This window comes from Abramis brama, assembly GCF_963993115.1.
Source record: "Abramis brama genome assembly, chromosome: 6".
NCBI lineage: Eukaryota > Metazoa > Chordata > Actinopteri > Cypriniformes > Leuciscidae > Abramis > Abramis brama.
Window position 1 is genome coordinate 32,331,170 of NC_139968.1, and position 72,089 is coordinate 32,403,258.

General features: G+C 38.1%; 1 protein-coding gene and 1 long non-coding RNA gene across 12 annotated transcripts; both read left to right on the plus strand.

Moving 5' to 3' along the window:
- Positions 1 to 22,600: 22,600 nt before the first annotated feature.
- LOC311085750 (uncharacterized protein) lies at positions 22,601 to 46,415 on the plus strand. 11 transcript variants are annotated; one of them, XM_084118358.1, is made up of 10 exons: positions 22,601 to 22,866; positions 36,973 to 37,299; positions 37,953 to 38,288; positions 38,720 to 39,076; positions 39,979 to 40,104; positions 40,253 to 40,281; positions 43,766 to 43,852; positions 44,210 to 44,696; positions 44,931 to 44,986; positions 46,199 to 46,415. In XM_084118358.1, exons 1-7 carry the CDS (start codon positions 22,827 to 22,829, stop codon positions 43,823 to 43,825), a joined length of 1,275 nt encoding a protein of 424 aa, XP_083974484.1. In that variant the 5' UTR covers positions 22,601 to 22,826; the 3' UTR covers positions 43,826 to 43,852; positions 44,210 to 44,696; positions 44,931 to 44,986; positions 46,199 to 46,415. The 11 variants fall into 11 exon arrangements, with proteins under 11 accessions (XP_083974484.1, XP_083974485.1, XP_083974490.1 ...); XM_084118359.1 differs by having other exon boundaries at positions 22,604 to 22,866; positions 39,979 to 40,143; positions 44,865 to 44,986; XM_084118364.1 differs by having other exon boundaries at positions 22,604 to 22,866; positions 39,979 to 40,107; positions 44,865 to 44,986.
- LOC311085797 lies at positions 24,038 to 30,029 on the plus strand. The gene is made up of 2 exons (XR_014606956.1): positions 24,038 to 26,599; positions 27,089 to 30,029. It is a non-coding gene; the product is annotated as an uncharacterized lncRNA (long non-coding RNA).
- Positions 46,416 to 72,089: the final 25,674 nt, after the last annotated feature.

The window sequence follows — 72,089 nt, forward strand, 5'->3', positions numbered from 1 at the left end:
CAAGCACATGAAACATGGGCCTGTCATGATCCTGCCTCAAGACCAGGGAAAAATCAGAGACAAGGCAGAACCATGACAAAACCCCTCCCTTAAGGAGCGGCTTCCAGACGCTCCCTAAGGGAACACTAAACACGGGACATGACGGACTGAGACAAGGACACAAACCAACAAAACATGACAAATAACAATAAAGGCAGACATGAAAAAACAATAACAGGGTTGGGGTGACATATCAAATACAATAAACAAGGCAAGGGAGGAGGAGGAAACACAAAGTTCTTAGGGGGCAGTCCAGGGTGAACAGGTGGACTAGGGGTCTTGGGTTGACGGGACGATGGCTGATGGCGAGGGGTCCGGGCAGACTTGGATGGGGACACATGAGGAAAAGTCTTAGGGGAAACAGGGACAAGGGAGACCGGGAAAACAGACTGGAATACTGCATTAGTGGCAGCAGCAACAGACTCAGGCACAGAGGAAACAGAGGAAGACGAAACAGGACTCTTGACGGGGGACAAGGCAGGCGAAGGCGCAGGACACAAGACAGGGGGTGAAACAGACGATAAAGGAGCTGGAACAAGGATCTCGGAAGACGATCCGGAATCGACGCTTCTCACTTCAAATTCAGTTGAGGCGTCGAAGGCAGCAGACTGGGAATCGGCGCTTACGGCAGCTGACTGGGGTACGGCGCTCACGGCAGCTGAACTGCGATCATGACTCTCTGCAATAGACTGGAGATCGGTGCTCTCCAGAGCATCAGGAAGAGGGACTGGGGACGAGTCAGGACTGACTGGGACATCAAGAATTCTGACAAGACGGGATAAATATTCAGACAGGGTTCTGGCAGCGATGATGACTGGCATCTCCTGGCGAGCTGATACAGACTCTATCACGGCCTTTGCAGCGGAATCGGCCGCTGCTTTCTCTTCAGCAGACACGACTGAAGACTCAGAGACGACATTCACAGTACAAGTCTCTGGAATGGATCCTCCCAACGCCGACTGGGAAACAGCGCTTGCAGTAGCGGGCTCTGGGACAGCGCTTGCAGTAGCGGGCTCTGGGACAGCGCTTGCAGTAGCGGGCTCTGGGACAGCGCTTGCAGTAGCGGGCTCTGGGACAGCGCTTGCAGTAGCGGGCTCTGGGACAGCGCTTGCAGTAGCGGGCTCTGGGACAGCGCTTGCAGTAGCGGGCTCTGGGACAGCGCTTGCAGTAGCGGGCTCTGGGACAGCGCTTGCAGTAGCGGGCTCTGGGACAGCGCTTGCAGTAGCGGGCTCTGGGACAGCGCTTGCAGTAGCGGGCTCTGGGACAGCGCTTGCAGTAGCGGGCTCTGGGACAGCGCTTGCAGTAGCGGGCTCTGGGACAGCGCTTGCAGTAGCGGGCTCTGGGACAGCGCTTGCAGTAGCGGGCTCTGGGACAGCGCTTGCAGTAGCGGGCTCTGGGACAGCGCTTGCAGTAGCGGGCTCTGGGACAGCGCTTGCAGTAGCGGGCTCTGGGACAGCCAGAGACAAAGGACGGGAGGCTCCCTTCCTCCTCCTGGGTCGCGGAGCAGAGACGGTAGCAAGACTGGTGACAGGAGAGGGAGGTGAAGCAGGAACCGTTACAGGAACTGGGGAGCTCAGCACAGGCGAGGAGGACTCCGGGCAGGAAGACTCCGATGCTGACTCCCACGACGGGTGCCTTCCACGCTTACCATGAAGACTGATGGACGTGGAAGGTGTCTCAGGAGTCGCGGCAGGGCTGGGTTGGTCCCCATGTGTAGCGACGGCTAGCAGACGACCCTCAGGGATCACAGGAAGTGAAGCAGGAGAAGACCTTGTAGAACCCTCTCGATCACCTCCTCTACTGCGGCCTCCACGGATCCCGCGAAACACGACCAACCGGGTCCCTTCAAAAGATTGTCGCTCGGCAGGAAAAGACATACTGGCTGCTGGGTTCAATATTGGCTGGTTCATTCTGTTATGGTTTAGAAGGAGAGAACCCAATCGCAGACCATTTGCAGACATCTCAAGGGTTTATTACAGAAAAACAAAACCCACGAGGGGGCAAAACAAGACAGGGTAGATATTAGGCAGAGAAGACTAGACTAGGACTCAGACAATAAACTAACAGCTAAGACAGGATCAACTCTTCACAAGACTTTCAACAGGTTACTCACAATAGATATCACATTGATTGAATGACAATGAACCAGCACAGGACAGCAAACACAAGGGGATTAAATAGGGAACTAATGATAACACAACAGGTGACACTGGTGAAGTAATAATGAAGACTCAACAAGGGTAACAAGGGGGCGGGGTTACGTGACGAGACAACGCAAGCACATGAAACATGGGCCTGTCATGATCCTGCCTCAAGACCAGGGAAAAATCAGAGACAAGAAGGCAGAACCATGACAATCACAGGTTTGGCGCCAATAATGCTATGCATTTTTTCTTATATCTTTATCATTTGCATTTGAATATAAGACATTTTAACTCTGAATTATAACTTCAAGTTTAGTCTTTTTCGACAAAAAAAAAAGGAAAAAGCTATTATATGACTTCAGAAGACTTACAACACAACTGATAACACGAGTTGTGAACTCATTGATTATTTTTAGGATCTTTTCTGGGACATTTTTGGAGCTTAACCATTTTTACATAAATTGTTGCATTGAATTGAACTAGACAAGTGTACATAAGAATGGTTTCATGAATGATTTACAATTTATTTTTCTGCTTGTGTTTCATGCAGTGAAATTGAACGGTGACAGGGGTTGCATTATGCCTGAGATCTGCTTTTGGGTTCCACAGACAGAAAGTCAAACAGGTTTGGAATGTCACAAGGCTGAGGAAATTATTTAAATTTCACAACTATCACTTTAATAACCTTACTAACAGTACATTTTGTTCTTTGCAGGGACACCGGTAAGCTGAAATACAAGTTTGAACAAGAATAAAAATCCTCCTGTAGACCTGAAAATCATTGAAGTGCCTGCACCATCCACCAGAAAAGAGGAAAAACAAACGGAAAACGAATCTGCTGCACCTTTTCACTTTTCTAACTCTTTAAGTACCTCACATGTCCCTTGTGAAGATTTTATTATTTATTGCATTTTATGTTGCAGCAAGTAAAGGTGCGGTCACATTTTTGAATTTCGTGAAATTACACAGGCAAAAAGGTCCATTGACCACTGTCAGCAGTGTAGCGATGTAATGTAGAAGCACAACTCACACAGGAGTCACCCACTAAACATCAGACGTCTATTGGACAGGCAGATCATGTCTATATTGCGTCAGTCGGTCCAAGACCAATTTTTGACCTTTATGCAACGTGCAATCTAGGTCTGCTATTTGGACATCTAACCATGAACCCACCTGGACGTCAATATAATGTTCAATATTTGAACGCCGGAATAGGTAATTTTCTGGATGTTATGTGGACGTCTAAGACAGGTGCAGGAAATTGACATGATCTAGGTTTGCAAAGTTACCTCCAAATGAGGTCTTTTCTACGTCATGTTTGGAAGTCAGATTTTGGTTCCCTGAAGGTGCAGACTGTGACGCCATGTGGACGTCTAAGACAGGTGCAGGAAATTGACATGAATATTTTTTATTTTATTTACAAATATCAACATTGTTATTATCAACATGATTAATATATATGAATACAGATTATTTATATTTATTTAAGATCATTTTCCAAAAACTCTATTTGATCGTCTCAGCATCAGGTGATAACTGGAGACGCGTACAAAGGTGTGATACTGTAGCTCTAGCTCAAACAGTAGAACGTTGGCGCTTGTGATGCTAAGATCACGAGTTCGAGTCCCAGGAAAAGCAAGAATAAGGTGTGTGTGTGTGTGTGGTCTCATGAGAAAAAGCGCGATTATTGTTTGGAAAAGACGCACAGTATCTCATAAAACACACGATCCACAGCAAGCCGACCCCGTCTCCTTCCTTCTTCCCACAAACGAACTTTTGTGGACGGACGTCAACATTAGACGTGCGGAAGACGTCGGAAAAAGACGTCATCTGGCGTCACAGTCTGCACCTTCAAGGGGAGCAAAATTGGACGTGCAAAAACGACGTAGAAAATACGTCGTTTCGACGTGTCTATGCGCAGTGGGCACTTTCAAGCAGCTTTCTGTTGGTCAAATCTAGCGAATTCCAGTGACCACCTTGGTCCCATAGTGACATTTTTGGCCACAAACGAAATTGCTGATCGTGTGGATTCTTATTGAAATGACTGGAATTCACCAGTGAACATTCACAGAACAACAGATAATTTTACTGCACCTTAATACTGTTTCCGGGTCGAAGCCTCTACTTCTGCTTCCTCTATCTTGTTTCATGAGAATACTTTTATGAACACTGTTGATTCAAGTCACACATTTAAGCTTTTCAAAAGCCATAGTGTACATTAAAGTCTCCAGTCTAACGGCATCCCAGTCTTCAACATTTTATGATTCAAAATAGCTAAATAATAACCATCTGAGATTTCGGTATAGAGATAAAGGTTGGGATCATAATTTTCAGGAATATTACAGCACAATGAGTGCATATTAGCACTGTTTGTTTGTTTTTGGCATATGATAGAGCTTTTGGACTTGGAAACAGTGATGTCAGACTTACCATTGGACTGAAACACAAATGTTTTAAAGTTAAGTGAAGATGGACATTTTTAATTAGTCAAAAATATATATTTTTTACTTTGATTTATTTCGTGGAACATATGCATTTCCATGCATTTTGTTGAAATGTATTTTATTGTATAGCCTATTGTATATACAGTACATGGTTGTTTATTCATGTTGCTTATGTATTATACTATTTTTTGTGTATTCATTGATATTAATCTATAGTTAGCTTTTTCCCCCATGTGTATGGAAGTGTATGTATAAAAATGAATATAAAATATGTAATAAACTATTCTTATTTTGTATTTGGTTCAGTTTGTTTATTATAATAGAAGTCAAAGGTAACCATAGTAACAACATGAAATTAAATATAAAAAAAAATGAAATTTGGTTCTTGGAGGCACCCAAAGTGGTTCCACACAGTGCTTAATATAAGAGTTCCTCAAGATTCTTCAGAGAACTGCCCCTTTTTAAAGGGTGCCTAGAGGATCTACAGACGGTTCTGCCGGTGTGGCAAAGTGAAGAACCGCAAAAGGTTCCTCCAGGCACCTTTTATTTTTACAGTGTAGATGGTGCTATTTACCAGTTAAACCAGTGTCATACAACTGAAAAGTCACTGCAGAGTCAAATGACATCCAGCTCCTCCTCTCTGGTTAGGGTGTGGTTAGACATCTAGCTCCACCCATTAGGCCCAAATTAAATTTACTAATACATTTTATTGGAGGATTTCAAAGGTTGTGCTCATGAAAACTTGGTGGTTCTTGCTGATGAGTTTATAAACTGTTTTTTTCTCCAGTGGGAGGTTTGATTAAAGGTTGCTGTCCGTGGTTCTGAAATGCAGATGGAGGACGGGATGCTAATACCAGATTTAGTCGGGGTGGGGCGTATGGAGGGGGCAGATCCACAAAAACTCGCTCTAGTGAGCGGCGGGTTTGTTTACTGTATAAATGCAGGATCTGATCACTGATTGTGAAGCCTGGAAAAAGAAAAATATGTCAAGCAACTGAAGCAAGCCTAAAACTGTAGGTTTGTGAATTCTGTTTCACCCATTTCTCCCTTGTCTGGTTGTAAACCGTTTATATTACGTGGATGTGTAGCATCCAGTAGTGAGGAGGATGATGCTACACACATTTGGATATAATGAGACACAGTAGCAGCTCAATCACTCATTATAAGCAATGTGCTAACGCTGGCCCCAGAGACTACTACTACTTCACGGCGTGGGTACTGATTGTATAAAAGTTCCCATACAGACTTTTTCTGAAGTCAGACTTGGTATCCAGGTATGTGAACGTGGCTGTGTGCACACAACTCCCAGTGGATTGAGTTTAGTTCATCTCAGGGAATGATACAGATTGGTCACAAGCAGCTAGAAAGCTATTAGGATGTATTGGAGAATGTGGTATGGAGAATGACTAGGAAAATGAAAGGTATTAATAACTATAAGCAGATTCCTGTAAGAGAAGAGAAAAGGAAAATGGCCATTAGAAATAAAGATATTGCAGAAGTCTTAGCTTCAACCTTTGCTAAAATCCATAGATTAGAAAATTTGGTGATACGTTTTTAAAAAGAAGGCAAGAAATAAGTAAGAATGTCCGTATGAAAAAACAAGGAGTAGATAGCAATATGAGTGAAGATTTTGGTTCTTTTGAGTAAAAAAGAGCAAGAATAAAGAATGAATAAAGAGTCGAAAGGGAGACACCTATTCAGCATTCAGCATAATATGAGGATTGAAAGAAGGGTGTTTGGAAGAGAAGATACTGTTATGGCTCTGTATAGGACACACTAACCTTCATTATTCACCGCATATTATAGGAAAGTGTGAGACAGACTGCTGCAATTACTGTGGAATAACAGAAACAGAACATGTGATTTTACACTGAGAGGAATAGCTATAAAATAAATAAATCAGTTTGTTCAAAAACTCCAAATAGATTTGGAAATCAATGTCATTACAGATCACGTTATATTTCAGAATGCACAGAAACATTTAAAGGTCTATGATATTCTCCTAAAATATTTAAGAGATTCAGATTTGATCAGAAACATATAGTTTTCTTTTTCTTTTTTTCTTCTCATTTAATTATTCCTTTCGTTCATCGAGGCTTCACACTCCATCCCAATAGGTAGCGGAAATGCACCTCAAGCTGGTTTGCCAACCGCCAGAAGAAGAAGCTGAAGCAAAAGCAAAATCAGAAGAACAAAAACTACACGTGATTGCCATGTATTCATTCATTTTCAAACTAAGTGGCGGGAACAACTGTGCATGGAAAACATGAACGCAAAATATTGCTTTTGCTCACTGTTGTTTTTACTCGCACATGGTAAGACATTTTATGTTATAATCTCTGTTCTAGTCAACCATAAAAATGAATGACAAATATTATACAGTAATTTAGCAGAAGATTGTATCCACGGCTATGCACTGTTCTCTTAGTAAAAGATTGCTCTCTTGTTTAAACTTGAAATCTTTTAAATCAGTACAGAAATTGATCAATATACATTGAATGGAATTTGAGTCGCTTTGAATAAAAAACTTCTGCCAACTGAATAATGTAATTCTGCCAAATGAATAATAGTGTTACAACAAAACGCTATGCGGCGGTTTCTTCATTAGGGCGATTGGGCGACGCACCACCAAAGTGTGAAAGGGACTTTTTCAATCACAATCTCATTCAACCACAGAGTTACGCTAGCAGTGACTCACTGTTGTTCTGCCTTTGGATATAGTCCAATCAGCGTCAAGTCACGTTCTGTGGAGTATCGCCTCTTTTTGGGCGATTTCACTCTGGCTGAGAATCGCCCAGAGTCTTCCCATAGACTTACATTAAAATATTTTTTTTTTTTCGAACTGCAGGCACTGCAATGCATTCTCTATGGCTTCCGGGAGGGCTCGCACTAACGTGCTTTCGTCATCAAACGTAAACTTCACTTGTGCAGCGATTGGTTGAAACAAATATACCTCTAATAATATTTATCCATAAGCTGAAGTGACATCCAATAATTTCCTCAGTGCGTAACTTACATTTCACGGACATATTCTCCATCTGTAAATGTTAGAAAGTCAATATTAACAGCTTGCTGTCATGAGCTAAACTTCCGTGAACGAGCGCCGCCGCGTGCATGCGCGCCGAAGAGACGGAGTGCAATACAGGAGCGCAATTATTCTGACTAAAATATACATTAGCACTAAATTATAAATATATTTAGCATCATAATGAACTGTTGATTTCTTCTTCAGGTGTGTCTGGTGTTGTTAGAGTGTCAGTGTCTGTGTTGGAGGGAGATTCAGTCACTCTGAACACTGCTGTTCAAATAAACCAACAAGAAGACATTAAATGGTATTTTAATGACATTCGCATCGCTCAAATCAGTGGAGATCTCAGTTATATTTGTACAGATGTTCAGTGTAATGAAGGCGCTGGGAGATTCAGAGACAGACTGAAGCTGGATCATCAGACTGGATCTCTGACCATCACAAACATCACAAACACACACTCTGGACTTTATATTCTTGAGATCATCAACAGTGGCAAGACCAGTGAAAACATCTTCAATATTTCTGTTCGTGGTGAGTCATTTAATAAATGTTTAAAAGCATATAATTGAACAAAAAAAGTTCTATGTGTTTAAATCACATCGTGTTTATTATAAGAGTGACATTCAGAGTTGCTTTTTCTCTTTACCTGCATTATTAAAGGGGACATATCATGCCAAATGCACTTTTTTAGCCCTTAAATGCATTTTGTTGTATATTTGGAGTGTTTAGAAGTACAGAAAATAAGAAATTATTCTCTGCAGGTGCTTCGTTGATATCTTTATATTCTGTTTTGGTCATATTTTTCAACCTGTTCCGATTTTTCTGTTATCTATGACGTTTTTTGAACTATTACGTCACAGTATTTGCAGCGGAACTGCCAAATAAGGACTTCGACTTCCGGCCCAACACTTCGAGCAATCCTTTTTTTTTTTTTTTTTTTTTTTTCCTGTATAATTGATCTGTGCTCTGCTCTTCTATATGTTGATTCTTTTAAGCCCCCATGTTACTTGTTTGTTCAGTCCTTTTTTTCTTGTACTTGTGTTTGATTTTCAATAAAAAAAATAAAAAAAAAACTTCGAGCATTTTTATTTCTCGTTGCAATTTTGTAGTCCAAGCTAAAGGATGCAGAAGTTACGAGAGGGTAAGTTAAAATGTTCAGTTGTTGGATGTAGTAACCCACACGCTTCATTACACAGTCTAATGTAGATAAACTGCCGCGCTTCTTCTTCTTCTTCTTTTTGATTTTTAACGGCGGCTGGCAACCAACTTAAATAGGTGCATTACCGCCACCTTCTGCTCCGGAGTGTGGAACAGAGTTTTACAATCTATTCACCAAACCCGTTTCTCTAAATACGCGTATACTCTAAATACTCTAAATAAAATCGAAGAAGACTTTACTATTTATTTCACTTGCCCATTTTATTAAAACCTTAAAATGTATTTCCTGCTTTACATTCTTTCTTATTTCTTCTATCATTGTTCCTCTTTCTTGCTCATATCTTCTACAATCAAGAAATACATGAATTACTGTTTCTTCAACCTTACAGATTTCACATAACCCGTTTGGGTGATTCCCTATTATTTTAAGTGTGCTATTTAAATTTGAGTGCCCTAATAATATTCTGCTGAAAATAATCTCTTCTTTCCTTGACTTACCTATACATTTTATATTTTGATTTACCTTGTTTAATAAGATGAAAAGGAATCTACCCTTTGTCCCATTGTTCCACTCTACTTGCCATTCTTCTATCAATTTACTCCAGATTAAAACCTTCATCTCTGATTTACTTAATGGAACTTGTAAATATTATATCTTTCTGTAAAGCTTGTTTTGCTAATGTATCTACTTCTTCATTTCCCCTTATTCCTATGTGTGCTGGAATCCACATAAAACTGATTGCTATACCATTTTGGACAATTCTTGAATGCATATGTAGTAGGCCTATATTAAAAATAATATCTTGGTGATTAGATTTGAAAGATCTCAAGCTCTTTAAAACTGAAACTGAATCTGTACAAATTAAAACATTGTCAGGTTTTATTTCCTCTACCCACTGTAACGCCAAAAGGATTCCTATAAATTCGACAGTATAAACTTACAAATGATTTGATGTTTGCTTTACTCCACTAATCCACTGATTACTAGTAACTTTAACTAAAAAAGCAGCCCCAGTTGTTTGATGTTCTGGATCTTTTGATCCATCTGTATATACTTGTATATGTCGAGGATATTGGGCTCTGATATATTCTGAGAAAGCATATCTAAAGTCAACTTCTCTTTCTGTTCTTTTAACCTCCAACAGATGCAGATCTATATGAGGTGTTATATAAACCCATGGTTCATAATCCTGGATTTCAACTGTTGGACTCATCTTGATATTATGTACCTGTAATTCTTCTGCATATATTTTACTAGACCACCCAAAGCTTGTTTCACATCTTACATTTTGTTCCCAACAATTCTTTAAAACCACTTTTGTAGGGTGTTCATCTTTATGCCCCTGGAGGTTAGCCCAGTAATTAATCATTAATTGTTTCCTTCTAATCTCTAGTGGCATCTCTCCTACCAGGACTTGTAAAGCTGATATAGGTGTAGTCTTAACTGCTCCACAACATTGTCTCATTGCTTGAGCTTGGATTTTACAAAGTTTTCCTAACAGGTTTTTTGAGGCAGAACCATATACCACACAGCCATAATCAAAAACAGACCGAATCATTGCTACATATATAGCTAGTTTTTAAAGAAGAAAAACTTGCCCCCCATTCCACTCCCCTTATACATCTCATGATATTTAAAACCTTCTGACATTTCTCAACTATTTTATTAATATTGTCACGGGTGAGAAATCACACAACAAGGTCGCTCGGTGAAAATTAGCCCCGGAGGATGGATTTATTGAAAATACTTCAACAAAGGTGAAACGGTGAAATAAGATGAGTGCTGTCTTCGTGGCTGGTGCTCCTGTGAAGTCCTCGCGCTCGTGAAGGTGGGTGTCCAGGCGTGCTCAGTCGGGCTGTCAGTCACTCGCTGCCTTCTGTTAGGTGAGAAACAAAGGATTAGTACCAGCACGTTCAGCATGAGACGAGGTGTCTGTCGAAGTGAGAGCAGTGGCGGCTTTTACAGCCGCTTGATGACGGGCTGCAGCTGTGACCGATCAGCCCGTGATGAGGACGTGCAGGTGCCGTGCGTTGGTTGCCAGGGCGACGCTGATATGCCCAGAGAGACTCGTCACAATATGTTCAGTCCATATAAGTTTTACATCAAAATAAATACCTAAAACCTTAAACACCTTTACCCTTTCCAATGTTTCCTCATACATCTTCAAACTCATTTCTGGAACAACCCTCTTCTTAGAAAAAATAATTGTTTTAGTTTTCTCCACTGAGAATTTAAAACCCCAGTCAAATGCCCATTCTTCAACTTTCCTAATTGCCTCTTGTATTTTCCTATTAATAAATAATAAATTTCTACCCTTTTTCCAGAGAGCCCCGTCATCTGCAAACAGAGACCTACCAATATCTGGTTCTACTTGGTTAAAAACATCATTAATCATTATAGAAAACAATAATGGACTTATTACACTCCCTTGTGGAGTTCCATTTTCTATCTGGAACGTACTTGACACTTCATTCCCTATTTTTACCTGGAAACTCATATTCTCCAGAAAATCTTTTATCCAGCTATATATTCTTATTCACATATTCACACCAATATTCATCTTTCTTAATTTTATCAAAAGTCCCTCCCTCCACATCATATCATAGGCCTTCTCGACATCTAAAAATACTGCTATCACAGATTCTTTATTTACCTGCGCCTTTCTAATTTCATTTTCTAAACATACTATAGGATCCATTGTTCCTCTACCTTTTCTAAAACCACTCTGGTATTTTGATATTAATCCTCTATTTTCCAATAAATATGACAACCTTTCCGTAATCATCCTTTCCATAATTTTACAAACATTTGATGTAAGAGCTATAGGTCTATAATTAGAGGGATTCGAAGGATCTTTACCTGGCTTTCTTATAGGTATTATTATCGCTTCTTTCCAAGCTTTTGGAAGCTTTCCTTCGTCCCATACTCTATTATATAATTCTAAAATTTTACCCACAGCCCTATCCTTCAGATGTCTCAGCATTATATATCCAATCTGATCCTTCCCTGGAGATGAAAGTTTTCTGTTTGCATTACAAATAGCTCTCATCAATTCATCTCTATTGAACTGGAAATTAATTGGCTGGCCTTCCATTCCCCCACATCTTACCATCACATCCATATTTTGCCCCTTCGTTATTTCTCTTCTCATTTTCCCTTCCTCACTTAAGTTCCCTGATCCATGAATTTGTGCTAATGTTTTTCCTAGCATTTCTGCCTTATCCTTGTCAATTACAGCTATTTCTCCTCCTGACTCTAATACCGGATATTCCCACTCTTTCTTATTACCTCCCATTCTCTTAATCATATTCCACACCTCACCTACTGGAGTTGTTCTTCCTTTGAATCAATTGCAACCATTTTTTCCTCACACAATTCTTCAAATTTATCCCAATTTGCCTTTTCAAAAACCCATTTTCCTCCTCTTTGATTAACTGTTCTATCTGTCTCAATATCCAATGTTATATTTATTGGGTAGTGATCACTCCCAATGCTAGATTCCTCCCAAACTTCCCAATTACACTTTCTAGCCAAGTTATTTGAAACTAATGTCAAATCCAACACAGACTCTATTCCTGTATGAACGTCTATCCTCGTTCCCTTCCCATCATTTAAACACACCAGCTCCCTCTCCTCTATTAATTCCTCAACTACTTGACCATTGGCATTTATGTATCTTCCTCCCCATAGTGTATTATGAGCGTTTAAGTCCCCACACCATATTACTCTATGATTATCTTGACCATGTACTTCCTTTAACTTCTCTAATATCATTTTTTTACACGGGTTATAATAATTTATAATAACTATCTCCTGACCTCTACCCCATATCCCCACCGCAATATATTCTTGATCCCTTCCTTTTCCTAGTATTCTATATGGAATTCCTTGTTTAATGAATGTTGCACACCCACCACCATTCCCTTGTTCTCTATCATGCCGTACTATACTATACCCTAATAAAACAAAATCTAAACAACTTTTCATCCAAGTTTCCTGTACACATATTACATCTGGTTTTATACTTAAATCTTCAATGAAATGTTTGAACTCCTGACCATTTGCTATCAGAGACCTTGCATTCCACTGAATTATTGTTATCATCTATGTATTATCCACTAGTCTCTTGGCTTGATCTTATCTGAAGTTCATCTCTAACTTCTTCCCAAGACAAGCCTATCATTCCAAGGTGGCGTATTGCTGCTTTTGTGTTTTTGATTCAATCCCAGCTGTACTATTTATAACTCCTGCAATAAATGCCACTAATTTTTTCTTTTCTATCATCATATGTTCTTTTGGAGCCTCATTGCTTCCTTCAACTGAAATCCTTGCCTGATCTCTTTGATCTTTAGTTTGTCCTTTAACCTGTTTTGCTGCCTCTGCATATGTTATCTTCTTCTCCACCCTCCTTTTCTGAATCTCCTTTTCCATTTTCTGTACTTCACACCCTCTGAACGCTGCACTATGTGCCCCTCCACAATTGCAACACTTTGGTTGTACTCCATCCTCACACTTTCCATATTCATGATTTCCTCCACAACGAGCACATCTACATTGCTCCCTACATCTTGTAGCAACGTGCCCAAATCTTTGACATTTAAAACATCTCACTGGTCCTGGAATATATTCTCTTACCATGTAGCTCATCACACCCAACATTACTCTTTTTGGAATTTCATCCCCTTAAAATTCTATTACTACTGTTTCAGTGTCTTTTCTGGTTCCATCTGCAACTGCTTTTAGCCTTTGTGCATTTACTATCTTCCCTCCCTTTAAGTTACCTTTGAACTCTTCCATACCTATAAGAGGCACACCAAAAATGATCCCTTTACGGCCACCACTTTGACTTTTTTCTCCAGCTCTATTTGTGCTGACAACTTTAATTCCTCCAATTTCCTTCAGTTTGAGAGCTTTATTTGCTTGATCTTCTTTATTACATCCAATAAGCAAATTTCCATCAGAGAGAACTTTAGCAAAATCAATATTTCCAATATCTCTATTTATGATCTTTGTCAGTTTAATTGGATTAATTTTGCTTACCCCAAACTGATCTCCAAACCTTACAATGCATTTTATACTATCTCTACTCTTATCATCAGACTCTTCTACATCGTTCCTTTTCTTCCGTTTTTCTCCCCGATTTTTCCGACCTCTTGCTTCATTCCAGCAATTTTCTGACGATCTTTCACTTTCCTCTTCACTTACTACATCCATACTCCCTTCACTATCTCCCCACTCATGCCTCTCTGATCCATTCACGGAACAGTTGTGCCTCACCGCCGTTCCTTTCCGACTTCTCGCTGCTGCTTCCGCCATCAACAGCGTGGGTGTTTCCAAAAAACGGCCCTCATCCCAACTGCCGCGCTTGTGACAAGGGCGCATGTTTAACTGAAAGAACGAGCAGAGAGAGAGACCCGGTCGCGCGCTCTCTCTCTCTCTTCAGAGCCAGGCGAAAGTGTAAACAAGACATCACCGTCTCCAAACTAGACGCTGTCTTGCTCTCTCTCCCTCGCACATATTAATCAAAATAAATCGACACGGTGGTAAAAGGTCGGAAGACCAAAGTTTCATGTGTAAATACAGTACACACCAGTGCGATACATCCATATGAAGACGTTGTTCTACAGGTTCGTCGTCTTCATTTTCATCTCGCTCCGGCTCCGACTCTGGCTCGAACATGTAAGGCTGGCTGGACAAGTCTTCCGTTGTTGACATTTTGTTAATAACGTGTGAATAAAAAGTTTCTGTGCCGCTAGATAATCGTATCTCTGCTATCAAACTACAAAAATGGCCGAATGGGGTGGAGTTGAACCTCTGCAACCTGGAGAGGGGGCGGGGTATGAAGTGTCTCAATTGTATTTAAAGAGACCGCACCAAAACGAGTTGCTCTCAGACGCACATCAGAAAAGGGGTAGAAAAGGGGCCTGTGGAGCTATAATAATGAGGAATTCAGACCCAAGCATTGCAGTTCCGCTTTATATAGACTACAAATGTATGATTTATATGTAAAAAGGAACAATTTAAAAGCATGATATGTCTCCTTTAAACAGAACAGAGTGATTTAAAATGAATATCTTTCAGTTGGTGATCCATTAGTTTTATCAGTTAGTTTTATTCTGGTGAAGAAGACAATTTCTCATCATTTAATCCCTGATCATCTTTTCTTATGATCTATTTAAATGCATATATTATTTCATAATTATTGGGTTTTAGTTCTCCAGGAAGTATGTTTTTTATAAGCACATTAGCACAACATTTATTAGTCAAATTTTGCTTTTTAGACTGATAGTTGAGAAAACATATTATGTAATTCTTCATGTATTTTTTGTATTATAATCAATATTTATTTTAGATTGTTTTAGAGTTTTCTCAGCAAATAGATCTTCCAACATCTGTTGGTTTGTGTTTCAGGTGTTTCTGCTGCTGAACGAGATGAAGTGAAGTCAGTGAAGGAGGGAGAATCTGTTACTTTAGATCCTGGTGTAACAAAAAACACAAATGATGTGATGACGTGGTATTATAATGACACTCTCATTGCTGAAATCACTAGAGATCCCAATAAAACCTGTACAGATGATCAGTGTGAAGAGAGATTCAGAGACAGACTGAAGCTGGCTCATCAGACTGGATCTCTGACCATCACAAACACCACAAACACAGACTCTGGAGAATATAAACTACAGATCAACAGCAGCAGAATCAGCATCAGAAGGAGCTTCAGTGTTTCTGTCAGCATTAAGAGTTTTGGTGTTAATGTCACTGGTGAGTATAATGTTGTCATTCAGTGCATTTTCCTTTGGCGTTTTAGGAAACCGTTTGAAATATATACTGTAAATCAACACTGTACATGTTCACTGGTGGCTGTTAGAAAAAGTGAGATTTGACTCAATATTAAAATATAACTGACACCATTTCTATTATCTTCTCGTTACATTGAGTTTTGTTTACATTATGAATTTTGCAATTGTTAAGTATTGTTAATAAGAAAAATGCATAATATTTGTCAGTTTTCCTGTAAACACTGTTTCTTGAAAAATAAAATCGCCAGATGGCGCCATTTATAAAATAGAATACCATCACACTGACGAGTATAAATGTCAGTCAAAAGTATACTGTTGAAGTTGACTTTTAGTCAAGCTCTGGTAATAATGACTGTGTGTTTATGTCTGTTCTGTTCCAGATTCAGGTGTGTCTTAAGGAGCTGTAGCAGGAATATGTGCTGTTGTTCTGCTGGTCATGGCTGCAACTGGAAATGCTGCTGTGATTTACTATCGCCACTGGAAATCTACACAAGCAGGACAATATGGCAAGTATTTTATACAGCTGATTTGACAGGATGGAGGTATGAGATTTATTGAGCAAAAAATATTTTTTAAAAAAGTATTTTTATTCAAATTAACCAAAGGAATCTGAGTTAATCGTTTTGTTTAGGGGTTCAAGCATGAAATGCTGAAACCCTATTGTGATTGTAAGGATTTGTAAAACGCATCGTGCAGGACAAACCGTAAGGCCTAGAGACTTGAAACCTGGCCAGATGGTAGGCCTCAATTTGGGGACAACCTATGACCCCGATTGGCCCATAGGTGGCGCTACAGCAACCAAAAGTTCAAAATCGCTCATAACTCTTAGACCGTTTGTCCCAGGATCAATTGTCTTATATCGTTGGAATCCTTGGCTCAAGGCGGACAAAATGGCTATCTCCGATTTGCTCACCCTTCAGCGCCAATTTCGAGTAAATTGCATTTTTTTTGAAAAACCTATTTTTGCGACTTTCTCCTAGGTTTTTGGCCTGATCGGAACCAAACCACTGCAAGAATATTCTCTGGAGTCTGACAATCAATAATCATCCAAAAAATTAAAAATTTCAATTAACGGTCGATAAGGGGAACCAAAATATTTGATGGCGCCAAGGCCACTTTTACTAAAACGGTTATAAATTGTGAATGGAAAGAGATTTTTTTGCTAACCTCGGGACACATCTTCCTGAGCTCAACCTGAGATCACTTGAAAAAAATCGCAACAATTGGCCAATTGGTGGCACTATAAAACGGTTATAACTTGTGAACGGAAAGAGATATTTTCGTAAAACTTGGGAAACGTTCATGAGCTCATTCTGAGGTCACGTGAAAAAAAAAATTCATGACAATTGGCCACTTGGTGGCACTATAAAATGGTTATAACTTGTGTGCGGAAAGAGATATTTTCGCTAAACTTGGGACACATGTTCATAAGCTCAATCTGAGTTGACATGAAAAAAATCGTGACAATTAGCCACTTGGTGGCGCTATAACAGTGAAAAAAAATCATGAAAATAGCTATAAGCGCACCCAATTGTTAGTCTACTGAAAATTGGCACGCAGTGTCTTTGTCCGGGGTGCCATGATAGTCTATGAGAACATTGGAGTATCTCAAAAAACTCAGTATACGTCATTGGCACAATGCCTTGAAGGAGCCTTAGAAGTTTCAAGCCAGTGTTTTTTCACAGGAGTGACCTCCTAAGACTCCTGAATCCTTGCCGAGTCCAACAATACCAAACATGCCAGGTTTTGCCTTATGGTTTTTGTAAGTGTCATTTAGAGCTTTAAAAAATTGTGTTTATCTTCAAAGCCGTTAGTCCGATCGAGACAACAACAAAAAAATAAAGGAAATTTGAAAACATAGGTAAATAGCTAAACAAAAACGCCAAAATGTTAAAATTATGATAGGAACTGAAAAAAGAAAAAGAAAAAGAATTAAATCCAATCAATTTCACCCATGGATCATTTTGATGCTCTCAGATGTTTGAAACAAACAATGATGGATTGTCATGAAATTTGTTTTGAATTGGGACTGGCGAATCCCCGTCCATACTGCAATGACCATTCGCAAAGACCCGCCCACTTTAGTTACTGTTGCTATGTCTGACAAGCGACGCCACTCTCACCACACCAAGTTCTCACGCAGTGAAAAATACATTGTGGATCAGAGAGGAGACTGCGCACTGACAGACAAGTACTTTTGATATGAAACAAAGTCTCACCTTTCAAATGTAGTCATTTTTTAGAGACATTTAAACAATAAATACCGTTTTGTGACTCTTTAATGTGTCTGACAGATCGCTGTAGACTCAAGGCTCAGTTAAAGCTGCTCGTGAACCGATCATCTCTTCCTTCTAGTTAATTTATAGCATTAAAATAAACATGAATGAACATAAAAGGAATGTTGTTTTAAAGTGCTAAGACGTCAGTACACTTTGTTTTTCAAATTTAAATCCTCCTATGTTAATCTACTAACTCTCCTGACTGCTTTGTGGGACAAAATGGCGGATTATGATTAGTCAGATCGCCTGTCAATCAAACTCCCTGCGAAGGGTCAATTGAGAATGCCTGTGCGCACAATCCTGATCTAATCGACAACTTTGCAGTTGCACATAGGAAAACCCTGCTATAATGTAAGAGAGCATCTTTTTTATGTATTTGGACCTAGGCCTAACAATGTGTTATGGTGCACTGTCACCAGTGTTTATGTTTTTGTTTTTTTTTGTTTTTGTTTTTGGTGAGCGTAAGCTCCTCCTGATTTTGTTAGTCATCTCATCTCTTATATGCTGTGTATGATCATATCCTGCCCTATTCATGGTAGCCTACTCGCGGACATTGCGTCATCAATGTCATCAATTGCGTCATCAAGGGGCCCGCCTTGATAATCCTATTTAAGGGCCTGGTGTTGGCTCGTTACGCCACTGAATATAATTGTCTAAACTCCTTATCAAAATTAAATATTTACAACAAATTTGACACTTATATATGGGCACACTTTGACTACTACTAATAAAAGTGGTGGAGATCAGGCAAGATATTGATCTCAGGCAAAAAGGTGCTATAACTGTAAAAACGCTTTAAAACCATATATTTCCTATGGTAAACTGCCTGTATTGGCTGTAAATTGACTTTTTTTTAATCTATGATGGCAGTTGTTAAATGCTTGCTAAATAAAACTTAATGTCTTTTGATGCTTGTGTGCTTAAAGGCCTTAAAGGCCTTAACTGCTTGAACCCCGATAAATGCTGCTTGCAGCTTTAATTTTTCTTGTTATTGTTGTTTATAAAGGCATCACGAGGCAGAACAATCCTGATAAGGTAAGATGTGCACTGAATCTGTCTGTCTAAAAAAAAAAACCCTGATTTTACAACAGATTCTTATTTGTGAGATCTGCAATTCTCACTAGTGCAAGGCTACGTTCACACTGTCAGTTCAAATCCGATTATTTTCCGTTTGGAATATGATCAAAATTATTGACTGTCCAGTATTGCAATGTTCAGATCCAATTTGTGTGTTCTGTGGCGTTCTTTTGTTTTCCGGAATATATGCACTGGTTTCTATAGCAATGACATTGCATTGGTAGGCATGCGCCAAAAACAACAACAACAACAGCAACATAGAAGGATTGCAATACAGATAGACGCAGTAGTCCAGCGCAGCCGCTACATATTGTCAGTGGTAAATACTGTCTATATGTGTATCTGTCACACTGGGCTACAGCATCTTCTACAGCAGTGTCAGAATTTTTTTAATTTATTCAGAACAGAATTTATTCTGTGCTGTCGTCTCCGTCGGTTTTAGAGCATAGCTGTGTGTAAAATACTGTACTATGTAAGTAGGAACTACATTTGAATTCAGACTTACTTTGCAACCTTTCCGGACGTACTACATCCGCCATTTTGTCATTGTCATGTGACCTACCAGAGTCTTTTATGTCCCTTCACCTCAATTCCCAAACCCGCTCCTGTGGCCTCATAGTAAAGTGGCATATGCGCACTTCACAATCTCACCGGAAGTAGTAGTTCATCCGGGTACTTTACGCCTACTGTTTTTCGAATACTATGAATTCGGAAATACTGCTATGTTGGCGCACTGTTTTTCACATACTATATAGTAGAGAAGTATTGGATTTCATACGCAGTGCATGTCTCCGTTTATATTGTCATTTTCTGCTCGTCCGGCATTTTGCAACAACACAACTTTGTTTCAGCAGCGACTTTCAGCATGTTTGACATGTTTATGTTTACGTGGTGTGCGAAAGTGACCTAAACCACGTAACATCTGATCAGAGCAGTCAGACTGAAACGGATTTCCAGAAATGTGGTTTGATTAGGATTTCAGACTGTCAATCCAAATCTTATTTTTGTGCATGTATGTTTTTTGACAGTGCCAGTATGTCGGAGAAACACACGGAGAGCATCAGCTTTCTTTTCTGCTCCGACAGACGCAAGACCAGCCGAACACTGTGAGTGTGTGTTAGAAATCAGGAATTGTGAGAGAACATTGTGCTCGGTATGTTTTTTCATCTTCAAACCAAAATTAAGTCTTCTGCTGACAAAGGTTAAATCTCGTCTGGCTAGAGCTCTTCCCATGTTTAAGCATTAGGTCAGTCGGCGGAGAGTAGACGTATTTTGTGGCTGTTTGAACATATTCAACCACATGAGCAACACTACTAAAGCAATCCGGTTGAATATGTTTTTCAACTACCTCTAGAAGTGATCGAAAGTGGACAAGCTCTACAGTTTTTCTTGTGATGCAATATTGGAGCAAAACAGTTTTTCGACGGTGTAACATTTTCCATTTAATTTTGTTATTGAACTCTACTAAAAAGAAGTTGCTGGACTACGGTGTGTTATTCGAGTTCAAATCACGCTCACCTAAAGATGAAGCAGCAACAGAGATAAAAATCTAGACGGACTGCTATCAGAGTTCTTCTTTCTATTTAGTTTTAACATGCATGTTTTAAATTGTAATATTCTGCCTTTAAGCATTTGAGATGTTGATCAGTTTTGTTAGGAAGATGGAGACCTGTGGGGCGTTCAAGGTAAAGATTCAAAACTTCACTTTATTTGTCCATTATAGATTATAGTTTGTTTTGTCCATCTCTGTTTCTTTCAGTTCTGTTCATGAAGCATGTTCGGCTGTGTTGTATTTGTTCAAAGTGCTTGTTATATCAGGTACGTTTTTTTATATATAGACGTTAGCATTCTAAAACATTATCACTGATGGAAATGATCACATGCACCTGAATTTTCTGCATTATCAGTCCAGTCTCTGCCACCACATTCCAGGAAAAATGAACTGGAAATAATGGAATAAAAAAGTATGTTTGTGTTTTAGTTTGGTTTTGTTCTGTTCCTGTTTCCCCATGTTCCCTGCCATTGTTAGCTATCTTGGTTGCTGATTTGAGTTTCACACCTGTTTGCCGTTTCATTGATTACTAAATGTGTATTTAAGGCTACGTCTATGGCCCCGTTTACACGATGGGAAAACGCAGATATTTCCCTGCGTTTTGGCCTGTCATTTACACGAAAACGCCGTTTTTATCCCAGAAAACGATTATTTCTAAAAACTCCGGCCAAAGTGGAGATTTCTGAAAACGCCGGTTATGTGTTGCCGTGTCAACTGGGAGAAACGGGGTTTTAAGTTCTCAAACATCACATTATGTGCCAGAAAATGCTTACGTCATGTGAGCGCCCTATGTTTAGAGTTTGTTTGGCTACTATTTGATCATGGATGCTGTTAAGGTGGTACTCATTTTTACTTTTGTGCAAACGCTTTTGGCCTGTTTGCATTTGCTTCGCTGTCTGTCCACACGAACGAACCTCGCGCCATGTCTGTTGTTTTGAAAGGAACAGGAAGTCGCTCGTGCTATTCGTTGTTGTCGATTTTGAGGATTCTGATTGGCTTGCATGGCTTTATCCTTCTCCCTACACTGCCGCCCATTGTATTTATGCGGGTTGATGTAAACGACAACTTTTTTGAAAACGATGTTGTGTGCACGATGTTATTTTTGAAAACGGAGGGGGAGAAATATTCGTTTCTCTAAATACCCGGCTATGTGTAAATGTGGCCTATGTTAATCCGGGTACATTGGAAAACTGTTTTCATTTCAAAACGCTCTCTGTTCACACTAGCCTTTTCATGCATTTTCCAAAAGTTTCTCATTATGTGGGTTCCAGCCCATGTGGGAATTAAAGGGAATGAAGAAGCAGATAAACAAGCAAAGCAAGCAGTAGATGACGAAATGGTAGAAATTGAGCTACCACACAGTTTTAGAGAAATAAAATCAGTAATAAAAGAGAAAGTGATTAAAAAGTGGCAACAGTATTGGGATAATAAGACTAAAGGGAGACATTTATATGCAATACAAAAGAAAGTGGCAAAAGGTAGAAAGAGTGGGGGAAATAGGAGGGATGAAAATATAATTACAAGATTAAGGATGGGACAGACAGGTTTGAATACAACATTACATCTAATCTAAAAATCCAACGGGAATGTGTGAGAAATGTGGACAGAGTGAAACTGTAGAACATGATTATAAATTGTAAGGATTATGATGAAGAAAAAGAAGTGCTAAGAGAAGAAATATGGAAGAATGAAGGAAAAGAGTTAACATTAAAGAATATATTAGACTCAGATACAGGAAATAGTACGGTAAAGGTGTTGTTTCAGTTTCTGAATAACACAGGATTAATTAAGAGAATGTAGGAGAAGTGTATGAGATAGAGGGTGCGGATGAGATGGTGATAGCCTATACTGTGGGTAAAGGAAAAAAATATCTGAAGGAAAACAAGGATATAGTGAATTATTTGGAGTTAAATGGGTGGATACTGGAGGAGCTGAACACTCAGCCAGTGGGTGTTTTTTTTTTATTATTTTTAATTATTATTATACATGCATGTAGTGGGAATGGTTGGAAAGTGTTAAGAGGAATAGGAAAATGTTTCTGAGCCAAGCTACCTGATGATGGCAGTAATGCACTGTTTAGTGAAGACAGAAGAAGAAGAGGAGGAAGAAAAACAATAACATACTGTTCGAATGTCACATCACTGGCGAAAACGACACAAGCTTTGTCGAGTTGTTAATGTTTTCGACGCTGCTTCAAATCTCTACTAGGCGCACGTTACTTTCGCTTTAATGTTTAAATACAAAATGGCATCGACATAAACATTCGACGGAATCTGGACTTCCGCAAAAGTGGGAAATATAATGCTAGGCATTTTTATCACAATGTGTGTTTTGATCCATGGTAAGTAGGCCTAATTTTTTATAAGACAGATGTTATATTATTAGATATGAATATGAACCCAGCAAACACAAAACGTTTTTACAACGTTTCACAACGTTGTTTTTAGGTTGCAATTAGGTAATGTTGCAGTGCAACGTTTTAAAAACGTTTAAGAAACCACACCTAAAATAAAAAAAAATTATGTAACCAAAATAAAACGTTTTAGAAACGTTGTGAAAATACCAACCAGGTATGTTTTCTTTAGGTAGTCAAAAAAACGTAAATATCACGTTCGTCTACTATGAAAACAAAACCAGACCAAAATGCAACTTTGGCGAGACGTTTTATTTAGGTGTTAAAAAAGAAACGTCACGACAGTATTAATACAAACATGCCAAATCTCCGTAGGCTACGTTCTGTTTGTGTATAAAATACATTTTAACATTAAAGCGATTCTTCATTGACAGCCTAACAGACGAGACCGCTGTAGGCAGCCTGAATATCAAGTATCAAAAGGACTTAGAGGTGATATGTGAATGCTTACTCTCAGTCGTCTCTTAATTCTCATTTAATAGCCTATACATTTTCTGATAATTTTTTTTACGCTAATCGTCACTGAACATGTCATATGCACTTTTGGAAAAATGTTAATGTCCATGCATTCATGCCGCCTGAGGGTGACGCTCTAATGATGATTGACATACTTTATGAAAATATGTTCATAATTATATCATGTAGTGCTATTTTCGTTTACCTCGTTTACCATTTCTAAAGGTAGACATAATATATTATGTTAATGTAGCCTATTATATATGATTTGAAACATTGTTTTACTTTCTTAATGCTTTAATATTTTCATTCAATTTACAGTTTGCGATGGCTACAGGCCTACTATCCACTTAATAATATATCAAGTTTCATGATATTTTAGCTGATTATCAAATAATTAATTCCATCAATCTAAATGTAAATGCTGCGTGACTTTTACGTATTTTAATGGGCGCGCGCGCTGAACATTCAAGCCGCATTTGAACTGGAGCGGAGGGCGTTACCATGGAAACGAGGCAGCAGCTCAACTGACAATCAGCGAAACTCCGTCTATCACTGTTGTTTTAACAACTTTAAGGTAAGTTTAGTACATAAAATTACACAAATAGTAAATGTTTCTGAGACTTTCTTTAATGTAAATATGATATGCCAGCAGCCATATCACCCTGTAGCCCAAGACTGGTTGCCCACTGAAGCTAAGCAGGGCTGAGCCTGGTTAGTACCTGGATGGGAGACCTCCTGAGAAAACCAGGTTGCTGCTGGAAGAGGTGTTAGTGAGGCCAGCAGGGGGTGCTCACCCTGTGGTCTGTTACCCCTTTTCCACCAAGGCAGAGCTGGTGCTGGTACGGAGCCAGAGCCTAGTTTCAAATCGGTTCTTTGTTTTTCCACCGCCAAAGCACCAGCTCCGAACCAGTAAAACTGGTTCTTAAGTAGCACCAAATCATTGCAGTGTCTAGAACGGAGCCAAGAAAGAACCGCTTGCGTCAGAGGCTGGGGGCGGGGTTACCGTGGCCAACAAGACTGAGAGAAACTTGTGACCGCCATTTTCAAATAGCAGCTAATCGAGCTTACAGCAGCTAAACACGATGGATGCGATCTAAAATATAAATCTAAGGCTAAAGTCGGCATCTTATTGTTAAAAATAAATGTTATGTACATGCCGTTACTCTCGCTTGTAATCTCCGTCTGTACAAATAATGGCGAGCCGCGCGAACACGTTGGATCCGCCGTGTTTGGATGCCGATGTAGGTCCGCAAAGCCATGAACATCAATAGCAAAGCAACGTGTGCCATTGTTGATGATGTGTTTGTGTTTGGCGCCGCCGCGCTAACGTTGCTGAGAAAGATGAGACGTAGCTGTGACGTAAGACCTGGCTCTGCGTTGGCTCTTTTAGCCTGTGGAAAAACAAACCGGTTCTTTGGAGGCTCGTCAGTCGAACCAACTCCGAACCGGCACTAGCTCTAGCTCCGAACCAGCACCTGGTTCTTGTTGGTGGAAAAGGGGTATGTGTGGGTCCTAATGCCCCAGTATAGTGACGGGGACACTATACTGCCAAAAGAGCACCGTCCTTCGGATGAGACGTTAAACCGAGGTCCTGACTCTCTGTGGTCATTAAAAATCCCAGGATGTCCTTCGAAAAAGAGTAGGGGTGTAACCCCGGCATCCTGGCCAAATTTGCCCCTTGGCCCCTGTCCATCATGGCGTCCTAATCATCCCCATATACTGATTGGTTTCATCACTGTCTCCTCTCCACCAGTAAGCTGGTGTGTGGTGGGCGTTCTGGCGCAATATGGCTGCCGTCGCATCATCCAAGTGGATGCTGCACATTGGTGGTGGTTGAGGAGATTCCCCCATCTATGTAAAGCGCTTTGAGGTCTCAGAAAAAGCGCTATAATGTAACGAATTATTATAAATTATAATAAATCACTCGCTTTCGTTGAATATTTACTTAATAGAAATTGTTTAGTGTCTTCGAAAAAGTCTGTTAGCATCTAACTAACTTTAGCTAGCTAACGTTAAGCCTAGAACACACCAAGCCGACGGTCGGCCGTCGGGCAGTTTCCGTGCATCGGCCGACTAAATCTTCTCAGTGTGTTCCACACCGTCGGCTGAAATTGGTCCTCGTCGGCCTTGTAATGGCCGATTCGACATGTTGAATCGGCGTCGGGCCGTCTGCGAAAGAGGGAACTCTGATTGGCTGTTCAGCTTAGTGAATGAGGCAGTGCACGAGAATAATAGCAAAACAGCGAGCAAAGAAGCCAAAACGACACAGATAGACGCTGTTCTAATGTTACATCATCTTACCTGAGTGTTTCTTGGCGAATATTTCAATATTAACACGAGAGGAGTGGAATAAAGAAAGTGTTTTGCAGGATTGATATTCAAAACGGTAAGCACGCACTGCTTTGTTTACGGTGTGTGTATCTGCAGCCGGCAGCGTCGGTTTCCCTTTTTGAATGACGAATATAGACGAATATATCTGCAGAAATAGACAGTTGTCTCATTTACACGCAGGCGCAGAACGCGCATTCTAGCTGACAGTCGGCAGTAGTTCTCTCGGTGTGTTCAGGTGCCGCTTTTAACCCCGACGCGAGGCGACAACACAGTCGGCTTTCATCAGCGCTAGTTCGTCGGCGTCGGCTTGGTGTGTTCCAGGCTTTAGAGGTAACGTTAGGTTGACTAGACTTGAGCTGTAAGTTTGGCCTTTTAATCACTTATGTGTAATGAGATATTTTTGTAAAGGTTTTGCTGACAATTGGTCAATGGATGAATGGAAATAAGCTAATTTATTTATATAAAAGTATGCACTGTATGGTTAATTCATAGTTATCATGTGACGTCACACCATTACGCCCACCTGGAGGGCAAAATAAGGCTTTCCTCCACTGCCCAGTCATTTTTATCAGGTTTGTAGTTAGTATTAATGTAGTAAAACAGTGTTATTAAAAGATCAAATTAAATATATAGCCTACCGCTTATTCATGATGCATACTTTGTACAGGTAAGCAGATGAACACAGAACAAATTATTTACAACAAAATAATATTGTTTGTCTTCTCCCCTTTACAGTATTGTTTGCCATCCAGTTGGCATCCAGTTGGAGTTTAGCTCCAAACCCAAGCAGACCTGAGCAGCAGATCAAGGATCACCAGAAACTCTGCAGAACTTTGGTCTCTTTGATCCAGTGTTCAGGTGTCCCAGTGTTGTAAGTTCAGAATATATTGCAGGAGATCTCAACATTGTCTCTCAAGGTCCACTTACATGCAGAGGTTTACTCCAACCTAGTCCAGCACACCTGAACAAGCTAATCAAGGTGCTAAACTCTGGGTGCATATCACTTAGGTCTCTAGCTCAGTGGTTAAGGGCCGTCTTTATCACAAAATCCTTACAGTGCACTAAACATTCGCTCCCTAAAAACTCACTGTGTTATCGGAAAAACTTTAATCATACGAGACAGTTTGCTACAAAATGACATGTGATAGGTGATTTTAAAACACAAACCAATATTATATTTCAGCATAAACATAACATTTCTAGACAGGTAATGTCTAATCAAGCAAACATTTACAATTTATCTATGACTGAAATCTTCCACAAGTATGTAGAGGGAAAACTCAAGTGTATACTTCACATTTTGGACAACCATTGTTTTTTTACATTTACATTTTGGTTATTGTTCTCTTTCTCACTTTAGATGCTGGAGAAAAAAACAGCCTGGCTAAAGCATTCAAAGTGGAAACTTCTGTCGTGGCTCAATAATCCAGGATTGGGATGGTGGAAGGAGCAGAAGATCAGAGATCAGTCAGAGATCTACTGGTGCCCCTGATAGGGATGTCCCGATACCACTTTTTGCAGAACGAGTCCGATACCGATACTTTGATTTTTGGTTCTCGCCGATACCGATACCGTAACCGATACCTGAATTTTCACTGCATTTTAAATTTTTAAATGTATTAGTAGATAAACCAAAGAAGAATATAAATCATATTAGTTGGCTTAATTTGTTCATCAAATATATATTTCTTTCAGTTATTTTCATGCTTAAAGGTGCATTGCGCAAGTCTCTGAGTTTTTGCAGAACTAAGACCCCTTCTGGCGACACGCGAAACTGCAACCAGAGTTGTGCACGCGGTTACATGGACTTTGCGTTGGGGTTTGGGATGAACTAGAAGCCGGTCTCTTTGAATCCATCTTCTACTTTTGCAAAAGTCGCTCGAGTTGTCTTCGCTGATGCGGATAATGGCGGCGAATACACAAACCTGCCAGACATAACCAGGTGAGCGTGAACGCGCATGACGTCACGCCCAGTCGATTCCGTCCCGAATCCCTCTTATTTATTTTAGTGTACAGGATTATAGAGGCAATCGCAGTGATCATAGAAGGGCTCATTCAGCCCATCAGGCAATTGTTTAAGCATGTATGGGTTAGAAAAACGGGTATTTTTAACATGAAAAGTTGCTTAATGCATCTTTAATTAAGCCTGCTAAAATGCATTGTATGAGCTTCTGTTACTGTCACTGTTCATTCTATTGTTCTATCATATTTTATCTTTCATTTAATAGCCACAGCAATATTTAGAGCTGCTTCAGCAGGGCTCAGTGCTGAGGATTGGGTCAGCGGTTCAAATGTTTGTCAAAACCAGTGAAATATCAATTATTTAATCCAATTTTGATACTACAACAAAAACTACCAGCCTAATTAATGTGAATTTAAAACAAGCAGTCAGTAACAAAATAAGAACAAACAATCGAATTTGTAATTAGGACAAATAAATACAATAGAACAAAGAAAGACAAATGAAATAAACAGTGTTTTTACAGTTTTTCGGGTAGATCTAACAGGTACAGAAATTTCAAAAAGTAATCAAATGTAAAAAAAAAGCATATTCATAACTGTATAAATTATATATAGATGGATATTTTAGTAAAGTTGAAAAGGGTAGCCTATTTAGTCAAGAGCAGTGGGTATTTCTTTGTCCTTTGTTTGATTAACATTAAAACACAGCAGCAGGTTTATTAGACTGCTGCTGCCCCTTTAAGACCGAACGCACCGACCGCATTTGAACATGCTACGTTCATTTGAGATATAACCGACTTTGTTTACTATAGGATACTCGCCAAGACGGGCGTTATTACACAATTTTGTGTGAATTCGTCCGTACAAGCGCAAGACGTGAAAGACAATTTAATCCAGTATTCGCGCGCTGAGACGCTGCTTTGGATGTTTGCGTTAATGAAACTTGACCTGCACACGTCCTGTAATGTAGGGAACCACTCGTTATACTTAAATCAGGTAACAGTTCATGTTTTACTTTACTTGCATATACGATTTAGTTTTCATCCAAATAACATGTGCTGAGTGAACGATCAGCAATCAAGAGCATTCAACAGAAGTGCGCTCGCTCGCTCGCTGCTCTCTCTCTCTCGTCAGTTAACGTTAATAATAAGCTACATGCCTCGTTTTATCTTCTTTGCCATTGACATCCGACTGAACAAACTTTCCACTGATGTCTGTTTAAAGGGATGTGCTCGACCAGCTCGCGGGTCTATAGGCCTATGCCTCACAGTTCACCTCCATAAAGCACTCGCGGCCAGTTTCGTTTTGCAAAATGTAAGTGGTATCGGTGCGTGGTATCGGCGACTTTTTATGAGTACGAGTATGAGGACAGTATCGGTATCGGGCCATCCCTAGCCCCTGAGGAACTGATTTACCTAATGCGTCAAACATTACCAAACATTTTCATCACTCACCTTCATGTCGTTGCAAACCTGTAAGACTTTCGTTCATCTTTGAAACACAAATGTAGATCTTTTTAATGAAATCTGAGAGCTTTCTGTCCCTCATTTCACAGTTTATGCAACTAACTTTCAAGCTTCAGAAAGGTAGTAGCCTAGCCTAAAGACATTATAACAATAATCAATATGACTCCAGTGGTTTAACCTTAACTTTATGAAGTGAAGTGAATGCTGTGTGTGTGCAAAAGAACCCATTGCATCTTTATTCCAAAAATACACACCTCTGACACATGTTCACGGAGCACCACAATTCATCAGTGTTGTGTTGGCGAGAGAGCCAGCGCATGGCGCAACATGCGTTGGAGATAGGCTACATAATTTGTGAATAAAGATGTAATTGTATGCGCACATAAGGCATCTGTTAAAAATATCTTAATTTGTGTTCTCCACAAAAGTCGTATGGGTTTGGAGCGACATGAGGTAATTAATGACAGAATTTACATTTTTGTGTGAACTATCCCTTTAATGTTTTCTAATGTGGTTGTAATTGGCCATAATAAACATTTTCAATATTTTAAAGATTTATTGTTTTGAAAAAATGTTTATACAGAAAAGATAGATTAATTTGATCAAAAGTCGCAGTAAAAACGTTTAAATAGTTAAAAAAAATGTTTGCCTATGTTTCAAATAAATGCTGCTCTTTTGAAAGTTGTATTCAAAGAATACTGAAAACTGTATCATAGTTTCCACAAAAATATGAAGCCGTACAACTGATAATAATCATATATATATATTAGATTGTATCATTATTTATTCTAGAATTAGTAATATATTACAGAAATGCACTCATTAATTAAAATCATTCATTATTAATCAATAAATTCAAAAGAATTTGCTTAACTTTTATGTTTTGTGTCCAGTGATTTTTCAATGTTTTTAACGGGTCTCAGAAAGAATTGTGTTAAAGATGAGTTTATAGCCCACTGGATTGATTACTCTTCACACTGGATTCTTTGAAGACGGACTTGGCAGCAGTTGGGTCATTCCAGAATTGCGGGTACATTTCAAGTATTTTTTCTGTTAAACATTTTTATTTTCATAGAAGGCACTTTAAATTCAACATTTTAAATATTTGATGATCTTAAACTTGTAAGATTTAAAATAGTAATGCTGAACATCAATTTACTAACTGAACATCAATGTAAAAATCTGTCAACTCTGTTACAGACAAAATGGGTTGATTTATATGGGTTGATAACAGAGTTGACATTCTCCACCATTTTGTGCTTTATCTCAAAATGCTAACCTCAAACCAGATACCACATGGCATGTCTAAAATCATAATTTTATGGGTTTTCACCATATTATCGTTTTTTAAAAAGTGAATGAGAGATTCACTGCAATATCACAATAATAGATTTGACAAATAATTAATCTACTATTGGTGTATACTAAACATTTTGTACAAATTAATGAGAGAAGAATAATGAAATAATTCACGCTTTCCAGAGTTTCCCACCAGAGGAAGTGACATCCCTTGGTGCAAGTCACATGCTTTTTCTACAAATGCTTTGGAGTTTTGATTTTTTTTTTTTTTTTTTTTTAATAACAGAGGTAACAGAGTTGACCAGAATGTAGGGACAGACACAAAATCTATTTATTTATTAATTAAATTACAAATAATTCAGAAAATATATATTCTATGCAATTGTTTATATAACTTAAAAGAGTAAACAAAAAAAATATTAGAAAATTGGACTTTTTTTATCACTTCATGATAATTCAAGTTGAATGTATGAATCAGGAGGCGGAGACAGTCAATAATAGGTGCAGTGGGAGGCATTTAGTTAATATTTCCCCATTAAATTGTATTCCTAAATATACATAAATAATTATTTTTAGTGATAATATAATTTGTGTTATTATTCAAAATTGATTGAAAAAAGTTTTTTATTATTTAAATAAAAGAAGGTTTATCTGGGAGACTCGAAATGTACCCCCAATTCTAGAATGACTCAGTTGGCTGCTGCTACAAACGCTTACAGGCTACATCCAAGGATGGAAACATCTCAGGTTTTAGTGATTAACACGTTATTTCAGTGAATTTTTCGGGTGAACGTGGTAAAAACCAATAGGAAAAAAAGTAGGCCTACCACATAAGACGTGATATTGGCATTTTAAAAATGTTGAACATGACGCATATATCGTCGAAGCAACGTTAAAAAAAACTGTTTCCTCAATGGTGTGAAAACACGTATTTATAACGTAAAAAAAAAAAAAATCAGCCACGTTGTGAAAATACGTATTTATAACGTTTAAAAAACCCGACATCTGTCGTATTAAATACGTAGGATAAAAACGTTGTGACAACTTTTTCACGACGTGAAAAAAAAACGTTTTTGCAACGTTTTTGTGTTTGCTGGGAAGGTGCAGACTGAGGAAGGGCTTTAACAGGCGATCCACTCACACGAATTCTGTTTTAAACGGTGAATATATTTCTGTAAAGCTTCAAGTAGTTCTATATTATTTAATGTTTTGAGGCAGTTTGATTTGACACTTAGCATAGTTTGGAAAAGTCTTTTTGCAAAATTTTTATTATTTTTATTTATGAAAAATATTCAGTAGCTTCACTTACACTGCAATATTGCCAAATTCAATTCACACATCACTGGTGTCCTGTTAGTTAAACTACAACACTTATTTTGGATAAAAGCAGAATCAATAAAGTCAATAATGTGATGTGCAGTCAGGTGGTTTGAGTGTGTGCGCGTTTTTTGACGAGTTTTATAGTCTTGATATTGTTTCTTATTCAAAAGTGGTGACACGCCCTACTTTTACAAAAACTGCTTCTACGGGGCCATAACGTAAGATACAAGGTAATGGAGCCTTTTATACATTGTCGTGTTTCTTTAGAAATAAACAATGGACAAATGGAGTCTTTAAACGCCTCAGATTTAAAGTTATTCGCTGTCAAAGTGACGCCAAAATGAATGGGAGTCAATGGGATGCTAACAGCAGGTGAAGGCTTGTTAGCCAATGGCGGCTCCCGGGGGTGGTACGGAAATCGAGCGCTCAATTACCCCCCTGGTTGGTGCTTCAGTGACTACTTAGCTCACAGAACCTGTCAATCACAGCTGTCAATCATGAAGTTACACCACCGCATCACGTAACTAAAAACCAACTTATTTTTTAAACAGACACTTACATCAGCGTGATAAAAACGACAGCAAATGAAAGAAACCACCTTTGGAAAAAATATATTTGAAGTGTAATTTAATTGTTTTGTTGGTCTCACATCCCGTTGAATACACGGGGAGGCGGGGCTTATGACCTACTAGGACCAGCCACCGGGGGGCGATCGAGACGTTTTGGCTTCACTTTTCAGGGCTTGTGCGGCACGCTTGCATGCAACAATGTATTGCGATCAGTAGGTTTTCGATACAAGCTTGTCTCAAGACCAGATACAGACTTGATAACGAACACATCTAAAAAGTAAATTTTCTCTTGATGGAATTCAATGGTGAATTTCAGTGCACTGCAGTTATTATATAAAAAAAAAAGAAAACAACTCAGACACAGTACCATTCCATAGCAAAAAGACATCGTCAATATAATGTTTCCATAACCAGAGGCGGACAGAGTACACATCTACATTACTTGAGTAAAAGTAAAGATACCCCTTGCTAAATTTTACTCAAGTACAAGTAAAAGTACTACAGTCAGATGTCTACTTAAGTAAAAAGTACTGAAGTAGGCTACTTGTTTTTAAAAGTACTTGAGCATCAAGAGTACAAGAGTACATTTTCTAAATAATGCATTACTACTGCCACAGTGCTTACATTGGTAAACACAGCAAACACATAAAGCGAAAACTATCATTAACTTGTTCAGAAAATTGAAATAGTCTGGCGAGGTGGGGCCACGGGTTGGCACATTCCCAGGATGGACCTGCTGCGTCCTCATCCATTGTTTCGTCCATGGTTTCGTCTCTTATCTAAATCTGACCATGGAGTTGAGTTGACTTTGGCGGAAAGCTGAAGGTGATTGCTGATAGGCTGTCCCAGTCAGTGGCGCCTGCACAATCCAATCACGTTTGAGAGGGAAACAAAATTGAGGGTTTCCGAGATTTTTATTTTTTCCTTTTTTTTTTTTTTTTTTTAGAAGAAGTAACGGGTACTCACAGTTATGGATAGAAATGCAGTGGAGTAAAGAGTACAATATTTGCCTCTCAAATGTACTTGAGTAAAGTCATGAGTACTCCCCAAAAATGATACTCAAGTACAGATCCCTCAAAATTGTACTTAAGTACTGTACTCAAGTAAATGTACTCCGTTACTGTCCGGCTCTGTCCATAATACAGTGTGTTTTAAGAAAGGGTTACAATCTGGGTGATACACAAATCGTTGTTCAAACATACCGCAAAACAGGGATGCAAAGCTAGGGGCCATTTTCAAACCCATACTGACGCCAGAAATCTTTAAATGAAAATCCAATCCAAATAAAAAAGTTATATGACAATTTGGTCAGTTCTAATAAGCATCCAGTGCTGGGAATTCCCTAAGACCTTTGATCAAGAAAAAGTTCAAGGGCTTCAAGCCCACCTTGGAATGGAACATTAGTATAGAAAATGCAACCCTGTGTTACATGCTGGGGTGGCGCCGCCATCTTGGCAGGATACACTATCCGTTGCCATGGCATGGTTACTTCAACAGTGAGGCCGAGAGAAACAGCAACAGAGCTGCAATATGGCGCAGTTTCTTGGGAATAAATGGAGAAAGAGGAAGCGAAAGGAAAGGGGCTTTATCGGGAGAGACTAAATAACAACAACGCCAGGCAGCGTTATTTAGAGAAACTGCTTGTCAATAAACTGACAGCGGGCACAGCATAATTGCAAAAGCAACATATTTCAGCACTAGAACGCCTTTTATTTAACACAAACGAACGAAATGAATGCTCTGCTAGTCAACTAGAGTTGTTTAATTTGTTATAGATATATCTGTCCCGGGAAATGTTCCAAAAAGACACTTTATTCAATGACGTACGGCTCGCATTGACCGAATGTACGATCTGTCCGCTTACACGGCAGGTGCAAATACACGTATCCGATTCATATCAGATTTATTTCCACATATGAATGATGCCTGAAACCTCAACTATGACTGAGCTCTCGCAGTTTACAGGTTTGTGGGTTTGTAAGTTGCACCCAGCCGCAGCTGAATTGTTCATAAGCTTCTAATGACTTAAAGCTTCTGAACTCTTGCATTGTGTAGGCACTGATACCATAAACCAGGTAATTGACTAAGTCAGGGTATGTGAAAGGTGGTAGTGCTTCTGGGTCTTTCGTCCATTCTGTTGCTGCAGGTCGTACGGGTCCATGTTGTTGATGTCAAGCAGTTTCTCTAAATAACACTTGTCTGGCGTTGTTATTTAGTCTCTCCCGACAGAGCCCCTTTCCTTTCGCTTCCTCCTCCTCCATTTATTCCCAAGAAACTGCACCAAATCGCAAAATGCAAACTAATATCAAGCTGCTCTCTCTCTCTGTCGCTATTTCCGTCGATCTCACTGTTGAAGTAACCATGGCAACGGATAGTGTTTCCTGCCAAGATGGTGGGTCCTTCCCGAAATGCAATGCGGAGTGAAACGGGTGACGTCACATTAACATTCTCTATAGAGCGATTCAACTTTATATATTTTGTGGATTTTTAAAAGCGTATATAGAAAAGGTGTAATAGGATCTTCAACACACGTAAAATCAACTTCAGCTTTTGTCAGTAGACCCAACTCTAAAAGATGGTTTAATGAGTCATGAACCGATGCTTTGAAACGGGAGACAGGATTACCTTTCGATTTATCGTAGAACATTGTATTAGAGAGTTGTCTTCAAATCTCAGATTCATAATCCCCTCAGTCTCATACTAGTGCTTCACTCTTATTAGCACTTTGAATCACTATAGCCCGATCTGTTTAGTGATTCTAATTCAGCACGTTGTGACTCTGTCAGGTTATATGCCAATTTGTATTGTCTTTTACATAACACATTGTGCTGTGTTAAAGAAAACACTTTGTTATACATGTAAACATAGACTAGTTAGGTTTATTCTTTAAAACACATGATTGCTTTACTGTAAGTGTTGTATGAAACACTTAGGTTAGGTTGTAGATGCTATGCATTCTAGGCCATTGTGTAAACTGGAATAATTGTAGTACTGGAATTGCAGAGCAATTTCAAGTTGCATGTGTGACTATGCTGAATTTGTTTGTCTCCTTATTGGGAAACTCTGCTATTTTCCATATACAGTGCTATGCATAAGTTTAGACACCCATACTAAAGTTGACTAAAAAGAAGAATAAAAAATCATCTTTTGGAAACTGAACTTAATGCCTTAATTTAAAAAAATAGGAAAAATCCAACCTTTAAGGACACCAATTTTCTTTGTGAAGGAATAATGTATCGTAAATAAATAAATGTTCTTCCTTAAAATACAGGGTGCATAAGTTTGGACACCCCATGTTAAATTCCCATAGAGGCAGGCAGATTTTTATTTTTAAGTATTTAAAAAAAAAAAAAAATTAGGATACTATGCATCCTGATAAAGTTCCCTTGGCCTTTGGAATTAAAATAGCCCCACATCATCACATAGCCTTCACCATGCCTAGAGATTGGCATGGTTTTATTTCAGTTAGCCTAATAGCTGGTTTGATTTGTATTGAGAGATGATCTTATGGAAAGTACTCCATGCCAATCTCTAGGTATGGTGAAGGCTATGTGATGATGTGGGGCTATTTTAATTCCAAAGGCCAAGGGAACTTTATCAGGATGCATAGTATCCTAAAAAAAATAAAAAAAAAAATACTTAAAAATAAAAATCTGCCTGCCTCTATGGGAATTTAACATGGGGTGTCCAAACTTATGCACCCTGTATTTTAAGGAAGAACATTTATTTATTTACGATACATTATTCCTTCACAAAGAAAATTGGTGTCCTTAAAGGTTGGATTTTTCCTAGATATTTTAATTAAGGCATTAAGTTCAATTTCCAAAAGATGATTTTTTATTCCTCTTTTTAGTCAACTTTAGCATGGGTGTCTAAACTTATGCATAGCACTGTAGCTGCAGTAAAACCATGTAAAGGAGCATAGAATTGCCTTCTGGCTACAATGTGAATCACAAATGCATTAACCATGAAAATGATTTCCTCACAGCAGGACTCAGTAACTCTGAACTTTACACTTAATCATGTTCTTTTACAAAACATTGATGTGGAAAGATTTTGAGCCAGATCACACCTCATACTCATATTCTCATGGAGGCTCCCTGTAACAAAAACAGAACCAAATTTGCATCACAATAGTAAACCTCCTCACCTTTGTTTGGGGCATGATTGCATTTACACATAGCCTCAGCTGAATGCAGCCATATAGATGACACCAGTTGATCTTCACACAAAGTCAAATCTGCATCTGTCTGATTCTGCCTCACACATTTAATGTATACAATGTTAAGTCTTTACATCTATTTTATCCAGTACACCTATTCTTTTGTGTTATTGCCTTATTCAATAAAGAGTCTCTCATTCTCTCTACCTACAGTCAACAAGACAAAACTAAATCTACAATTTATTTGCCTTCTGGGAAATCTAAATCTAAATATTTTACACAGCTTCTGAATGGCAGTGCTAAATGAAAACTGAAAAACCCGACCTAAATTACAGTCAGGGGCCACTACTGGATACTAGCGCTAAAAACATAACATTAAATATAGATATTCTTTCCAAATACAGCTATTCAAGTCATCTGGTGAACATTTTATTTTGCTTAAAATAACTGTTCATTTCTTTTCCAGGTGTGTCTGGTGTTGGTACAGAGAGATTGGCAGTGATGGAGGGAGAATCAATCACTCTAAACACTGATGTTGAAACAAACCAACAAGAGGATATTAGGTGGTATTTCACATTGGTGAAAGACATTCTCATCGCTGAAATCAATAGAGATCAGAGTAAGATCTGTACAGATGTTCAGTGTAAAGAGAGATTCAGAGACAGACTGAAGCTGGATCATCAGACTGGATCTCTGACCATCAAAGGCACCAGAACCACAGACTCTGGAGTTTATAAACTAAAGCTCAACAGCAGCAGAAGAAGTACAAAGATCTTCATTGTTACTGTTCATAGTGAGTCATTATGTTTAAAAGAAAGTACATCACGTTGTCACGATCACCTTCACCGTCACTGCTTACATCATCTTCTACGTCGCTGTCACCATCACTGTTTCTGTCACTGTCTTCTGTTAGTGTCTGTCCGCACTACAGTTCCCAGCATCTTCCTTGACCCACACCTGCACCTCCTCTGCCATTACCTGCACCTGTCAGCGATCATCATTATCTCTAAGTCTAGTCATCATCTGTGTATTTAGTATAGCTATTCTGCTAAACATTCCTAAAGAACTGCATTGCTTGCCAAAGAAATTATTTGCTATAAATTCATCATTAATTTATTAAATTTGTGTTGCTGTGTGGTTGTTTAAACCACAGTTCAGTATGATTTAAAAATAATAATTTGTTTTAGTCTCAGGAGTTAGTTTTGGTTCATAAAAAGTTGCAATTGTGTTCCAAAGATATTGGTAAAATTGATTATCAGTAATAATGACTTTTTATCGGTTACAGATTCAGGTCTGTTTATCTTTTGAAACGATAGGCTTGTTTGAGATGAGCAAAAATCTGTTCGATCACCCGTAAACAGCTACACAACTTTCAAGATGAAGCATTCTGCATTTTCACATTACTTTACTGTCATTTAATATTGTATCTGTTCATTTCTTCTCCAGGTTTTTTCAGTGTTGATACAAATGAAGAGTCATCTTTTGTGATGGAGGGAGATTCAGTCATTCTTCACACTGGTGTTGAAACAAACCAACAAGAAAAGATTAGATGGTATTTTAAGGACACTCGCATCGCTCAAATCAGTGGAGATCTCAGTAAGATCTGTACAGATGTTCAGTGTAATGAAGGCACTGAGAGATTCAGAGACAGACTGAAGCTGGATCATCAGACTGGATCTCTGACCATCACAAACACCACAAACACAGACACTGGAGAATATCAACTACGGATCATCACCAGCAGCAACATCAGGACAAAGAGCTTCATTCTTGCTGTATATGGTGAGTCATTATGTTTAAGAGCAAGTCGTGTACAGTTAAGTTTAGTGATATTTTTTTTCTCTGACATTTAGAGGTATTTTATCTCTATACCTGCGTATTAATCCACATACAGATGATTTCTTCACAAACACATTTCTTGTGGAATTTGTACATTTAAATATATAATATAATTTAAAACTTTTTGTTGTATCAGTTAGTTTTTTTCTGACGAAAATGACAATGTAGCCTTTGTTTATATTACACCATACTTGGTATTTTTAGTTCATCACCAGGAATCCAAAGTGCAGTGGATTTGATAAAGTGTGCTTATTATTAGCTCAACATGTTGATAAATGTTGCTTTTTAGACTAAAAGTAAAGAATGCTCCACAGTTTTCTCATGATATGTAGCTTCCCCCTAAAAAGGTGGTTTGTGTTTGGTTTGTGTTTCAGATTTTCCTGTTGTTGAAGTAGATGAGATAAAGAGAAAGTCAGTGAAGGAGGGAGAATCTGTTACTTTAGATACACATGTAATAAAAAGCCCTAATGATTTGATGACGTGGTGTTTTAATGACACTCTCATCGCTGAAATCAATAGAGATCAGAGTAAGATCTGTACAGATGTTCAGTGTGAAGAGAGATTCAGAGACAGACTGAAGCTGGATCATCAGACTGGATCTCTGACCATCACAAACACCAGAAACACAGACTCTGGACTCTATAAACTACAGATCAACAGCAGCAGAATCAGCATCAGAAGGAGCTTCAGTGTTGCTGTAAGCATTAAGAGTTTCGGTGGTAATGTCACTGGTGAGTATAATTTAGCCATTCAGTGCATTTTTCTTTGGAGTTTTAGGAAACCGACTGAAATGTTCACTGTAAAACAAGTTAATCAACCCTGTACATGTTTATTGGTGGCTCTTAGAAAAAAGTGAGATTTGACTCAACATTAAAATATAACTGGTAATAATAAGAGACTATTTCTATTATCTATTATTGAATTTCGTGTACATTATGCATTTTGTGTGTTTTTAAGTATTGTTAATAAGAAAAATGCATAATTTTCGTCAGTTTTCCTGTAAACACGCTGTTTCTTCACCAGATGGCGCCATTTATAAAATTAATTGCCATCACACTGATGACCAAATTAGACGGGTATAATCATAGATATCATATATAAACGCTAGATGTCTTATGGCGCAGTCACTTCCGGCATCATCGTTCGGCCATCTTGTGACAGTGCTCTGTGCATTAAGGTGAATGATCAGCACGCACACAAATCCTCTTATCTCGCTGAAATCTTGACGGATTTACAAACGGTTTGGTTTCTTACAAACGTTATTAACGTGGCTTTAATTCCGAATGCTTGAACATGTATGTTATAATTTTTCATATGTATGCAGTGTATGTATGCAGTGTCATAACTACATCTCTGACGTTTATAACAAACCAAACCGTTTGAAAATCGGTAGAAAAATGAGCAAGTTATGGTTATTTAAAAGTACATGCACCATTGAAGTAGTGAGCGAGTACACTGTGGCAAGATGTCCGCCACGTGCGGACGTCGACCTCCATTGGCCAGCAGTGCGCACGAGACATCTAGCCTTTATATATGATATCTATGGGTATAATATCAGTCAAAAGCATATTGTTAAAGTTGATTATGTGTAGTCAAGCTCTGGTAATAATGACTGTGTGTTTATCTGTTCCAGATTCAGGTGTGTCTTCAGGAGCTGTAGCAGGAATATGTGCTCTTGTTGTTCTGCTGGTCTGGATTGCAGCTGTATCTGCCGCTGTGATTTACTATCGTCACAGGAAATCTACACAAGCAGGACAAGGTGGCAAGTATTTTATACAGCTGATTTGACAGGATGGAGGTATGAGATTTATTGAACAAAAAAAATCTTTAAAAATATGTGTATTTTTATTTAAAATAACTAAAGTAATCTGAGTTAATCTCATTTGTTGTTACTGTTGTTTATACAGGCGTCACGAGGCAGAACAATCCTGATAAGGTAAGATGTGCACTGAATCTGTATGTCTGTCTGCAAAAAAAAAAAAAAAACAGATTTTACAACCGATTCTGATTTGTGAGAACTGCTGTCAGTTCAAATCTGAGTATATTCCGATTGGAATATGATTTAAATTGATTGTCCAGTATTGCAATTTATTTTTTATATATATAATAATTTTTATATATATATATATATATATATATATATATATATATATATATTTTTTTTTTTTTTTTTTAATAACTGCACTGGTTTCTATGGCAATTACATTGCTTTGGCCAAAATTGGTTGCAATTCAGATACAGACGCAGTAGTCCAGCACAGCCGCTACATATTGTCAGTGGTAAATACTGTCTATATGTGTATCTGCCGGGCTGGGCAACAGCATCTTCTACAGCAGTGGCAGAACCGTAGGAGGGGCTGGAATGTGCGGCTTTATTCCATGCTGTCGTCTCCGCGGGTTTTAGAAAATGTGCCCTACCAGCGTCAATTTCATCCCTTCACCTCCATTCACAAATCCTCTCTCCGTGGCCTCGTATTAAACTGGGATAGTAAGGGGTCCACCGTACTTCTGAATCTCGCCGAAGTAGTAGTTCATCCGGGTACTTTGACTACTGTTTTTCGAATACTATGAATTTGGACATTGTTGATAAAACTCTTCTGCAAAGGATACACCTAGTGTATCCTCGCTTATGACTCCTCAGGAAGCTCCTGACTCCTCAGGAAGGTCCTCACTCCTCGATCCTCGCCTCCTCGCAGTGCAATTAGAGAATTGAGATGTCCTTCAAGATGGCTGAGCTCGATCGGTTTCCGGGTCATAGGATGGAGGAGAGAGGAGGTAAGGAGGGATATTGAGAAGCACCCTATTACATCCGCTAGAGGTAAGACGCAATAAAAAAAAAAAAAAAAAAAAAAGGGTATAAAGGCTTCCAGCACGCCGTCAGATCAAAAGAACCGAATGGTGAATACAAAATAAGGTGAATAAAATAAATTATAATATGAATGTATTGTGAATCACAAAAGTAAATAACAATAACTCAGTTAGGGTTCGTTAGAAGGACCCACGGCCCAAACGAAAATGATATAACAATAAAGTAGAATTCATTTGAACAAAAATGAATGGAGAAATAAATCAAGTAAGTTGTATTCTCGTCAGAGTTAAATCTAACAAAATTAAACGGCAACGTAAATAACCTAACACAAAGAAAAGAAAACGAACTACAATAAAGCTTACCTAACTACACTCCTCAAAAACTTAGGATAAATTAGTTCCAAACAAAAGGGGCAGGTCTCTCCTACATTACCACATTCTAAATAAAACACACAACCAAAGGAAACACGAAAATAATATTTTGATCTGGTGGCTGGCAGGAAGTCTGAGCCATTGCGACCGACCCGAGGCCGCAACAGTCCCCTCTGGGTGCTTATCAATATCCCTCCTCATCTCCTGGCTCCTCCATCCTATGACTCGGAAACCGATCCATGATTTCTTCCGCTTGACAGAGGGGACTGATGAGTCATGTCTGTCAAGCGGAGACAAGAGAGTTTTTAAAAGGACCGCCAGGCACCAGCTGATCATCCAATTACCGCTGGCAGGCGGCAGCACTGTTAGCAAATCAGCGATGATCTGAAACTCAAGCATACACAGATATTATAAAGACACAAGGAAAAATAAACATACCGTAACAGACATACTGCTATGTTGGCGTACTGTTTTTTGCATACTATATAGTAGAGAACTATTGGATTTCAGATGCAGCGCATGTCTCTGTATATTGTCATTTTCTGCTCGTCCGACATTTTGCAACAACACAACCTTGTTTCAGCAGCGACTTCCAGCATGTTTTCTAAAACAACGTCTGACGTTTACGTTTTACGTGGCGTGCGAAGGTGACACAAACCATGTGAAATCCGATCAGAGCAGTCACACTGAAACGGATTTTCAGAAATGTACTTTGAATAGGATTTCAGACTGTCAGTCCAAATCTGATTTTTGTGCATATCTGATTAAAATCGATCAACAACAACAACAAAAAATCACATGAAATACTATTTAAACAAATTCGTTTTGAGGTACGTTTATATGTGGTTTGAAATCCTATTCAAATCATATTTCTAGAAATCCGTTTCAGTCTGACTGCTCTAATAGATTTTGCATGGTTTATGTACGAGTTGCAGAAAGAAAAAGAGTGAGGAAAGAGTGAGGTTTAAGGGTAAGAGGAAGAAATCCCAAATTTCTATATGCACTTAAGACATGACCTGAACGAACCATCAACCATTAGTTTAACCCTTTTATCGTTTCTTAGGTTATTAAATCTGTATCGAATACACCAGTTTAGCTTAAGAGTCTGGAGGCAGTACTTGCTTGTCTCTGCTTTTTGGGGATTCCCTTTGTTGCGTGAAAGGGGTTTTCCCGGTCCGTTGGCTGGTGTCCTTGTGCTGGGATGGATGTCTAGGGCGGCCAATCACGTGATGTGTTGGCGGATGGATGAATGTCTTTGTTGAAGCTGGCTTTGCAGAAGAAACGTGGACCGAAATCTTGCCGCAAAACTTAACTTAAAACCGAGACTCACAACGGAAAATAAGAGAAAGTAAGAAAGAAAGAAAATTGAGACGAGAGTAGTTAGATGGCTCGATTGAAGCTGTTGAACCCATTCTTCTGATCTTGATTTGGGTTCTTTTGTCTCTGCAAGGACAAACCAGGCTCTGGAATGTTGAGTTCTGTGTGGAATTACGTTTGAACAAATCACCTGGAAGATTCATTTGTGTTTGGTTCGCACTCAGTCGTTACACATAAAATGTAAATGTCAGACGTTGTTTTAGGAAACTTTCTGCCACTGCCTCAGAAGACACAGTAGTCCAGCACAGTGGATAAACATTGTCATGTAAATACGTCAACATCTCTATTGCAAACCAAAGTGTGAATGTTGCCCATGTAGCCCAAAACGGATTCGTAAAAATCATATTTCATGTGATTTTTGTTTTTGTTTTTGTTATGGAATTTTTTTTTTTTTTGCCTTTCACACTAAATATGATCAGATTTCAATCAGATATGCACAAAAATCTGATTTGGACTGACAGTCTGAACTAGGCTTTAAGGGATAGTTAACTCAAATATGAAAATTTCTCACCCTAAAGTTGTTCCAAACCTGTGTGAATTTCTTCTTTTGAACAAAAGAATATATTAAAGAATGTTGGTAACCACACAATTGACTGTAGCCATTGACTTCCACTGTATTTTTTTCCTACTATGGAAGTCAGTGGCTGCTGTCTGGTTACCAACACTCTTCAAATATCTTTTATGTTCAACAGAAGAAAGAAATTCATACAGGTTTGGAACAACTTGAGGGTGAGTAAATGATATCAGAATTTTCATATTTGTATAAACTATCTAAGTGTTCAGCATGTGTTTCTGCATTCAGAAATCACTTGTCATAGGTAAAAACATTGTTTTAACCTCCTGTAAATGTGTGTTTTCTTTCAGAGTTATCGTTTGGAAGTCTCAATTCCCTTATCAGAAAGAGATGCCGTTGATCCCTGCTGATAATAGGTTCTTCTCCAGTTTGTAAAGGTAATGAAAATTATTAGAGCTACTAAAGGAATACTGATAGGAACAGTGCATGAGTATCTCTATATCTCTGTTTACCATTAGCAGCAGCATTTTTTCTGCAAGAAATAATAATGCACTGATCTTTTTTTTTATCAGATTCATAATCATTAATATTGCAAAATGCAAGCGCTCTTCACAGATCATGTGTGCACATGCCACAACAAGGCAATTGTCAGTTAAACAACACATGGGTCCTGACTGTTAATGTTACATCTTTACCATTTAAGTATTGGCATCTTAACAGTGCCAGTATGTTACATTTTGGATGCTGGTGTCCCTACATCTATTTTAACCAGAAAGTCTCCCTTTCTCAACCAGATTGGTCAACTTTAAGGACCTGTTAACACCTGGCTTTAAGATGTGTTTTGGTCGATTGGATCACAAGTAGACGAGGGAGACACATTCCCATTTACATCCCTCTCATTTGTCCACTTTCAATCACTACTGTCCTGATTTCTTCAAGGGAGGGTTTTTTTCAGATCGTTTGATCTAATGGACAAAATAAGCTCACGCAATTTAAACATGAACCCGCCTGGAAACGACGGAAAACAACTAGAAAATTTATTTTCTGCTCTGACATTTTATAAATGTGTGTTTAATGATACAACATGATGTTTACTTTACTAAATGCCTTCACTGCCTTCACTGTGGAAATGTGCAAAAATGAATTGTTCATCTTTGTATTTAGTTTTAACATGCATTTTGTAAATTGTAATATTCTGCCTTTAAGCATTTGAGATGTTGATCAGTTTTGTTACTGCCAAGTTCTTGCAAAAGGAAGATGGAGACCTGTGTGGCGTTCAAGGTAAAGATTCACAACTTTTCATTATTTGTCCATTATAGATGTTTGTTCATTATAGATCTCCATTTCTTTCAGTTCTTTTCATGAAGCTTGTTTGGCTGTGTTATATTTGTTCAAAGTGCTTGTTATATCATGTAATTGTTTTTTGTGTGTTTTTTTTTTATGTGTTAGCATTCTAAAAAATGATCACTGTGTGATTGAAATGATCACATGCACATGCATTTTCTGCATTATCAGTCCAGTCTCTACCACCACATTCCAGGAACATGAACAGGAAATAATCAAATAAAAAAGTATGTTTGACCCCATCTTTGTCATTTCAAAGATGTTCAGTTATTGTGTTTTTAAATGTTATGCCATCTATATGTATCTTCCTGACAAAAGAAAAATACACCTTTTATGTTTATTGTTTTGAATAGAGGTTGATGATACAGTAATATCCGTTGATGTAGCTATATATTGAAAATTGGTAAAATTCAACAATTTGAACATGGAGCCACATAGGGCCTTTAAAATGAAGTTTATTAAGAATGAGAATATAGAAGGATATTAAGATATCTTTATTACTTTTATAGTTACAGGCACACAAACTTTGGAAAAATACTATTTATGGCACTCAGTAATTTTCAATTGTGTTTATATATATATATATATATATATATATATATATATATATATTATATAAAAAGAAGATACATTTCTAGTTTCAACAGTATTTTTTTCTTCAGAAAATGTGCCACCATTGAAAACGTGTACTAATTTACTCATAGAGCCACATTAACATCCCTATTGGGACTTAAAATGAACCATGTTCGGCCTGAAAAATTAAGAAACCAAAAGAAAAGTTTAAGAATTACAATCTAAAAGGATATTAAGATATTTTTAATATGAGTTGCAGGCATGCAAACTTTGGGCAAAAAAACAAAAGTATAGCTTTTTCCCATTTTTAAAATGTCACCGTTGGCATACAGTAGCTATAATAAAACAAAGATGGTTTAAGTCAACCGATTTAGCTAAATAGACCTAACAATCTCTGTGTAAAAGTAAAATAATGATGCAGTTCTAAAGTCATTTTAACTCCCCTGTAATCTGACTCCAAATCTCAGGTGAAAATTGTCATTTTGACCCATTTTACAAAACTGTAATTTCTCAGTAAATATACTTCCATCACATGTAGCCTAATATTTTGGCTTTCTTCATTTACGTTTGGCTTTCTTCAGAATATTGTTTTTAACAACATCAAAAATTTGAGCCCGGGAAAGTTTCTGAAATTTGGTAAATTTTTCCACAAATTGACCCAATTGTGTTTGTCTGAGAACCTTTTATACACCTTTTGTACACATATTTAACTGCAGATGCTGAAATGATATGCACTGTGTGGTACAATACAAATATTTTGAGTGTCTTTTATTCTGTCCCTTATTTTCCTATAAAGAACCACAATTGTCCATTATTTTCCTTTCCATAAGTTGGCAACCCTAGTGACTGGTGTCTTGTGTTGTCAGATCGTTGTGGTGTTTCCGGTGTTTGTTCCTGTTCCCGTTTGGCATTCTCTCATGGTCTTCATCTTTACTCTCTGGAACTGGACTCGTCATTCATCCACCATCCACCTTCAGCCCGGTTGCCCGTCGAAGTCCCTGCGTCACTCTCTCACCCCAGTGTTGTATTTTGTGAGGAACTGACCTTCTCTGTTTATTCTCTAATAAACATGATTTGACCTGCTTTTGCCTTCTCTTTCGTTCATGACAATCTCACCATTCACTGATGTGTCCATGCTGATCTTAGTCACCATTATATGCCGTATTGTTTTGCCATAGGTAAGCATTTGTGAGCACAGTTTCTACCATATTTGTAGGATTGTGTGGAATAACAAATTTATTAAATGTTTAATTTAGGTTACTGATTTTAGCATGTGAGGCATAGATGATGATATTTCAAAGAAGATTAAGTCAAGCAACCCAGGTGTCGGACATTAACCTTTTTATCTGTATGGACCTCCTGAACAGTGTCATGGTCCAAGTTAAGCTATGATCATGTGAGGGTATGGGTGATGTTGTCAGGCTGATTGGATCATTTGAATGATAGTGTTATGCTGACTCTTGATTGAATCAAATTATCCCTCTGGTTTGTTTTGAGTTGTCTCCACCTCCAAAAGTCCCTCCTCGTAAATGTATAAAAACTATACTCTAGAGAACTCAGTTAGACTTGGTGACTGCAGCTACCGACAGCTCGTGTTCTCAATAAAGAATCCTGCTGAAGAAAGAACCAAGTCTCCTGGTCTTCGATTCTGAGTTTCCAACAGTTTTGATATGAAGAGTGTGCAAAGTAACATATCTTTAGCAACAGTGAAAAAGTGAATTGCACATAACAGGCAATGAAAACTTTCCAATGAAAACACATTAGTGTGGACAAGGCCTAAGCCTTCTGTTTTCTCAGTTATTTATTAGTGTTGTTTGCGTTTTAGGAGGTTGTTTTGCTAAACTAATTCCAGTGAACTCCTGTGTGTTCATTGTTTGGATTAAAGGTGCAGTGAGTAATTTTTAGCGGCATCTAGTGGTGAGGTTTGCGAATTGCAAACAGCCAGTCACTCACTGCCTATCCCTCCCTTTGCAAACTCGAAGGAGAAGCTACGGTGGCCGACGTAGGATCGGAAGATGTCGTCGTCTGAGTCAGCAGAGAGTAGCAAGTCAAGCAATGAGGTTTCTTTATATTATATTTTATATTAAATTATATTTACTTAATTATTCAGTAAAACCACATGTTATTGCATTTGTTATTTTTACTTGTTCATCATTGTGTTAGTCTTTTATTCACTGACTTTACCATAGCTTGTTTCCATGCTAGTTAGTATAAGATAAGAGCTATGGATAAGAGCATCAAAGCATCTAGACAAGGGGAAATAGCTAACGTTACAATGTCCGAGGCGTCGTTCAGACAGCATGTTTTTCTCCACGTTTGCAGAGTCAGGGACAACCTGAGTATTCTGCTGTGTCTTTTTATGCTGTATAGTTTTTCAATTGTATGGTTGAGCCAATATAAAATCTATTTTCTTAAATTAATTTGATGTTTGTTTGCAATTATTTTTGAGTTTGTTATCAGAAATAACTGAACTGTGCAAATAGTGAATAATTTATAGAGTGATCATCGTCTTAAACATAAGATGACAGCGCTGTGACGTTGAAGTCATTAGTAAACATTGCAAGATAGCTATGGATGAACAGCAATTGTTTGAAACGGCTTTGGCCGCTACAATGAATGAGTTAGACTTGGCTTTTTATCTAAAAGAGGAACAGGAGATGGCACTCGAATCCTTCCTTTGCAAGAAGTACGTTTTTGCAGTTTTACCGACCGGATACGGTAAGAGTCTAATCTACCAGTTAGCTCCGCTCTTAGCTAAGCGTATGGAGCTTGTTGTGATTGGTCATAGAGTTATCCAATTGAGTGCAGTAATATTTTCAAATGCATGCTTGGTGCCGCCCAGGGCCGGAGTGGGGCCACTTTTCAGCCCGGGAGTTTCAGGCCCAAGACCGGCCCACTTTTTCCATGGTAGTGGAATTCCAAATTAGCACTTTTTCCAAATTGGATAAATGAAGCAACTGTTCAGCTCTTACTATTGTGTAGTTTGTAATGGTTCAACAAATAATGTAAAGGTTAAATAATAATTCACTTAGACTTTATAAGAAGCAATTGCGACTTGGTTTCACACAATTCTGACTTTATATTTTGCAATTCTGACTTTATAACACGCAATTGCGACTTTATATCACACAATTCTGAATATCTCGCAATTCTGACTTTAAAAGAAGCAATTGCAACTTTATTCCACGCAGTTCTGACTTTATATCTTGCAATTTCTGACTATAAGAAGCAATTGCGACTTTATTTCACACAATTCTGACTTTATATGTCGCAATTCTGACTTTATAACATGCAATTGCGACTTTATATCACACAATTCTGACCATATCTCGCAATGCTGACTTTATAACACGCAATTGCAACTTTATTTCAGGCAATTCTGACTTTATATGTCGCAATTCTGACTTTATAACACGCAATTGAGACTTTATTTCACACAATTCTGACTTTATATCTTGCAATTCTGACTTTATAACACGCAATTGCGACTTTATTTCACGCAATTCTGACTTTATATCTTGCAATTCTGAGAAAGAATCGCGAGATGTAAACTCGCAATTGTGAGATAAAAAGTCGCAATTATCTTTTAAAATGTTTTATTCTGTGGCGGAAACAAAGCTTCCATACCTCCTGGTCTCTTCCTCCCATCCATCCTCACTGACGCGTACCGTTTATGGTAGGGCCGGCCCAACTTATCGGTAGGCGTCGGCGGTGCCGCGGTAGCCTACCTGAGAAAACGTTTTGGAAAAGACGGGCTATGGACCCAACCAACTCTATGGGAGGGGAGGGGAGAACTCCCTCACATGGTACAACCCATGCAGAGGCTGTGCGCTGCGGTGTCAGAATGCGGAATGTGTAATGTAGCCTAACTAACGTGACATTGAAATGTGAAAAAAAAAAAAACATTAATTTCCTCGACCGGCCCAAAAGTGAAGCGGCCCACCGGGATTTCTCCCGATTCTCCCTATTACCCACTCCGGGCCTGGTGCCGCCCCTCGAGCTGGCCGATTTTCATTAGTCAATGCCAGACCATTAATCTTTCAGATTTGGGTCTGGATTTCCAGGCTATAGTGTAAGGTAGGGATGCGGAAATGAAGCCTCATAAAGCAATTCATAACCACATACTCTTACTATTAAAAGTAGTACGAGTAGTATGCAGTTCTGAACTCAGCATGAGGGTTTCCCCTGACTGTTCCGGTAAAGATTTAAAGCTTCGAGAGTGAAAATAAAGCAGCTAAAAACTTGTGGAAAAACCTCCGTAAGAACCCTTATGAAAATGAACCATGGTTTTGACATAAAAAAAAAAAAAATAGTAATAATTCTTCATATTACTTGTATGACTCGTCAAGGTCTGGTTCAAACTGGTTCGAACATTCCGACGCAAAGTGAATCGCCCACTTGATTAGACAGAAACTTCGCTGCGTCCAAAAACTTAGGCAGTGACTTGTTGCCTCGCTGCCTTATCAGGCAGTGACTTTGCAGGCAACGTCTGGACACAAAGGCACCTCACAAAACTGATTTCGGAACGACTTCTGAGGCAGCATAACGGTTTAATGATCAGAGAAATAAAGCGAGCTTTGGAGAAAACTAAGATAATATTTAATGACTACAATAGTAATTTCTTGCTAGAAATCATAACTGAAAAGTTAACGTTGATCAAAAATATACATTTACACACAAACTGACGACCAGCCACAACTTTCACATTTTTTCTTGCTCAACTGTCACAGAATGGAAAGCACAGGATTGTGGGATATCAAAGGCAGTGAAGGATACATCTATGCTGCCTTCAAAAATCTCTCAGACTGGAAGTGAAACTAACATTGGATTCTGACGTGCCTTGAAATGCGCCCTCCGAAGGCAGCATTTATCAGTTCTCGGACGCAGCCTATGTTTTTCATCGATTATGACTCTCTAGCTGTGTCCCAATGTGAAGGCTTTGGAATTAAAATAGCCCCACATCATCACATAGCCTTCACCATACCTAGAGATTGGCATGGGGTACTTTCCATAAGATCATCTCTCAATGCAAATCAAACCAGCTATTAGGCTAACTGAAATAAAACCATGCCAATCTCTAGGTATGGTGAAGGCTATGTGATGATGTGGGGCTAATTTAATTCCAAAGGCCAAGGGAACTTTATCAGGATGCATAGTATCCTGGATCCATGAAGTAACTGGCCTTTAAAAATAAAAATCTGCCTGCCTCTATGGGAATTTAACATAGGGGTGTCCAAACTTATGCACCCTGTATTTTAAGGAAGAACATTGATTTATTTATGATACATTATTCATTCACAAGAAAATTGGTGTCCTTAAAGGTTGGATTTTTCCCCAAAAAATGTTATTAAGGCATTAAGTTCAATTTCCAAAAGATGATTTTTTTATTCCTCTTTTTAGTCAACTTTAGCATGGGTGTCTAAATTTATGCGTGGAAAATTATGTTAATCTTTTTCTTAGCCAGTGAGAATCATTCAACATGAAGTAATGACGTAGCTTAGACCTTGGAAATGGTATAACTGCTGTGATCTTTGTAACTGTAAGCGGGGTGGCCTACAAACTCCTGTGTGAGTCTGTAAGCTGACTTCTGCTGATGAAACTGCAAACTATCTTCAGTAAAACTTTTCTTCAATTTATTATAATTCTGACTCCTGGTCTTCTCTCAAACATCTGGTCCTTGGGTACGGAAAGTATTCATACCCCCGGTAAATATGATCAAAAATGGCTGTAAAAAATATATCTTTCGTTCAAACAATTGGCAAAATTCTAACCTTTCATTGAAGTAAAAGAATTCAAATTGGGGGGGAAATCACATTATGAAATAATAATGTTTTTCTCCAAAACACGTTGGCCACAATTATTCATACCCTTTTAGTAAATACCTTTTTGCAATCTCCTTTTGCCAAGAATATCAGCTCTGAGTTTTCTCCTATAATGCCTGATGAGTTTGGAGAACACCTGACAAGAGATCAGCGATCATTCCTTCATACAGAATCTCTCCAGATCCTTCAGATTCCCAGATCCATGTTTGTGCTTCTTCTCTTCAGTTCACTCCACTCATCAGGTCAGGGGACTGGGACGGTCATGGCAGAAGCTTCATTTTGTGCTCCGTAACACATTTTTGTGTTGATTTTGATGTTTGTTTTGGATCGTTGTCCTGATGGAAGATCCAACCACGGCCCATTATAAGATTTCTAGCAGAAGGCATCAGGTTTTGATTTTTTATCCGTTGATATTTGATAGAATCCACGATGCCATGTATCTGAATAAGAAGTCCAGGACCTCCAGCAGAAAAATATGCCCACAACATTAAAGATCCAATGGTATATTAAACTGTACACATGGGGTACTTTTTTATCCTTGTGTGCACCAAACCCATCTAGTGTGTTTGCTGGCAAAAAGCTATTTTTTTAGTTTCATCTGACCACAGAACCCTGTGCCGTTTGAAGTTCCAGTCGTGTCTGACCACTGAACCATGCTGGAGTTTGTTTTTGGAGGAGCGAGGAGCATTTTTCTTGAAACCCTTCCAAACAACATGTGGGGATGTAGGGATTGTTTGATTTTTTTTTTTATAGGCTTTCTGACCCCAAGACTCAGCTAATCTCTGCAATTCTCCATCTGTGATCCTTGAAGAGTCTTTGGCCACTCAAACTTTCCTCCTCACCGTCCATTAAGACAATATAGACACACGTCCTCTTCCTGGCAGATTTGTAACATTTTTACTTGATTATAACTTCTTAATTATTGCCCTGATGGTCAAAATGGGGATTTTCAATTCTTTAGCTATTTTCTTACAGCCACTTTCTATTTTGTGAAGCTCAACAATCTTTTGCTGCACATCAGAACTATATTCTTGGTTTTCCTCATTGTGATGGATGATTAAGGGGATTTGGCCTTTGTGTTTCCTCATATTTAAAATCCTGTGAAACAAGAAGTCATGGCTGGACAATTTCATGTTCCTAGTCACCCTGGTGTGCTAAAAAAAGGTAAATATTAATGGGAATATACTTCAGAGATGTTTTATTCATAAAACATTCTAGGGGTATGAATAATTGTGGCCAACGTGTTTTGGAGAAAAACATTTATTTCATAATGTGATTTCCCCCCCAATTTGAATTATTTTACTTCAATGAAAGGTTAGATTTGTGCCAGTTTTTTGAATGAAAGATCAAATTTTTTGAATGAAAGATTTATTTTTTACACCCATTTTTGATCATATTTACCGGGGGTATGAATACTTTCCATACCCACTGTATATGGGAAATAACTAGAACCAAAAGATGGCAGTAATGCAACGTCAAGGATGCAAGCTGCCGTTAACAACCAAAGAAGAAGAAGCTCTATTTTGTTGCAACATTTTGGAGATGTGTGACATTTCACTTCAACAAACACCTCTACAGATTGGTGACTTCTTGTAGGTGTCATATAACTCATAAAAACCATGTAAGGGGTGTCATCGATTTGTCGTCAAAGTTTTTATCATTGGGTGTTAATATCTGAAGGAGTTTTAGGAGTGACCAGTTATGACTTCGATGTCATGCTACAAGCAGATAATCAGAACTAAAAATATAGATTAATTAATTAAAATACAAATAAATATTGGAGCATTTTCCATATTTCATATTTCACATTCACACAGTAACATCTCTCTTTAGTTTGAGATTTTTTTAAGTAGGATTTAGTATTTTGTAGTAAAGCGGTTTTGTCTAAAGCAAGTCAAACAGGTTCATGTGAGCAAGAATGGAAAAAAAAAACATTTAACCACACATTGACACCTCATACACACTCTCACACCGGCATTAACACAAACACATCGCAGTTACAAGCTCATGCATAACCTGTTTTTCCAACAGATCAAACCACATTTCTGTACAGATGTGAATACATGAGACCACAGGAGTCTCCACTCCTCATGGTGATTATTTCGCATTTACATTTTGCACTTAAAAAAAAAAGAGTGAGAGAGATTTACACACATGGTCTCTTTAAGACCAAAAAATAAAAAAATAACTTTAAGAGTCGAACGTGAAAATGCTGCAATGTGCCATATGATTTAGATAATTTGTTATCTAAAAAAGTCCTTGTCTTAAAAGAAAAAATCCTGTGAAAAAGTTTTTAGGAGTCCATCTTAAAGTAGCACACTTTAAGAATGATCCTAATGCATGTCCGCTGGTGAAACGTGTAGTGGTTGTCAGTTTGATCATTGTATGGCAATAGGTGCATACTCAACATGGTCTTCCTCTTAAACGTTCTGTAAAATAATACATAACAAAAGATTATAATACTAAAAACAAACATCAGAAGTGTGAGCCTTACAGCAGACAGAGAGATCTTAGACAGATTATTTTGTTGTGACATATGTGACTTTCTGACTTCAATGATTCACAAATGTATTGAAGTAAATACAAAGTGGACACTAAAAATCTGATCTGATATGAGATTTTGCTGTAACAAGATCCAATCTGCCAGATATGCAAAAAACAACAACAACAAAAAACCTTGGTCAATGTACATGCAGTTATGGTGTTATAAAAGTAAGTTTGACTGATTTTAAAAAATGCATTTGCTCATGGACTGTCGTGCAAATGCATCTCTCATGTGCATCATTGTTGCATCATTTCCTGAAGGTTTCAGTTTCCTGTTAGACTGTTTAAGATTTAAAATTTAAAGTATATATATTTTTGTAATATCATGCACTCTTTCAATGTTTCTCAGTTGCTTTAAAAATGTATTTAAAAAATAAATTAAAAAAATCTAAATTCTTACTCAAAGCAGATTTTTTTTAGTGTTTCTGGCATTGAATAATGATCTTGTCACGGTTAACAGCTGGAGTGCCCTTGATAGCCACCAGAGGGCACTCTACCCCGGACTACATTACCCATAACCCACTACCCAGACTAATCAACCATGATTGTCATCAGCTGTTCCTCATAGCCTTGTTAACTCTGTGTAGAAAAGCTGTTTGATTGTTTGGACTGCCTTCCTGTGCTTGACCCTTTGCCCGTGTTTAGATTACGATTCTAGATTGCTCAATAAAAGTTGAATTTAGATCTCAACCTTTGTGTCTCGGAGCAGTACGTAACAGAGCTCATGGCTTTTATACATATCGGTTAAGCTGCTGTTGTGTGTGATGGATCCTTATACAAAAACACAATCACACACATCTAATCTGACTCACTGCTAAATGTATTCATAGACACAGAACATAAATTAGGAATATATTCTCTTACCAATTTATGTGCTTTCCTTTTGTGGAATGTGGGAATAGCATATGTCATCTCTTCTTCACGAGTCTGACCTGTTTGGGCAACAACAACAATAGATGCATTAAAACAACAGAACTAAATCTCATCTGTGAGTTAAAGCATTAATGTATGCAATTAAATATTGAATGCTGCAGTTTTTGAAAACAGCATTAACAAATTTCACATGCACAAAGTTCCTAGCACAGTATGAGTTTATCTTTCAATTTACAGATTATCTATAAATCAAACGCAGACAGGGGGCCCTATTTTAACAATCTGAAATGCAAGTATCAAGCGCGAAACGAAGTAACTTTGTGGGCGGGTCTTGGACACTTGCTATTATACCGGCGGGATAAATGACTCTTGCGCCCGACGCATATCTAAAATGGGTTGGTCTGAAGTAGCTACATTACTCATAGGTGTGGTTTGGGTGTAACGTGAAATAAACCAATCAGAGTGACATCTCACATTCCCTTTAAGAGCAGGCGCGCATATTCCATGGCGGATTGCTATTATAACGGCGGATTTGACAGGCGCACACCAGGAACGGTTCACAGCCGAGGAGACCGACGTTCTCGTCAGGGCCGTAAAACACAATCTATCTATTGTAATAATGTATGATTTGCAAAAATGAAAACTGCAAATCAAAGTGTATGATGCACACGCAACATTGATTATGGCCAAGCATGCGCCCTTAAAATAGCATTTGAATAGCATGCGCAACGCACCACTGACTTTAAACTATTTTTTTTGGTCAGTGGCGGAATTGTTTTCTAAACCCGCAAAATAGCATGAGGGAACGTTTGCGCCGGAACACGCCTCCTCTTTTCGCTGAACCGCCCCCGGGAGCGCAAGTTCATTTGCTAGTCTACCGACGTGCGTCTGTGGAGGGAAAAGTCCGCTGTGCGCGGGTGCAAAATAGGAATGATACATGCGTCGGTGTACAAAGTCAATTGCGCTGGGTGCAAGATAGGGCCCAGGATGTTTAAAGCATCTGCATTCTTCATATGGTGAAATTAAATTATCATTAAACTCAAAGTGAAACAGCGTCATTCATATCAATGTTCATCTGTACACCAGCAGAATGCTGCATCTTTACACATAAGTTGTTTTATTATTGAAATAATGTAGATTTGCATTTCTATGTTCATATTTCGGTAACACTTTAGAATACTGTATCTTACTTACTGCATAACTAACAAGTAATTATTGAAGAACTAATAGGTAATTATTCATTAACTACTTCTTCACTACTGTTAACTACTAAGGAAGATGTGTTAACTAATCAGTATGTAATATATTTTTATGATTGTGTTAAGTAACAGTTAGTTAATCAATAAATAATGATTTCTGTCATAACTCTTGAAGAACTAATACTAATTATCTACTAATTAAGGTTCAAGAAAAATAACTAAGAAGTAACTACTAATGAACAGTCATACAAAACTAACCTCAGATTAGTTTTTATATTTTATATACAGTACTGTGTGTGTCTGTTTTCCTCAGCATAGAATGCCATTGAGTAAATTCATGTTTGAGGCAATGACTGAGGGAAACTGAAAATATAGGGAACTTATTTGTAATTCATAAATAATTATCAAATAATTCTGCAGGAATTACTTAGAACCTGGAACAGTATTCTAAAGTGAGAATATAGGGAACTCATTAGTAATTAATAAATAATTATCAAATAATTATCCAGGAATTAGGCTACTTATAACCTGAAACAGTATTCTAAAGTGAACATATAAGGAAATTAATTGGTAATTAACAAATAATTATTAGATAATTCTTCAGAAATTACTTGGAACCTGGAACAGTATTCTAAAGTGAGAATATAGGGAACTCATTAGTAATTAATACAGAATTACCACATACTTCTGACTCAAATCAAACTTACTGTAAAAAACACATTATTAACGGTATTATCTAAACCTTTGTAAAATAGATAAGTTATCATACATTATGATACATTTTGCTAATTAAATAAAAAGTTTGCTTATTTGCAGATCAATATATAGCCTAGTAAATGTCTGCACTTATCTTTCTTATTAGTGCTGAAGAATGACTAAAACTGGCTAGAAAATAAAATAAAAAACATTGATCAGTGCTTTTTACTTTTCAAGTACCGGTAATTACCTTTGTACATTTACTAAGGTAATTTTGAAAATGAATAGGCCAATAGTTTATCATTTTACTGGAGTAATATTTTATTGGGTTATCTGTACTTTTACTCAAGTACTTGATTTGTGTACTTCATCCACCACTCCACTGCTAAAATAAAACGGTTTATTGTAGTAACCACTGTGTATGACTGTTCATTAGTAGTTACTTCTTAGTTATTTTTCTTGCACATTAATTAATAGATAATTAATAATAGTTCTTCAAGAGTTATGACATAATTCATTAGTTATTGATTAACTAACTGAAACTTAACACAATCATACAATTCTATTACATACTAATTAGTTAACACATCTTCCTTAGTAGTTAACAGTAGTGACTTAAGTGTTAATAAATAATTATCTATTTGTTCCTCAATAATTCCTTATTAGTTATGCAGTAAGTAAGATACAGTATTCTAAAGTGTTACCCATATTTCCAGTGTGATTTGTAAAGAGTTCAGTGTCATTATATAGATATAGACATGCATAATGTAATATACAGAAACTGCTAAACAAAATAACTATACATTTAGTTCTATCTATAATATAGGGATATCAAAAACAATTCAAATATGTATTAGTATTTGTTAACATACTTATTTGTTTATTATAATCATTGTTGAATGTTATAATACTTTAGGCAGTAGATAACTCTTGCCTTGATCAGTTTTTCTGCGTCTCCTGCAGATCCCGAAAATCACGACTGTAGAGACAATCATCAGAGGTCCAGCAGCAGCAGCAGAGATCAACACTATCAGAGACACTGGAGGATGGACGAAGTGAAGGAGAGTGTGATGAGATGATTAAGATTATCATTAAGTGAATGAGTGCATAAACAGTAATATCATCAGTGCTGTGATACCTGCACATGTGTGACAGAGTGTGTTGATGTCCAGATGTGTGGTCTGGTTGCTGATGGGATTGTTCAGCACACAGCTGTAGGTGTTTTTATCCTGATATTCCACCTCCAGAGGTAGAGAGAGACTGATGCTGAGATCACACACACTGATGCTGGACAATACACTGATTCCTGCGTACCAGGAGAGAGTCGCATCACTCACATTCAACACTGATGAACACACCAATGAACATGATGATGAAGAACATTGTGAAGAGTTACTGATGATGACAGGAACAGGCAGACGAGCTGGAAAATATGACAATAAAGAGAAATATTGAAAAATCGAATAATATAATTTTCAGTTCAGTGTGTTGAATGAGGGTTTATTCAGTGCTGTTTATGCCTATTTCGAACCTCTCTTTTCTCTCTAAAATATTAGAAATGTTGTTGCCTCCCAGTTACAGGCCTATTTAACAGCACATAACCTCTATGAGCCTTTCCAGTCTGGCTTTCGCCCTTTACACAGAACTGAAACAGTCCTGGTCCCTCAACGCTTCTGATTCTGGCACTCTCCTTCTGTTAAACCTCAGCTCAGCTTTTGAGCTGTTTTTGAGTGTTTGGCTCGAGGTCATAGTGCAAAGGACCCTAAGTTGATTTTACTCCAAACCACCCCTTTAACTTCCACTGTTATGCTGATGACATTCAGATTTATTTTCAGCATTTTTAGCCTCAGTGTTTCCTCCACCTACATTAACAGCTTGCATCAAGGGACTAAATCTGTTGTATCTATTTTCCGGTCAACTGATAGATTTGGATGGAGACTTGATAATTCCCCCTATACCACAGTTTGACATCTAACTGATCTCATTGATTCCACTCTTTCATTTAATGATTGCATTGGTAAAGTGGTAAAAACAGCTTTATGTCTCATATTCGATCTTTCGTAATACTTTGTCACAGCTCAACTAGATTACTGTAACTCACTTCTTTATGGCCTTTCAACTAAAAATATTAAACGATGACAATATGTTCAAAACTGCTGCCCGCTTGATCACTCACACAAGAAAGAATGAGCACATTACTTCAGTTGCCACCTTCATTGGCTTCCGGTTTCCTTGCGTATAAACTTCCAAGGCACTAATCCTCTCTTACAAAGCTCTCCATAACCTTACTTATCTGACTTCAGCCTTATGTTCCTGTTAGTTTCTTACGCTCTTGAAGTACAGTCAGTGTCAGTGATGGAGGGAGATTTACAGACTGAGAGCTAAGAGTAAAATATCACTCTTCAGCTCTCAGTCTGTAAATTGTACCTTATTATGGATATGTTATTTGTTTGAATCCCTCTTTGTTTGTATCTCTTGCTTTGCGTATTGTGCTTTGATGTTGATATTTATTTTGTTCTGTTCCTTAACCTGTCTTTGTGAAGCGACCCAGGGTGTCGGAAAGGTGCTATATAATTACAAATTACTATTACTATTTTTTTTTTTTTTTTTTATTATAATATAAAATAATTAAAAAATCAATATGCTAATAGTTTAAAGGTCAAGGTACTGTTTATAAAATAATAATAGGACAGAACAAATGATCATTACTCACCATAGACAGAAACACTGAATGTTTTTGATGTCAGTTTCGCTCCATGTATCTCTAGTTGATAAACTCCAGCATGTTCAGTTGTGGTGTTTGTGATGATCAGAGATCCAGTTTGATGATCCAGCTTCAGTCTGTCTCTGAATCTCCCATCAGGAACATTATATGTGGAGATGCTTTGCTTCTCAACGCTGAGTTTAGCTATAAGAGACTTTTTATCTCTAAATTTCCACTGTATGTCATCGTCTTTATGTATTTTAGTATCAGTTTGTAGAAGGACAGAATCTCCCTCCGTCACTGACACTGACTGTATGTCATTTATCTCTGCACCAAACACACCTGAAGAACATGAACATGTTTAAAACAGATTAAGACTCTCATTGGTTTACAAAGCCTGAAATCATCTGTAGTTATTGTCATTTACATATGAACTGAAATACATTCACAACAGCAGTAATGTGAGATATATGAACAGACAGATGTTGTTATAGATGAACCAATAATTTGGTCTCTGTTTTAAAGTTATCTACAGTTGAGCAAAATCATTGCTTAAAATTACATAATGTACTGAAAACAAATACATGATAACTTCAGCATGAAGCTACAAGTCTAATTATGCTGGATATTTTCTAGAATTATTTTTAAATAAATAAGACGGTTAGATCAGTTGATAAAACAGGCTCACTGATTCTCTGATGCTCTCAGGGTTCATGCGCATTTTGACAAATGAATTTCCATGACATTTGTCTGTTTATGAAAACTGCAGAAGTATTCAAAAATTAATCATGGAACTCGATTTCAAAGTTAGTAGATCTCGCCATAATTATTCATCTGGTAAAGATAGCAGCAGATGAAAATAATCTAATCTGAACAGTAGTAGCAGATTTATTGCTCCGGAAAGGAAAGAAATTAAACCATTAAAATGTTTGTATAACTTACCAGTTAGACTCCAGCAGCAGAAACAGAACAAAACAAGCGTGTGAAACATTTCCTTTTCAGTGCTTGATCTAATAACACTGTTCACCAAAACACTCAGTCTGTGTGAATCCTGTAAAAATACAGAGTTAAAAGCAACTGGCATCTCACAGTACCGGCTGCACTGACGTTCATCTTCCAAGTCAAACTGAAAGTAGCTGTGGTCGGTTTTCAGAGATGTGGTTTGATCTGTTGGGTGGACAAACATCTTGTAGGTGAGAGTGTGTATTCAGAGCAGGTGTGTTAAACATGTAGGTGAAATGTTTCTTCATGTCCTGCAAACAGACTCTTAAAAAAAAACATGACGGGAAACTGTTTCTGACACAGAGGGAGAGAAACGATAACTCTCATCTGTTGTAAGTACGGGACTGTGTGAAGTTTCCACTCACTGTGCAAAAAAAAAAAAAAAAAAAAAAAAAAAAAAATCAGTGGCCTTTAACCCTTTGATTTACTGTTTTTATGCTATAGAAATCGTCTAATGGCTTTAGTAGGTTCCCAAAGCAAATGTATAAAGAAGAAGGGTATATATGAATCAGGATGTTGGTTGTATGATGTTCATTAAATTGATCAAGATCATCCATGAGACACTGTAGTTATATAACAAATAATATAACTGATGAGATCATCTCGATCACCTTCACATGCAATGACGCAATTTTCACACTGAGTCCAAGTTCGAGGCAACGTAAAGTTTCTGAGGAGAATGTAAAGGATTTGAAAACATTTTTTTTTCTTCCATCCCAAATTTTTTCCACCACCATGTCCCTTTATGGGCTTCATTAGATACCAAAGGAGAGAGACGACAAAAACACATTGCTGAAAAGGCTAAATGTGTTGCATTTAGGTGTTAAATGTGTTGCATTTAGCAAGTTGTTGCATCGTCTTTATAGTTCACAGACATCATTTCTATTTTTGAGGTGCTGCCATCTGTCTGATGTTTCCTGTTGAGCTGGCAGTGCTGTGATGCTGCTTTAGCTGCTGTTTCTCAGAAACCCACTAGATGATGCTATTTATCAGTTAAAGCTGTGTCATACAACTGAAAAGTCACTGCAGAGTCAAATGACGTCCAGCTCCTCCTCTCTGGTTAGGGTGTGGTTAGACATCTAGCTCCACCCATTAGGCCCAAATTAAATTTACTAATACATTTTATTGGAGGATTTCAAGGTTGTGCTCATGAAAACTTGGTGGTTCTTGCTGATGAGTTTATAAACTGTTTTTTTCTCCAGTGGGAGGTTTGATTAAAGGTTGCTGTCCGTGGTTCTGAAATGCAGATGGAGGACAGGATGCTAATACCAGATTTAGCCGGGGTGGGGCGTATGGAGGGGGCAGATCCACAAAAACTCGGTCTAGTGAGCGGCGGGTTTGTTTCTACTATAAAGATGCAGGATCTGATCGTTGATTGTGAAGCCTGGAAAAAGAAAAAATATGTCAAGCAAGCCTAAAACTGTAGGTTTTGTGAATTCTGTTTCACTCATTTCTCCCTCGTCTGGTTATAGTAGTGAGGAGGATGATTATGGAAGCAAATAAGAGACAGAACTATTTGAAATTTAACAGCTACTGAATACTTAGTTTTGAAATATTTTATTTTGAAAAACATTTATCTGAATTTATTTGCTCTGAATTCACCCCTTTGAAATTATTTTACATTTGGAAACCATGTAATGAATTTATTTGTTTCGAATTTACCTCTCAAAACCTGAATTTCGATGAATATTTTTCAATGCTCACAAATTCAGATAAAAAAAAAAAAAAAAAATCAACGTACAGAATTTCAGATAAAATAGATTCAAGTTGATCAAATTTGATTGCTCAAATTCAGATCTCAAATTTCAAGTTAATATTTTTCAAAGAAAACATCAGTCTAATTCGACTGCTCAAATTCAGATCAAAAAATTCAAGTTAAATATTCGCATGGTAACATCCGGGCTACCCAGGATAGGAAAAACAGTTGAGCGCCGATCAGAGCACGACGATCATGCGCGCAAGGTATAGGCCTACAGTAGGTGGCGGTAATACTCCTAAGGAGTGAACGGCCATGAAACGGAAAGAAGAAGAAGAGCACGACCACCTGTCTGTCGTGAACTCTATGGTCGTGAATGATCCAAGCAGTCGATCGGCACGGAGGATGTTGTAAAGATGACTTCCAGAAGTTCCAGGGAAAACGAAGGCGCCCCGGTAAGTTTGCCGTTTATGTACAATCGGACTCAGGGCTCGACAGAACATAAGTATGTTGTTGCTAATTATGTTTGGAACACAGCTATGGTTTGTGTGACTCGTCTCTCTATGTAGGTAAGTCAGCTAGGCAACGGTACTGCTACATGTATTCGTATTGAACCGAAACGGTACGGGCGTCACGGTTCGGTGCATGAATTTACACGGAGAATACACGGTATAAAAATAAATAAAACTCGCGTGCAAATTAATTAATGTAGTGCGAAACTACTGTTAGATACGCGGGTTCTTTAGGGACGCCTAAGCTGTCTTATCTCTGCCTTATCTCTGAAGCTCTGTGGCTATAATGAACAGACTGTGATGTCAAGATTGCAATGCTGGAATTTGTTATGTGTGTGTGTGTGTGTGTGTGTGTGTGTGAGAGGGAGAGGGAGGGAGGGAGAGGCAGGGAGAGGCGCGGGCGCGATCGAACAGTGGAAACATAAAAACATACTGCGTCATTTTGTTCATACAGGACATCATGCAAACTGCATAAGTATGTTTACTTATAATTGTGTACACTCGCGATAAAATACAACATTGTGCTTTTGTCAAAATATAAACTCTTGTCAAACTGTAACCTACAACTGTCACCAAACCAAAATCACTCACTCACTCACTCACTCACTCACTCACTCACTCACTCACTCACTCACACACACACACACACACACACACACACACACACACACACACACACACACGTCTGGTTCACTATCTTTGTGGGGACTCTCCATAGACTTAATGGTTTTTATACTGTACAAACTGTATATTCTATCTCCTTACACTAAACCTACCCATCACACACAACTTTCTGCATTTTTACATTTCCCAAAAAAACTCATTCTGTATGATTTATAAGCTTTTGTACCCATGGGGACCTCAATTTAGGTCCCCACGGTGACACGAGTCCCCATGAGTCTGTGTGCATTCAGGTTTAAGTCCCCACCGGTGTAGAAAAACATGTCCACACACACACACACACACACACACATACTGTTTAAAAGCAAAAAATATTTATCCAACCCCATTTAAAAACAGTCTGTTGGTGCCATCTTTTAGACATTCATCATATTGCATTGGGTTTCATTTCTTGTCCTCAAACAGAGCACAAATCTGTTTATTTTTAAGTTACTCATTCTACATTGAAAGAAAATCAAATGTGTTTTTAATGGTAGTATTATTTTATACAGAAATAAATGATTTATGATTAAGATGAGAATAAAGTTAGTGTTAATTAAAATTTTAAGGAAAACAAATATATTGATCAGAAATGTAGCAAATTAATTTTAAATTCATTCAGGTACAATTACCAAACATATCTCAAGGTCTTTTTGTCTTTTTATTAATTTAATGAATAAACTAATTATATAAAACAATTGTCAATGCACTACAAATAAACTGGGTCTATGCCTTTACTTTATTAATAAAACCTATTTAAAAAATACAAGGCTTAAGACATTTATTTTCCTTTGGTGGTACAGCCTGAGACATGCACAATAAAAAAAAAAATTGCCTTCTGCATTTTTGTTTTGCTTTTTCCTCCATTGTACCGAACTCGTACCGAACCGTGATGTCTGAACCAAACCGTGACTTCTGTGTACCGTTCCACCCCTACAACACGTTATAGCTAGCAAGATAACCTTAGAGCTCAACGGTGGCCGCCCACTTTTTGGCTGAAAGCTACATTAACGTTTATAAAAAGGTTTAAGCCTGGAACCAAGCCAACAGCTCTGAGATGAATCTTGACAATAAAACATTTGATTTGGCGCCGATTTTATTTTTAAACGACCAAAAAAAAGAAAAGATTTCAATGGTAGAAGCTCACAGACAGACTGGGAGCCATTAATGTAGATGGATACGGTTAAAAGAGTCAACACATACAGTATAACGTAACGTTACAGCGGGGTATTTGTGTGAAATAAATAGTATATTACCTATACTGACCATACCTGTAGGCTGGTCAATGATATCCCACATAAAACGCTTTTCAGAGTAGGATAAAGATACATCACGCCAGACTTGGAGTGAATATATTAGCTTTAGGGAATCGGTTGGATAATGGATAAGTCATGGTAATGAATAAGCTAAAGTTGGGGATTCATCCATTGTGTGTGAGTTTTCAGTGATTTACTACTAGCCTACTAAGTTACTAATACACTGACTCTTATCATAGTTCTAAGATAATAACCATTGCTTTAAACATATTGCTGAATATTGAGCCCTGAGACTGCATTTAAATTATTGGGAGAATGTTAGGGTGCAGCTGATTTTTCTGACTTCCATTTTTTTGTTTCTAAGGAACGGCTGCTTGACCACATTTTGGAACGACTCCGCTCTCGTTTAGATCATATTCTTGGACAATTGCCTCTGGATTTGGACTACTTAGAGTTCATTAGCACACAAGAATTTGTGTTTTTAAATGCCATATCCAGTCATGTAGCTGTTTCACAGCCTATTCTAGATGCCTTGACAGAGCTACATAGCCTTGTAAATGTAGAAAAAGAAAAAAGTAAGCAACACTATAAAACTGTGCAATTTGAGCAAGGACCAGTTGGACGACCGAGAATGGTTCTGTCTTTGGAGTACATTTCCAGCCTTTTGGACCTTAATCTGTCCGTCCCATGCATAGCTGCACTTTTGGGGGTGTCAAGACGAACAGTCCATCGACGCATGGCCGAGTCTGATCTCTCAGTTAGGGCACTGTACAGCACTCTGACAGATGAAGAATTGGACCAGTGTGTGATAGACATAAAATCCAGGCAGCCTCATTCTGGATATCGAATGGTGAAAGGACTTCTTCAAGCTCAAGGACTGCGGGTGCAGTATGAACAGGTCAGAGCTTCCATGCACCGTGTTGATACCATCGGAGTCATATCCCGAATTACCAACTTAGGTTGCATTGTTCGAAGAACCTACTCCGTTCCTAGCCCCCAGTCCTTGATGCACATTGATACAAATCATAAACTAATCCGGTAAGTTTTTAAAGTCCTTTTATTGACAAAGGACAGATTAATTAAAAACAGTAAGATAATATTGTAATGAAATAATTATACTTTTGTATAGGCCTATTCATCATACCATCTTTATTTAATAGTGCTGCTTTCATGCTACTTCTTCATCAAACATGATAACCGTGTTGTTCACACATTCACTTTTGACATACTAAATTACTTTTTGATTGCTTCTAAAAATGACAGTAATAATCTAGGGTTTTAGAAATTGCTGTATTTCATTTTGCAGTTGTTAAAAACATTTTTTAACTTGTTCACAAGTATAAGTTCACAATTCAGATGCTTTTTCAAAAGCTTACCTGTGAAAAAGCAAACAACTAACATTTTCTCTAAGTTATATTTATCTTTTTTGTATGTGTGTTTTCCTACAGCTACAACATTGTCATCTTTGGTGGCATAGATGGCTTTTCACGGAAGGTAAGCACAATATTCAGTGATAAATACACAGTACACGTTTGTCATTCTTATATACATTTGTGTTGTATATAAGTGTACTGCAGATTATGTATCTTGGTGCAGCTTCCAACAACCTTGCCACAACATCCCTGGCATTCTTCCAAGAATCTGTGGAGAAGTTTGGTTTCCCTCTTAGGTAAGTATTTTACTTTGGAATGTTTAAGTTTTACAGTCATGCTTGAATGGTTTTAAACCTCTTTGAAATAACCAAATGTACACTTTTGTGTGGTATTTGCCTAAAACACTGTTTCGATATTTGTATGAATTGGATAAAGATCATGCTGTATTTCTGGAGCCATTTATACAGGTTCTCTTACGAGAGGACTCTTGTGTTCTTACGCTACGGGAAAACCTCCTTTTCTCGAGAATACTGAAGCCAAAAATTATCCATAATTTTGCATTTCTTGTCAGTGCATTGCAGCAGCAAGCAGACCTAGGCGAGCTAGCTTGCGCACCCATTGGCTGCTTTGCAGCAAACTGCAGCAGCCTATAGAGAGCCTAAGTCCCTCCCCTCCGCTTCCGGTTCATGGGACCTTATTTCGGAAAAAATATGTATGGTAGTCAATGGCGAGAGACAACTTATCTTTTTATTCCGTCTGAACTGTGCCCTGAATTACACACATGATGTTTGTCAATTTAAAAGATAATTATGAAAGTCAAGAAAGTCGCAGTTTGTCATAAAACAGAAGAGTAACATTTAGTTTTATGTGAAAATCGCTCAATGAACTACAACTCGCGTCTCGCACTATGTACATCACCAACATGGCAAGATCCGTTGCTCGTATGTGTGCAGTCTGGTACAAAACACTCAGGCATGACGGCGTAACGTTACGATTATAACGTAAGACTATAGAAAAAGACAGACGTTAGCTTCAGTAAAGTTAGCTTCATTCATTGAGAGAAAAGGTATGACATCACATGTGCGCCTTTTGGGTTTGTAGTCTTTGTAATTACGTATTTTCACGTCTTATACCTCAACAGTTTTACATCAAACTGCGACTTTCTTGACTTTAAAATGTATCTTTTAAATTGACAAACATCATATGTGTAATTCAGGGCACAATTCAAACGAGATCAAAATATTTGGTGTCTCTCGCCATTGACTACCATACAATATTTTTCCAAAATAAGGTCCCATGGTGGTCGACCGGAAGGGGAGGGACTTAGGCTCTTTATCGACGAGCCGCCAGTGACGTCAGCGCCAGTGAGGGCGATCGCGCCTTAGCACGTCATGTCCTGCTGAAATAGGCGTGGCTTATGGCTATAAATACCGGGCTCGGATAAGCTAGCTTATGCAACACTCGTTCCCTCTTTAAGAGAGAACTGAGGTTACGTTAGTAACAGAGACGATTTCAGTTATTTTTGCATGACTGTATAGATCTGTTTTTGTTAAAGCAAAGTCTATATAGATATAATGGGGTACCCTTTATAACTAAGTTAAAAGCATGCATCATGTTCCACATCAATGTTTTGTTGAGATATCTATAAAAAAATAACTCTTGTAAATGTTACTCTGTTTTAAGGGTACGGGCTGATCAGGGCGTGGAAAATGTAGACATTGCACGCCTCATGTTTACAGTCCGTGGCACTGGAAGGGGCAGCTTCATATCCGGCAAGAGTGTTCACAATCAACGGTCAGTCCAAAACTTCAGATATTGCTAGCTGAAAGATACCACCTCACTGCTGCCATGCAAGAACATTATTATTTGCTACAAATACAGTATATCAGCTTGCAGCAGGACTACTATTTGAGGAGTGTGAGCTGAAAGTCCTATCTCCAGTGGAAGCTGCTGTCAGTTAAAGGGTACTGAATAGCAACCTCCTTAGCATGCAAATTCAACAACCTTAAAAAAGTTAGTTTTTTGCTGGGCAATGGGTCTGGAATTACATCTGTATGTCACTTCTGTTTTGATAGTATGCAGTGACATTATATTCCATTACACATTGTTTCTTCTAAACAAATAAAGTAGATAAAGAAAAACACAACTATGCATTGAACAATCTGATGAATTTTCCCTGTACATTAAGTTTAAAGGTTCCTATTGAACTTCACTGTTTTCCAGAATCGAGAGGCTTTGGAGAGACCTGTGGGTAGCTGTCACAAACATCTACTATGATGTTCTCCACTACCTTGAAGAAGAGGGCTTCCTCAACATCGCCAATGCTACACACCTCCTCTGTTGCCATTATGTGTTCCTGCCACGGCTGCAAGATTCCCTGGACACTTTCCGCAGTGGCTGGGACAATCATCCAATAAGAACAGAAGGCCATATGACCCCTAATCAGCTGTGGGAGCTGGGCCGAATCCATCACCCAATTCAAGGCCCAGAAAATTTGGAGGTATGTACCAAATGTACAACTTGAATACTTTCAATAGTATAAATCCCTACATTTGTGCTTGCAAACATTAGTTATGAAGATATTGCATGTATGTCAATACTCCCTTACCAAAGGCTGGCCTTAAAGGAATACTTCACTGATCAGCATTAAGCTTTGTATCCGTAGTATGCCGGTAGTATTTTCGAACGAAAGTGCATCGGTCCCTCATATCCCACTGCGATGAGAAATCTCTGTTATGTGTGTGGGAAAAATGCCTCCCTCCGATGATGCGAAAAAAAGAAATGGATATGAGGGAATGACGCACGTTCGTTTGAAAATACTACCGAGATACTACGGATACAAAGCCTAACGCTAATCGGTGAAGTATTCCTTTAAGTTAATAAATATTTAGCAAAGTGGTTTACAAAAGTGTAGGTTACAATAAGTGCCATAAAGCCATTAGGATAAATAATACTGCAAACAAGTAAGATTTTTCTATTTTGCTTTGATAGGGTATGGATATTCCTCACATTGAGTGGGAAAACAGTGGACTTACTGCTGATGGCTACTCAAGTGTCATCGTCCCAGACACAGAAAGCCCACTGACTTATGGACAAATGGCAGCTTTAAGAGAGGTTGTTGACCCAAGAGCTGTATCCCAGTCCTTTGGCTGTGATATCTATGTTGCTGCTGTTCAATTTTGTGAGCATGTTCTATCTGAAAACTGAAAGACACACACATGCCCCCCTTGTTTCTGTTCTGTTTGAAACTTTTTTTCCATAGTGTGTCAGATCAGGGCAAGCTAACTACCAACATTTACAAGACATAAATACATTTTAGGCATTTCTTGTAATTGTTTTAGTTTTATGAACGGGCCTTTATACTGTACAGATGTGAACAACTTAATTAAAATGGCAATAAAACCCCTTTGTAAGACAGCAGCTGCTAATGTGTCCATTTGAGCAAACGCCCCACAAATTAATCATTACATGAGTTGTAGTGACCTACCATATATGACTCTTATTCAATTGACAAGTCATCACTTTGACAGACACCCATTGCCAAATGTGCTATTTACCACTGAAGATCAAAACTGACCCTGCATCACAATATACACATTTTCCTTGAATAACTGGAGGATTACACATGCACTATTTTCATATTTAGGATGTTATGAAGTTAATCAGACTGCAAACTGTTGCAAAGTTGCAGTCAAATAACCCTTAAAAGCACAGATGGGTGTTAAGATGATCAGTGTCATGTCTTTAGAAGTTATTTGGTACCACAGATTGGAAAAGCATGTTTGCAAAAGCAACAAAGGTTATAGTGGATTTGTTCTAGGCATTGAACATTCACTCTGGAGACAGATGCATTTCTGCATAAGATGTTAAGCACAGTTATATAAAACAGGCAGCATATGAGTTAATCTATGAGATTCCATCATTGTAATCTGAAATGATGAATGTCAATCACTGATGAATTATGTAATGAAAACACTGACAGATCTGTCATGAACACAATGATACATTTATTATAAGAACCTCACAGACAAATACTGATGAAGCAATCTGAGAAAAGCAGCGGCAGCAAAATATACTTCATCCAAATATTTCTGTGCTTAACTGGATTTGTAGGTAACTAAAATAACTTAACTTTCTTTAAAACTTTTTTTTTAAAAGGACATTAACTTTGAAGTTGCTACATTGCCATTGCTAGCAGGTTGCATGCCATTTAATATAATTGTCCATCAAAAAACATAATGGACTTTGTATTCGTAATTTGGCATATTAATATGCAAACATTTAACATTAACGTTATTCAGTAACAGTAACATTATTCACCACTGCTTTGTCCCTACACAAGACCAAATCCTGTTTGACAAGTGCCAATACAAGCCAGAATGTCATTTTTAAAGGATGCATAGTCCTTGTAATGTCCTGGGATTCGCAGGGTCTCAAAACAGGTGGAGGCTGTTGGGAAGCTGCCTTTAACCACCTCAATGGATAGGTTATTCCTTGGCATAATCTCCCACCCTGTCCAGAATTTCAACAGGTCAGTCAATTCATCAGGTGATGCTGTGGATTAAACAAAATGGATCAAATGATAGGTTGCTACAAATAATGGTTAATAATTTAGAAAATTTAAATAATGTTTAGTATCCAATAAATGTATCATAGTAGCTCTGTTATGTAACAACTAAAGCAGTTTCTTGAACAGAAATACCATAACACCATATACCCTGGTGAAATGTCAAAAAGGTATGAAAAAATACTATTAATAAAGCTGTGTGTGAAGAGTGTGCGGTTATCTACTCTTCCTGTCCTATATACAGGTGTGCAAAGATGGTCTTAATAACCTTAATAATGAATTGAACAATTTCTATAACTAACTGTTTAAAAAGTAACCTGCCACTTATAAATAAAAACTTTGGGTGACTAACTTATTTTAATAACACGTTGGCAAGATTTCGAACTCTGTACACATACCATTTTCAATGAAGTGGCGAAGATAACCTGATATGCGGCATTTTGTGTCAAGTGAATAATCGTCGTCGTCGTCATCATCATCTTCTTCATGAGGCCAGGTGATGTGCTGCATGATTATCTACATTGACAATAAAAAAAACATGAATTTAATAATCTTACCACTTTATCATGGATTCTATCTATATAATATACACACAAATAATATCGAATTGTAAAAAGTTACCGCAGGGTTACAATCCACTGCTCTCTCCTGTGGAAAAAGCTGGGCCACTGTGTCAGGTCGTTTGGTCAGCAATGTCCAAATTGGTGTCTCTTTAAGACCACGCCTGAATTGTTTGATTTGTCGTGTGACACGTCCAATTACCTGTTAATGACATTACCGGACAGAAGATGATTTTATTATTATCCCAAAGCAAGTTCTGAGGATGACTTTTGCCAATATGTGACAGTTTCTTTAAATTTTACACACAGCATGGATCAACATCTTCTCAAAAAGCCATCTTCGGTTATTTCCATTAAGGCCAGGGAGATCCCAAGCGTAGGCCAACTCCTGGACACTTGTTTTGTCCTTGTCTGAGAGTTCAGATTCCCCTTCAAGCTTTAAGACAGAGAGGGAAGCAAAAGGCGAGGCAAGTTTATCTATATAGCACTATTTAAATTGTTTTGCATACAACATTAAAAAGCAGTTTAAATTGTAAAAACATTCATTAAGTAGAATGTAAAAAAAAGCTAAAATAGCACAGTCTTCACCACCTCAGCCATTTTTCCATAAAATATTAGAGCCCACTGAAAAAACAAATTGGCCAAGGGGGTGGAGACTTTCTTTCTTGATTGTATATAACAGGGAAGAAATAATGAGGTTCGATAAAAAACATACAAGCCTGATTGTTTCACGGATGTCTAGGTCTGGACAGTCCTCTGGTGTTACTGTTGCAGTTTCCGGGCTTCCTCCAAACAGGACATGCACAACAGCAGGCTAAGCCCTGACAGGCATGGTCCTCCATGAACAAAGGAGTGCCCCACCATTCTGCCTGCCATGGCGAACATGTCACTTTCCACGAGAAACTGAGAGGCTGAGGGGACTAAATGGCCTGGCTGTCCATCAAAGAGATGTGTAACAGCAGTGTTTGCTACACACATTTGGATATTATGAGCCACTCAATCACTCATAATTATAAGCAATGTGCTAACACTAGCCCCAGAGACTACTACTTCGCGGTGTGGGAGCCAATTGTATAAAAGTTCCTCTACACAGACTTTTTCTGAAGTCAGACTTGGTATCCGGGTATATGAACATGGCTGTGTGCACACAACTCCCGGTGGATTGAGTTTAGTTCATCTTAGGGAATGACCTGGCTGGTGGTCAAGTGTTTTCCCAGCCTATTGTGGTAGAAAACCCAGAGGAAGTTAGTGATGCATGTGTGATGAAGCGAGCACAAACTTGTAAGTTTCATG

What these genes read in the sequence shown, in the direction of transcription:
- LOC311085750 (XM_084118364.1), top strand. Translation starts at nt 22,827, where the DNA reads ATGCTAGGCATTTTTATCACAATGTGTGTTTTGATCCATG. An exon ending in CTTCATTCTTGCTGTATATG is followed by an intron (nt 38,289 to 38,719) that starts GTGAGTCATTAT and finishes TTTGTGTTTCAG; the next exon opens with ATTTTCCTGTTGTTGAAGTA. An exon ending in TTTCGGTGGTAATGTCACTG is followed by an intron (nt 39,077 to 39,978) that starts GTGAGTATAATT and finishes TATCTGTTCCAG; the next exon opens with ATTCAGGTGTGTCTTCAGGA.